This window comes from Phaseolus vulgaris, chromosome 3, assembly GCF_000499845.2.
Source record: "Phaseolus vulgaris cultivar G19833 chromosome 3, P. vulgaris v2.0, whole genome shotgun sequence".
NCBI lineage: Eukaryota > Viridiplantae > Streptophyta > Magnoliopsida > Fabales > Fabaceae > Phaseolus > Phaseolus vulgaris.
Window position 1 is genome coordinate 44154104 of NC_023757.2, and position 51948 is coordinate 44206051.

Here is a 51948-nt window from a genome sequence, read left to right on the forward strand (position 1 = left end):
AGAATCGTAAGTTAGAGAGACAGAGAATCTAAATTTCGCAAACAACCATCTTCACTCCTCATACACATTATAGAATGATTTATGTTTCAAGTGTGATGATACACATATATACAGAGACAAGAACGAATAATTCCTATGATGTTGAACAATCGTACACATTTCTTGAATTATAGCAGAGAAACAATTATAACTAGTATAAACAACCTTATTAATTACTAACCATAGTAATAGTAAATTACTAAATGAAAACATTTAAAGATAACTGAATTAAGGAATTGGTTCAGTGAAGAAAATGGACGTTACATGAGAAATAAATGACAATGAATCTGAATTGAAAAGAAATAGAATGGGCAATTTGATCTCACTTAGCGATCATTTTGGTGATGAAATCTTCGTAGCGGATCTTACCATCAGTGATGACACTAGCGTCATTGATCCATTCGTCAAACTCAGAAGGTTCGAGTTTTTCACCAATGCAGGTGAGAATATGACGAAGCTCAGTGACAGAGACGAAGCCAGTGGAATCCTTGTCGATGACCTTGAAGGCATCACGAAGCTGACGATCGAAAGGCTCAACCTTCAAATGTTTTGCCATTAGATCCAAAAACTGTGAGAAATCAAAGGGACTGGTGAGTTTTTCTTCAGCCACAATGGCCTTTAATTGGGCTTCGGTTGGGTTCCCACCCAAAGATCGCATCAAGATACCAAGCTCCGATGGAGCGATCCGACCATTACGGTTTGTATCGAACAACGTGAAAGCTTCCTTCATCGCGCTAACTTGTTCATCGCTTAAGTCTTTACCCATTTTTTCTCAACTTTACTCCTTTTCTCGTCTAATCCTAAAATCAATCCAACTCTCCTTTTCTAGTTTCCCCCAATGTCTCACTTTAAAATAAATTAAATTAATAATATTAACTCATGGATTAGCCACATCTTGTTATCACACCACAAATTGCAGTTCAGAGCACAAATTATTACATTTAATTTTATATTTACCAAAATAAACTAAGGGATTATAAAACAAGAATGAACGCTTATTTTACTTTAATAAATAATCTTGCTATTTACGCTATACAAAGAGTTTAAACGTTATTATTGGCCCGTATTGTAATGTATATTATTATTTTTACTATTGTTACTAACAATTTAATGTTGAAGGGAATCAAACTCAGTCTATGAATTAAGATACAACATCTAATCATTACACTAAAACAAACTTAGTTATTATATTATGGTTATTATTATTATTATTATAATAACTATTATTATTATAATTATTAATATCAATATTGATAATATTATTATTATTATGATTATTATTATTACTATTAATATTAAAAATAGTAATAGAAATATTATTAGTAATATTTTTAATAATAACAAAAAATATATTAACACAAATGATAATATTAATATTATTAATAATAATACATTAATATTAATATTCATATTAATAATAATACATTAATATTAATATTCATATTAATAATATTAAGATTAATATTATTAAAAAAATAAAAATAATATTATTATTAATTAATATTAGTATTATTATTACTAAAATAATAATAACATTAGTATTATTTTATTAATAAAGTAATATTATTATTATAATAAATAATATTATTACTAATAATAATAATAATAAAAATAACAATAATTTATAAAAATCTATATACGAAATAATCTTAATGTAATCACTATTTGCAATACTTACAAAAATAATTTAATGATTAGATACATTATTATTATTATTTTATTAATTTTAATATTATTTATATGAAAAAATAATAATAATATAAAAAATATATATACAGAATATTCATATTTAATGACTAAATACAAATCAGTATATAATGATTATGCATATTATTATTATTAATATTTTTTTAATGTTACTATCATTATATTAATATTAATAGTAATAATAAAAGCAATGATAATATATTTTACATACGAAATAATTTGTATGGAATGACTTTAGACACACACTATATGTGTATGATCATTTGTCATCTTGATGAGATTTGTTGTGAATCTCATTATTTGGTGAAATATACAAAATTAACAATCTGTTAAGAATTTTTTTCATATTCTGATGTTGTTGTATCTGTTAAGGATATCGTTGTACCTCTTGTTGTTGTAGTTCAGAAAGTTAATAAAAATTATTTGTTGTTGCTAACCCTATTGATGATATAAGGACTAGGTTCGGATCTTAGGATGATATTTTTGTTGATATGCCTTTGTTGGAGAGTGTTCATGAGTCAAAAGATTTGATACAAGAAAAGGATTCTCTGCCTATTATTGACAAAAGAGTTCCATCTAAAACTGTCTCTAATGATCTGACCTTGGAAAATTGTTTTGATTCCCTTTCCGGTTTAGAAAATGTAGTGGCAGTGACCAATTGTACTACTCAAGTGAGTTGGCTTTGGACAAAAATGTTGCATTACATGGCATCTAATAGATGTTACTCTGGTGGATGATGTTGTCGCTAAAAAGTCTACTATTGTGCCTAATGCAGGTATTGTTCTGAAGTCTAATGTGGTTCTCTCTTCAAGTGTGACGCTAATTTGTTCCTAAAATAATGTGAATTTGTTACGAAATATTTAAATGATAAGACTGATATTAATATAATATTAATTAAAATAATTTAAAATTTACCATAATAAAAATTTGTTAAATTTATAAGATAATTTATAAATATACAATTTCATATACAAATTATCGTATGTGTGAGAAAATATGTTAAAAAGTTTATATATATATAAATAGGTGTAAATTATTTTAATTTTTCTTTTACAAATATTCTGTCTGAATTTTGCTAGACCTGTGTATGTTTCCTTATCCCAATGGTATCGAGAATGGTGGCAGAGATTGAGTGGCAACATGATTTTTAAGTTTGATGTAGTCTTGACTTGAGGACAACTAACGTCTCTTTCACCACAAACAAACAAAAACAAAATGGAAAGTCCGCCATTAGTTTTTCCCATAGCAGTACCAAAACTTTCTCTTATAAACAAAATTATACTTTATTCATACTAATGGCCAAATGCCAAATGGTGTTTGGTAAAGTGGAGAGCATTGAAAAGGATCATCACTCACTCACCACTACCCTCCCTTTTTCCACTTCAAAATATTTAATCATGGCAAAATATGCCTTTCTAAAGCCATAATTTAAGCTTAGCTACTACAATCATCCACACGTTTCTCCTTTTTCACACTAATTCTTCTAACCATCATATTCATTTATACATTTTATCTATCTTCGTTCAAAATAATACAATGATTTAGTTTATATTTAAATTCACATATCATGGTGAGTGATATCATGCCACTATTATCATGCTTCGTCTTGTCACGTAAATTGATATAAAAAAAAGATAATATTTCTCTCCTCCTTACAATGTAAGTTCCTAAATTAAACTAGATAATTTATTTACAAAGAAAGAAAAAAAATCATATTTAGCTAGCAACACTTTCATTTTTTATAGTCAAATGGGAAAGTTGAAAAACAAATAGTCAAAGTGAGGTGGTCCACACTACCAAAATCATTCATTATTGCTTTAATATTCTACTGCAGAAAAACGCTCTGTGTACAGTGGCAACCATCCTCTGCTGACCGTCATCTCTTCTTGGAAATGCAGTGTGTACCAACCTGTCTGTCAGCAACTCATAAAGTTAATTAATTTCATATTTTCTCTCTTTCAAACCGTTCCCTTTCTCCACTTCATTCTCTATGCACAAGCACAAACTAAGTTATCACATTCAGTGTCTTAGATGAAATCTACAAAACAAAGACTAACAAAGTCATGCTGGGTGACTATTGACCAACAACCCCAAACCACACTTAGAATCTTTGAGACAAAAACTCACATGAGTGCCTCTCTTTCTGTTTAGTTCTGGAGAATTTTCCCTCCAGAACTGGAAATGAATTTCCTTCATCTCCTCCTTCTGTGTCTGTTGGTTGCACTTTCCAGTTCACACCTGGTTCGTGGAAATGCAGAGCTAAGAGCTCTGATGGACCTCAAAAAATCTCTGGACCCAGAGGACACGCTCCTTGGCTCATGGACCAGTGATGGTGATCCATGCAGTGGTTCGTTCTTGGGGGTTGCGTGCAACCAGCATAACAAAGTGGCCAATATATCATTGCCAGGAAGAGGTCTTTCTGGCCGTGTCTCTCCAGCAGTGGCTGAACTCAGATGCTTGTCAGGTCTATACCTACAATTCAACCGTCTCTCTGGGGACATACCCAGAGAGATTGCAAATCTAAAAGAATTGCTCGACCTCTATCTCAATGTTAATTATCTATCTGGAACTATTCCTCCTGATATCGGGAACATGACTAGCCTCCAAGGTTAGTATATAGTTTTGTGTTAGTTTATCCTTTAGTTTGGTGCATCAAGTTATCTACAGAAAACGAAGCTTCATTGCATATTCTTAAATTCTATTAATTGCTTCGAGTTGAATACCTTTAAAGGGGAAAGGAATTGTATTGGTTTAAATTATGTGAATTATGAGCCGAACACTCTGTCAGTTAAGTTGCGTGACAACTATTATGATATGGATTTGACTTAGTCCAGCTTCCAAGTTGCGTGATCAGAACTGTAAATGTACTTCTGCATTCCATGCTTATTTTTTAGTATGCATTATTCAGTCCACTTGTGTTAAAAGTGAATGAACCTAATTAGTCCCCTTGTAATTGATTTTTAACGATCCTACCAGTACCTGGTATCAAGTTTGAGAGGTTTTAGTTAGAGTGCTTTATGTTAATCCAAATTCCCTTGCTCTTCATTCTTTTAGTGCTGCAGTTAGGCTATAACCAGTTAGAGGGGAAGATACCTAAGGAACTGGGTTCATTGAAGCAGCTTAATGCTATGTCTTTGCAACATAACAAATTAACTGGTCAGATTCCTCTAACCTTGGGTAGCTTGGAGAAGCTAAAGATGCTATATTTGAGCTCTAACAACTTCAATGGCATAATCCCTGCAACACTAGCTGATATTGCAAACTTGGAAGTTCTAGATATTCAAAACAATTCTCTTTCAGGGACTGTTCCTTCTGGTATGCCTTTATTCTTATTTTACTATTCAACTGGTTTTATACATTTGGATGTATACTGATTCTACTTTAAAATGAAAATGAAGCATTGAAGAGATTAGGGGAAGGATTCAAAGGTGAAAACAACCCAGATCTCTGCGCAGTAGGGTTTTCTACTTTGAAAGCTTGCAACAGTGATAAAATATTAGGCATTGGTCAGATTAGTTCCCCAAATATATCCTTAAATAATAATCCCTCAGTAACTTTGACGAATCCTGCAAATACCCACTCGCAGAGTAACCAGATCCATTGCTCAAAATCAAGAGGGTTTCTTCATCTTGTCATTGCAGCAAGTGTTACAACTACCATAATTACATTCTTAAGCTCTGGAATTTTCATATTTGTCAGATACCGCCGCCAAAGGGAGAGGGTTAGGAACACATCAGATTGTTCTGAAAGCCAACTTAGTCCTTACCTGCCTAAAGATTTCTATAGAAGTTCATCTCCACTTGTTAATCTTGAGAATTATTATAATGGTATGGACTCACCGGCTGATGGTCAAAATGCAAATGGATTATCCCTTGAATATTTGCACCGTTTTAGATTTAATATTGATGAGATAGAATCAGCAACGCAGCACCTTTCTGAGGCCAATCTATTGGGTAAGAGCAAACTCTCAGCAGTCTATAAAGGTGTTCATAGAGACGGTTCTCTTGTGGCTATTAGAAGCATTAGCGTGACTTGCTGCAAAACCGAGGAAGATGAATTTTTGAAGGGGTTGATCCTATTAACCACTCTGAGACATGAAAATATTGTTAAGATGAAAGGTTTCTGTTACTCAAGAAGCAGAGGGGAATGGTATTTTGTCTACGACTTTGCCACCAGGGGTAATCTGTCTCAATATCTTGACAAGGAAGATGGAAGTGACAGTGTACTTGAATGGTCCAAGAGGGTTTCTATCATCAGGGGTATTGCAAAAGGTTCGCTCTTTTCCCTTCTCTCATTTCTGCATCAGATGCTACTCTAGATAGTGTCTACTTTATTTTACAATTAAAGTAATGAAGTTTTAGCAGGGAAACTCGTGCAAACTATCTGAACTCTAGACAAAATTATTAAGTAGTGCAGAATCATCATTGTAATTGCGACTAATTTGCTCATCATGATCTTGATTAATCTGTACATGATATGTTATTTTTCTCAAAATCTTGGAAAGTCAAACTCAGCCTAATAAATTTGATCTATAAATTTAACCTATCCTTATAAATTTAACTTATAAAATGTTCTTATTTCTTATATGTGTTCTTCATCATGTTCCAACATTGTAGATAATGACTCAATATTTTCTTGTGTTTGATATTGAGTTTTCCTTTATGAGCAGGAATTGGTTATTTGCACAGCAACGAAGCAAGCAAGCCCACAATAGTACACCAAAACGTTTCAGTTGAAAAGGTTATTCTAGACAATGAATTTAACCCCTTGATCATGGATGCTGGGCTCCCCAAGCTTCTTGCAGATGATGTAGTTTTCTCAGCTCTTAAAGCAAGTGCTGCCATGGGATACCTGGCACCAGAATATATTACTACTGGATGCTTTACTGAGAAGAGTGATATATACGCATTTGGGGTTATTGTCCTTCAACTTCTCTCTGGAAAGGCATTGATAGGGGGTTCAATCCGGGCGGCAGTTGAAGCTTTTAAATTTGAAGATTTTGTTGACACAAATCTGAAGGGAGATTATTCTAAATCTGAAGCTGCAATTCTTTCAAAGCTTGCAATTGGGTGCACCCATGAACTGCCAGAGCAAAGGCCAACCATGGTGGAGGTCATTGAAGAGCTGACCATGCTTTTTGTCCATTCATCATAATCTAAGCACTTGTTCTTTCTTTTTCTTTTGCATACTCATAACATAACTTCTGCCAAATAATTGTTTACTCTGGACATTGATTTTGTTGAAGGATACTCTTTTACTGTAAATCCACAAATCCATGGAAATCCAGTGGTAACTTTAGATGATAGATGGTAAAAAAATAAATACATACATTTTTCAATATATAAAGATCACAATAACATTTTTTAATATATGAAGATCCCAAATAATATTGTTTTAATATATGTGAGTTATTTTCATTAGAAATACCTTTATTCAGTTGATTTTTTTTAAATAAAGACATCCAATCTTTTAATATTTTAAAATCAGTGATTTTAATCGAAGTATTAGTAGATCATTCCAATTTAAACGCTAATTTTTACATAATTTACCTACGATGACTTGGGAAAATTACTACATGCTAAATTTAATTTTATATTGTGAGTAGATCAAATGATTTGATTTATTTATAAAATAAAAAATAAAAGGGATGAAAATGCAAACCCAAACTTCAATTTTGTTGATTTGTTTCAATTCTTTCATTTTTCTTAATCTAAACCCATCACCACTCTTTGTTCAAAAAAACATTAAGGTAGTGTTTGTTTAGGGGTGGACGGTAGTGGACGATGGATGTCTCAGTCACCCCTTATTTGTATCAGCTGATTAATGAGAGTGCAAGAGGACGGGGGAGTAGATGGCTCGAGGGTGAAGTTTCCTTCTCATAAGTGTAGAGAAAGGAGAGGGAGAAGAAAGAAAGTCACATAGGAATTATTTATTTTTTATCTATTTTTTTCTTATTAATCAGAATTAATAAAATACATGATTTGAAATTTTAGGTTTTATAATAATATAATATAATAATAAAATAAATAATAATATTATAAATTTGTTATTAATATTAATAATATAAATGTTTAAATATTAAATAAAAATAATATGTAAAATTAATTTATAAAATAATAATGTTAATTAAAATAAATTATTAATAATTAAATAAATGTATTAAATAATAATAATATTAATAATTATTATTTTAATTTTATATTATTTTATTATTTTATTTATAATTAAAATTTTACATTATTTTAATTAACTAAAATGTACACACACACAAAATTTTATACACAAGGATAAATTTGTAATCTTACAATTTATACCATTAAAAATAATTAAAATATCCTTACAACCATCACATCATTCACCAATTTCTATAAACTTTTCTTAAACATCCATTCTAACATACCCCAATCCAAGACAACCTCAACTTTCTTCACACTTCCACTCTCCCACACCCTCAATTTTCCACTCCCTCACATCCTCTAATCCAAACAAAGCATTATGTGTGAAGATGTCTAAATTATAATTGTCTAATAAAAAACATGAAAGGCCATTTATTGAATTGTGTGTCTAATCACGTAGGATAGTAGGTCGGCCTATCCAACATTTCATCCATAAAATATCGGTTAGGTTGGTCATATTACATAGAAAATGTGAATTAATTTTTTAGTCAGTTTTGCATAAAATAATATTTTTTTTAAAATTAATGAAAATCATATTTAAAATTAAAATTTGAATAATTTTTTTATTTCATTGTTATTTATTTTCTTATTAATATGAATTAGGTAAATGGTCTCACAATATTATTCTTCAACACATGCATAATAAGATGTTCTAATTTTCAATAAAATTTAAATTTTAATCGTACTAATAAATTGATTAATAAAATATTTTATTAAATATATATATATATATATATTAAGGTAATACATTTATATACGTGATTACTATTCTAATTTAAAAAATAATATAAATATATAATAATAATAATAATACATTTAAATTTTATTATAAAAAATGATGGTCTGACTAGTGTATTTAGCATTTGATGAGTATTGAAACCTAAACAACTATGCATTTCATAAAGACAAAAAAATATTTTAAATATTAAAAAAGCATTATCAAATGAATTTCGTGAAGGTGTTATGAATTAGGGATTGATGGTAGTTTCTTCCTGCACCTCCATGCCTTTCTTCTTACACCCCATACCTAAAAAAATACTCAAATTATCCTTTGACATTTTCCATTGAATGTTTTTTCATTAATTTTGAAATGTGGAATTTAGAGACTTCTCGAATTATAGAATCTGGAAATTTAAATTTATGTTTCGGATTGTACAATATTGCAGATTGCACAATCCACAATACAATTTTGTATTCCATATTATAGAATTTGGAATATAATTTTAGAATTTTTAGAATATAAGGCTGCAAGAAGAAATTATGGGAGTGCAAAAAGAAATTTTTAAAATTTTAAAATATATGGATTATGTTGGTCAACCCGTCAAGTCCCACAATTGGCCCATACGGATGGGTTATGCAGCACGGTTCTAAGCATACCAATGGATTAAAATAAACAGTCCACTATGTGTTTTTTTTTAGCTGTCTTGAACCGATTTACCATCCTAAAATTAAGTGACCGTTTAGGAGTTTTTATAATTAGATTAATATTTAGTATTTTAGTATTTGAGAGTGTTTGGTGAAATGTAAACAAGTTTTCTCATGAAAACTTTTAATATTTTAAACAATTTTCTGTTACAATTAAATTTGAATTCAATGCAGAGACTCTGATTTATTAAGTATGGATATTGTTTGATACATTAATGCGATTAACCGCCATGGCAAAGAGATAGCAATCACCCAAGGCACCAACCAATAGAGGATGAAAAACCCTAAACAGAGGGGGAGAGAGAACAGAGAACAGAGAGAGGGAAGAAGTCTGAATTGTGAAACTTAATGGCACAGAAAAACTGATTATTATTGGATCCATAAGAGTATATATATGTACATGTCAAACAGCAAAACACAGATTACAAAGAGAAAAACAAAAGCCCAAAAAGGAAGGCCCAAAACAAAAGTGTGCAAAGGTGTGCAGTTATTAATAAAGGGTACAATTATTTTATCAGCCCCCCTCAAGCTGGGAATATATGTTTCTCATTCCCAGCTTGGACTGGATCTCTTTGTATATTGTTGGAGCAAGGGGTTTTGTAAGGATATCCGCAATCTGCATAGAGGAAGAGATTGGAAGCAACTTGAGAAGCCCAGCGGTGATCTTGTCTCGGACGATGTGACAGTCAATGTCGATGTGCTTGGTACGCTCATGAAACACTTGATTTGAGGCAATGTCTATAGCAGATTGGTTGTCACAATAGATGGTTGCTGGTTGGATATAGGAAATACCAAGGTCTTGCAGGATATAGGTTAGCCATTGAATCTCGCAGGTGGTTGTGGCTAAGGCTCTATATTCGGCTTCAGAAGAACTTTTGGAAATGGTTTGTTGTTTCTTGGATTTCCATGAGACGAGAGAGTCACCCAAAAAGATGGAGTAACCGGTTACTGATTTTTGGGTTTCAGGACAGGTAGCCCAATCCGAGTCACTGAAACCGCGAAGTTGGAGAGTGTTGTTGCTGTGAAAGAAGATACCGTTTCCAGGGTTGCCTTTCAAGTACTGAAGAAGACGAAAAGAAGCTTGTTGATGGAGATTGGTAGGAGAGGAAATAAATTGGCTGAGGTTGTGGACAGCAAAGGCAATGTCAGGCCGTGTGTTGGTTAGGTATATGAGCTTGCCAATGAGTCTTCTATATTCAGAGGTTTCAATGTCATTGAGTCGTGTGCCAACGGAGGAGGAAAGCCGAGATGAGTGAACCATGGGTGTAGGCATAGGAACAGAATTGATCATGCCGGTTTCATGAAGAAGGTCCAATACGTATTTTCGTTGACAGATGTGGAGCCCTTGGCTGTTTCTGGCCACCTCCAGGCCCAGAAAATAGGTGAGGTCTCCTAGGTTTTTGATCTTGAATTGAGTGTCCAGCAGAGAGGTGATATGGGCAATTTCCTCATGATCGTTTCCAGTAAGCACCAGATCATCAACATACACAAGAATAATGGTAATGTTAGGTCCATTATGATGTAAAAATAGAGAGTGATCAACAGAGGATAAAGTGTATTTATGTGAAAGTAAAAATTGAGACAGTTTTGCATACCATTGGCGGCCGGCCTGGCGAAGGCCATAGAGTGATCTTTGTAATTTGCAAACATGTTGAGGAGATGGGAGTTTGAGGCCTGGCGGTGGTTGCATGTAGACTTCCTCGAGGAGGTCCCCATGGAGAAAAGTGTTATTCACATCAAGTTGTTTAAGAATCCAGTTTTGAGAAGTGGCAACAGCAAGTAAAAGTCTTAAAGTGGTTAGTTTTGCTACAGGAGCAAAAGTATCTAAAAAATCAAGACCTTCTAATTGTGTGTAGCCTTTTGCTACCAACCGTGCTTTATGGCGATCAATGGTTCCATCAGCTTTGTGTTTTACCTTAAAAACCCATTTGCAGCCAATGGTTTTCTTACCTGGAGGAAGAATAGTGATCTGCCATGTGTTGTTAGCATTAAGAGCATTAAGCTCTTCGAGCATTGCTTGTTTCCAACAATGATACTTAGAAGCCTCAGTGTAAGTGCTTGGTTCAGTGTTAGAAGATATAGATAAAATAGTCTTTTTGAAAGAAGGTGAGAGAGCAGTGTAGGAAAGAAATTTATGAATGGGATACCGATTACTTACAGTGTTTGCAGCAGGTAAGCAAGTCTGGAAGTCCTCTAAGTAGGTAGGGGGTCGTCTTTGTCTGCTGGAGCGTCTAGTTGGAATAATGTTGTCGTCATTGTGAGTGATTGGAGGCTCGTGCTCATGATTGTGACAGTTATAATCAAACAAAATATCATCACAGAATGTATTATAGTTAGCAGGAATGGGTAAAGATAAAGTGTTGGGGCTCCGTTTGTCATCATGATTCAATATGTATGGAAAATGATGTTGATGAAAGATCACATGTCTTGAAACTTCAATGCGATGATACTTTAAATTTAAGATGATGTAACCTTTAGTATTGTGTGGAAAGCCGAGAAATATACCATGAACAGATCTAGGATCTAATTTCTTTCTATTAGCATGAATGGTAGTAGAATAACAGGAGCAGCCAAAAACCCGTAAGGAAGAGATATCATAAGGTTTTCCAAAAAGTTTTTCATATGGAGCAATATCTTGTAAAAGGGGAGTGGGTGTGCAATTTATGAGGAAAACAGCATGTTGGACAGCGAAGTCCCAAAAAATATTAGGTAAATTTGCTTGAAACAGTAAAGCGCGAGTGATGTTTAAAATGTGTTGGTGTTTACGTTCAGCTATACCATTTTGTTGGGGGGTTTCAATGCAAGTAGTTTGATGAACTGTTGATAAGTGTCTAATTTCAGTAATATTTCATATTAAAATATAGACACTTATGAGGATTTATTGCTAATTTACATAAAAAATAATCCCTAATTTATGAATTTATACCTTTTTACATTTTTTATGATCTTTATTTGAATAAGAGTATTTTATTCCCAAATTTGGTGTTAATTGCAGATTTTTAAGGAAGATTGGAGATTTGGATTAAAGATGAATGATTTGAGCTAAAAAGATAAAGATAGAAGGTCCCAGAATGGAAAAAGATACAAATGAAGATTGGGCCTTTTTTATGTTTTATCATTTAGCCCGTTAGTCTAACCCTAGAAAACTAGGATAAATAGAGGGCTAGAGGCTCAACCTTAGGGTGCCAGATTGAGAGGAAAACACCATAGAGTGAATTGTAACCCAATTGGGAGAATGGAAGGTGATAGAAGTATGCGTGGCTAATTCTACCATTTGGGATTGGGAGTAATCTACTCAAACTCTTATGTATTGAGGTGATATCTTATATATTAATATTCAGTTTTTGATTGATTATTGGTATTGTTGTTTTACTTTTAATTTTCCGTGACAAATTGAGAATCTTAAATATGACCGAGAGGTATTTTTAGGGTTCGGACCTAAACCACAATACTTAACATATTTGAGTGCTAGGAATAAACTTGAAATGTTAATTGCTATTAACGTCTGAGCTTCGTTTTAAGTTGTTCTTATAATTATGCGAGGGATCGATAGTTAGGGAACATTCTTAAGGATTTTATATGCGAGGAATCGATATAAATGATTTTTATACGGGCATCAATTTCAGTTAAAGAACTTAATATTGACATGCTAATCAAAATACATGAGAGGGAGAGAGACGAAACCTAATCCCTATTTTTCCAATTGAAACAATTAATTCTTTGTCTGTTTTCTTATTGATCATCGCCAACACAACCACTTTCAATATACTTTTTATTGTTCTGTTGTTATATTTAGCGAATATTGTACTCGATAATTCACTGTTCTTTGTGGGATCGATATCCGTCCTTAGGGACAATTATTACTTCTGACAAACGCGGTGCACTTGCCGTAAAAAGTCATCAACTGTGCCTTTGGAAGCAAAAAAAATTTTCATGGCAAATTCAACACCATTATCAGAACGAATGCATTTTATGGTTGTTTTAAATTGATTTTCAGCATAAGCAAAAAAATTTATGAGATGGGTGCGAACTTCAGATTTTGCATGCAACAATATAGTCCATGTATAACGAGAAAAATCATCTACAATGGTCAAAAAATAACGAAAACCTTGCATAGATGTAGCAGAACAGGGTCCCCAAATATCTACATGAATGATATCAAATATAGCAGTAGTGTGAGAGGTGCTTAGAGTAAAGGGAAGTTTTCTTTGTTTTGCACGATTACAAATATCACACATATGAGTTTTATCAGCAAAAACAAAAGGGTATTGACTTTTCAAGACATGCAACCTTTCATCAGAGGGATGCCCCATTCTATAATGCCACAAATTATTTTCCGTAACAGTGCAGGAGACAGAAGGAATAAAGTGGTGTGTGGCAGTGTGAAAAATAGAAGAGTTAAAGATGTACAAGCCAGCTTTGGCATTAGCTAAACCAATCTGCTCTTTGGAGAGGTTGTCCTGTATAAGACAGTGTGTGGGGGAAAAGATCAAGTTACATTTTAAGTGTAGAGACAATTTAGAAGCAGATATAAGGTTGCATGCAAATTGAGGGATATACAACACATCAAGAAGATAAAATTTATTTGTAAAAACGACTGTCCCTGAATAGTTTGCAAAAACATGTTGGCCATTTGGTAAGTTGATCAAAACAGGTTTGATAGTTTTATAAGAGGTGAAAGCAGACAAGACAGTACAAACGTGATCAGTGGCGCCAGAGTCAACGATCCAAGAATTATGACTATGATTTAAAGAGGAGAAGAAGTGCTTACCTGTTGAAGACTCATGTGTATTGGAGTCTGCAGAGAAGGAGCCCACTTGATTCACTTGAATAGGATTAGGCGGAGTGTCATTGCTGTTTTGCCTCAGAACATCATTGATAATTTGAATTTGATGTGCAGTGAGATGGTAATCACGTTTTTCCTGTTCTTTAAGACAAGGCTCAGAGGAAACACCATCAGTAGTAACAAGACTGTTAATCTGACTAGTCCTATTGCTGCTATAGTATTTGTACCCAGGAGGGTAGCCATGTTTCTTGTAACAGGTATCCACAGTGTGACCATTTCTGTTACAGTGCGTGCATACCTTTCTAGTGTTAGGTTTGGAGTTCCTATTGTCTTGATGAGGGAACCCAACTCTTTTAAAACAAACATTTTCAGTGTGCCCATGCTTACCACAAAAAGTGCACAGAGTAGAGGAGGATGTCCTAGTGGAATCAACACTGTTAATACTAGATATGCTAACAGAAATATGGTTTGCTAATTGTCTTTCTTGCTGAGCAACGAGAGAAAAGATCTTTGATATAGGTGGAATGGGTTCCATGAGAAGAACGTGTGATCTAACATTACTATATTGGTCATTTAACCCTCTCAAAAATTGCATGGCATAATCTTCACACTTTCTTTGACTTATGATAGAATTAACTAAACAGGAACATTTTACAGAACATGTGCACATGGGGATAGGCCTAAAGTTGTCCAACTCGTCCCAAATTATCCTTAATTTTGTAAAATACTCAGTCACAGATAAATCCCCCTGATTTAAAGAAGCTACTTCTACTTGAAGATCGGAAATTCTAGATAGGTCACCCTGAGAGTATCTAGTTTTCAAGTCATTCCAGATGTCTAGGGCACTATCCATCCAAATAATGCTTTGCCGAATAGGTAAAGAGACGGAGTGTACTAACCATGAGACTACCATATTATTGCATCTGTTCCAAACTGAGAAATTTTGATGGTCTTTTTCTGGGCAAGGATGCGTTCCAAGAACGAACTCCACTTTGTTTTTAGCGTTCAGTGCCGTCAAGATCGAGCGGCTCCAGGAGTGGTAATTGGAAGCGTCCAGCACCGGTGAGACGAGCGGAGCAGCGGGGTTCTCGCTAGGATGAAGGTAGAGGTAGCTGTTCGCCGGATCGGGTTGAGACGAAGAAGCGACGCGTTCTTCTGCCATTGCTGCAAACAGAGAAACAAGGAAAATAAATTCAAGAAGAATAAAAAGAAAAGAAAGTTTTCAGAGTGCGCAACAGAGCTCTTCAATTGAAGAGCTCTGATACCATAATGCGATTAACCGCCATGGCAAAGAGATAGCAATCACCCAAGGCACCAACCAATAGAGGATGAAAAACCCTAAACAGAGGGGGAGAGAGAACAGAGAACAGAGAGAGGGAAGAAGTCTGAATTGTGAAACTTAATGGCACAGAAAAACTGATTATTATTGGATCCATAAGAGTATATATATGTACATGTCAAACAGCAAAACACAGATTACAAAGAGAAAAACAAAAGCCCAAAAAGGAAGGCCCAAAACAAAAGTGTGCAAAGGTGTGCAGTTATTAATAAAGGGTACAATTATTTTATCATACATATTCTCAATGTGTTTTATCGTTCAATGAAACAATTTTTTTTCTCTCTTTGTCTTGTTTTCTTTATTGTTAATAATCCAAAATAATTAATAAGAAATAAATTAATTGTAAAAGAGGTTTTGAAAGAGGGCTTAGAGTAAATGTGATGGTGGAAGTGATTTATGCTAAGGTATATGAGCCTAAATATATAATTTGAGGCGTTGATTCATAAACAAAACATTCACGTGATCACTATATAACATTTTTGTTCTCCCTTTAAGATTTTGTTCAAAATGAAGATGTTTTCTAAGACTATGTTATTCTTGAGCACAGATCACATTCAGATTTCACCCTTGTCTATTTTTTTTATCTTTAATTGCTTCTTTGACCACTATTGAAATCAACAAAGATTTTTAATAGTTTTGTGAAGAATGGAATTTGATTATTATTGAGCAATTTATGTTTGAAGGAAGGAAAGAGTGAGGTTTAAGAAATGAGAAGGGAAAGGTGGTTTGAAAGTGTGAAAAAGTCATAAACCTCTTCAAAATCTTTAGTCAATAATATTTTAAAACAACAACAAAGTCTACTCATAAAATACTCTAACATAAATTCAATGTCAAAGTTAATGAAATGAAAACCTTAATACAAAATTCAATACATTGGACATGATCTTAAGATTGTTTGTGTAAGTTGTTTATCCATTAAAATCAAAGAAAATATTCAATTTAGGACTTTAAAATTGAATTAAGGTGATTAAGTCGGTGACAATGAACTAGATTAATTAAAATAAGCTTATAAACAAAAAACAAAGTAAATTAGGAACGTGGATTCAAAAGACTTGAATCTAGATTTGTGAGACACAAGTTATAATGACCAAACTAGGGTTTCTCCATTAAAAGTTTGAGAGACTTGAGTATTGTTTTTTTCTTTTAAATTGGGTCTCACAAGTCAAAAGCATTTTACTTAGCCAATTATATCTTTTATATTTCTAAAATATTTATTTTAATCATTACCAATATTAGCGAATTATAATAGAGATTAGGTGATCTATAAGCTCTTAGGATTCTATATTGAAATAATATGCTATCATATGTATCACTTAGATTTAAATGTGATATTTCTAAATCAAACCAAAAGCCTTTTCTATTCTTTAACATCTCTAAGTAATTTTATGATCATATTATGTTTATATGTGAATCTCTTTATGAGAAAATACATCTTCTTAAAGAAAACCTTTGTTCAAGTTATAATCAAGGTAGAGTTATATAAGTCTAAATCACCAAAAGAAATACACCATAAAAAGTCTTGGTATTTTGGGCCATGTTATGCCTTTCATAGTAAACAAAGAGATAATTCTAGTGTTTATGCGTGCCTCTAATTGCTTTATAAAAATGTTGTAAAGTCAACAATTGTGTTAATAGGAAAATATATCTTGAGGTTTCTATTTGAGAGATCTTTTATAATTGATGGTATTAAGGGATTTATTTAAATTAAAAGAAGTATGCAATTACATATATATATATATATATATATATATATATATATATATGAAATTAGTTTGCGGTAACATGTTGGGATTTAAATTATTTTATGTCCTTTTGTAACTATTCAACATTAAAAGTTTGGTACGATACATTGTAATAAAAAAAAATCATTTATTCTGTTCTTTTTAGTTATTACAGTAACTTGGTTAATAATTAGACCATCATGACTTCTATATTATTTTATCAACTAATTATGAATTAATTGGTAAAGATTTAAGTGATCTAATTTGTGTTGGATAGTTTTAGAGTTAGTGTCGTGAAGTTATTAAGATTTATATAAGGATTGAATCATCTTGGTATATATTTAATTTATTATTTATTGTTGATAAAAAAAAACTTTAATCATAATTTATAAAAAAGATAAAATAAAATTAAGTATTTGTCTGATCCTCTTTAATTTGTTGATTATTGTCACTGATTTCATTAATAATCAAATTGAATGGTTTAATAACCAAAGTCCTAATCAATTTATACTAATGTTTCTTTTTTATTACAGAAGATACATATAATTAAAATCAAGTATATATCTTATTGTTTTTATTCTGCGGTATCATTGGGTTTAACAGACTACGTAAATTGCTGTAAATTTTTTAATATGGGTTCAATATTTACATATAAAAAAACAATTATACACTAATATTTGTATTAGAGTTAAATTTTACCAAAAATGTATTAACATTAGTTTAATCTTGGTTAGTATAATTTTTTGTTTAACATAAATATCGATATACAAAATTGTTGATATATATCTCTATTGTAAGTATTATGTAATATTGATAAATGCGACTTAAGAAAAGAAAATGACCTGTGTTATAAGAGAGATTAGATTTGCATGGAAGAATATTCAAATATAGGAAGGAAGACATTAGTAATAAAGATTATGTTTGGATATTATTAATAACAATTTAATTGTAATTGGATTTAGCACCCTTGTGCCTTTTTTATCAATATATTTTGTCTTTTCTAAAAAAAAACTTTATCTATAGTTTCAAATAGTTTTCTTAGTAAGAAAAGATAATATGTATTATCTATACATTGCTTCTGATAGAAGTATGTATTTTTCTTCCTTTTGAATTTAATTTTCATGAGAAAATCTCTTTCCTCTTTTATGTGGTTTAAGTCATCTATTCATCTTCCTTAAATTTATTTTTGTTTTCATTTTTTAAATTTGTTTTGAACTACGAAATTATAATTAATGTGAAGAAATGGAGTGCATAAATAATAATAAATATAATGTTATTTATATAACAATAATTATTTTTAATTAGAGAATTAATGAATACAACAACGAAGTGGCTACCTATAATATCTCACTTAAAAGCATTTCTGTTGCTTTATACTTTAATTTCACATTGAGTTCTTTTAATGTGAAATGAATAACACCACGTAAGAAATAAACATTGAGTCACAATCTAGAAAAAATAGAAGATTCTATTCCTTTAATCACGCGGTACCGTCCATAATTTTTTTTATTTTATTTTGACATTGTCATATATCTGGATTCAGTTGAAGGAATGAACTTAAAATAAAATAAAATGAAAACATACATCTAAAATATCACCACTTAATCACGTCTTATCATAAATACTTTTAAGATATGTTCAAAAAGTGTTTTTTCAAATCAGCGTTTGTCTCGTATCAATATTTTTTATTCATTGATGTCTAAATTCGGGGAGAAAAAAGTTATTTTGAAACTAGTTTTTAATATTAATTATATTAAGAAAATTTTAATTTAAAAACGTGGAAAATTAATTTAAACTTAACTCATTTCTTACTTATATAAGTTTATAAAATGAGAATTATATACTTTAAATTAATTTTATCTTTAATATGTAAGATTTTCAACAGATTTCCATGTTAAGAGATAAATATCATTTTGGTAATATGACGATTAGACTGTCCATTAATATATGATAAATGATATAACAACTTGTATATCATATTAAAAAATAAATTTAAATATAATTTATTATTGTAAAACTGAGTTATTGAAAATTATCCTTAATATATAAATTGGTTTTTTTTATTCAATATAATAAACATTTTTATACTTAATCACTTACCTTAAGTTATTACATTATCCAACTTTCTTCGAATGTTCAAGCTGATAAATAAGACTCGTCTGCTTTCGTGGAATTGAACAATTCAATCTAAGACCGTCCAATGATTTAGCTTTTCCATTCCATGCCTTAGGATTGGTTCTGTGCTTATTTCCTTCTACAGCACTTCCTTCATTCTTATGTTTGTTTTTCTCATTAATAGTGTGTTTTAGGAAAACTTAGAGATTTCATTTTCACTTTTTTTTTAATGTAAAATACGTTGTTTATAAAATAAGTTCAATGTTTGCAGTTGAAATTTAGAAGAAGAAAAAATAAAACAATGATATATATTTTTTTTAATTCATGTTATTTTTTGATATTTTTTCCTTTTATATATAAAAGCGGGACAAAACAAAACTAATTATCCAAAAATCTTTTTCAGCAAACTTATATAAATAAAAATGATTATAATTAATTACAACAGTAATAATTAATTATATAGTGGTTTCAAACATGCTAAAAATTGTCAAGGGTTCTGAAATTGTTTAGTTAGTTTAATTTTAGAAAGTGTGTATCGTTTGTCGTTGCTCATTTAAAAGGGGACAAACAAAAACAAGATCCAAATTAACAAAATTATTAAAAGTTTCAATTATCTTAATCTGGTGGACATGTGAATGAAAGAAATTGGGACCCAAGTGAAAGGAACTTTTTTGTCTTTATTTTTTCCTGTTTCTTCAACTAAACAAACGATACTTTGTTTTAAAAATTGACTAGACCTAACTTATTCTCAAAATTTCGTTAAAAAAGAAAAAAAAAGGAATATTTTGACTATATTCTTAATTAACTCAATATATTTTATTTCTTCAATTTTGAAACAGAAGGAGGGAGGAAAAGTTATGCTTTAACAGTATTATTATTGTATAATTCAAGTTTTGTATGAAAAAGAATAAAAGATATCTTAACACAGGTCAGTAACCATAACTAACATGAAATATGAATTCCTTTTGGCAACTCTTTTTGATAAAAAAATATCTTCATATCATTTTTTTAAAAAACATAACTATTTTTCATAAGTTAAAATTAAATATATATTAGTCTGTAAAAAAAATTATGTATATATTTTTTTAATTTTTTACTTTCAAAAAAATAGTTTTACTTTATAGAAAAAATGTCTTTGTTTCTTATCTTTCTCTTTTGTTATGATTTTTTTTACGGAATAATGTGTCCAAAGACCTTTTTTAAGGGTATAACTATTTTTACTTCGTTTTCATAAATTTAGAAAGCAATTTTGGGTTATGTGCTTAAACTTCTCTAAAATATATTTTCAAGGAAAAAGAAAATAAAAATAAAATAATTTTTTTATAAGTTAAAATAAATTTATTTATAAATTAATTTTTTTTTAAAGTTAATATATTTTTTTATAAATTAATTTGTGTATACGATAATTTCACTTTATAATAAAATTATTTTTGTTTTGATTTATTTTTTTCTCATAAAAGGTTTATGGAAATTTCTTTTAAAAAGGAACCATCAAGCCAAAATTAATTAATGATCCTTGCATGTTAGCGAAAAATAAATAAATATGAGAGAAAACATAGTAATAATATAGTTTTTATTTGATTAAATAAATAAAAACTTAACTTAAAACAAAAAAAATTCAAAGTGTTGTATTTTATCTTTGATACTTTATTTAATAAATTTGATAAAAATATAGTAGAAATAGGGAAGATAACAAAATAGAAAAATGGTAAAACTTATCTTTGTTAACAATTTACTTGGATATTTTTTCATACCTTTTATTTATAATGTTAGTCTTTTACTAAAATATCATTAAATAAAAATCAATTTTAGAGACAAAAAATAATTGTTTGTTATATTGATTAAATTAGATATTAGTTTTGAGACTAAAAAAATTATTGGTATATAAATTAGTTTTTATTATTGATAAATAATTTATAAATTAGCATCTAATTATCTACCAAAGTTTTTAGCTGTTAATTATTTAAATTCTAAAATTGGTAGCTAAAATTTTGATAGCTAATTAGATATTAATTTAGAAATTATTTATCAATAATATAAACTAATTTAAATACCAATAATATTTTTAGCCTTTACAATAGTATCTAAATTAGTCAATATAAAAAATAATTATTTTTTGTCTCTAAAATTGATTTATATTTAATGATTTTCTATTTAATAATTTTTTTATAATGGTAAGACTGAATTTTCCACGATAACCTTTTAAACACGATCTATTTTGTTAGCATTCCAAGATAACTTTTTAAGCACAATCTATTTTGTTAGCATCAAAAAATTAAATCTACATATTTTTCTATATTTAAAAGATGAGGCGATTAAACTTATAATACGTTGTACAATTTAAAATCTATATAATATTATTGTACCATTTAAGGTCTAGATAATATTATTGCACAATTTAAGATGCATAACATTATGTGTATAAGACTTTGTGAACAAACAGGGTAAGTATAAGAAATTGAATTCAAGAAGATCCATTTCATATATGTGGGATGTGACTCTCATTTCATATTTTGCATAATCTTTGTGCATATTTCCTTTCCTCTCTGTGTTACCCTTTCAAATGATTACAATAACAAAATAAACATACATCTAGCCATGAATAACACTAGGTGTTCATATTTATATTTATGAATTATTTTCTTCAATAGATAAAAGTTTTAGTCATAAAGCCAAAAGTAACAAGTAAATACTCTCCTTAAACTTATTTTAACTATTGTCATCAAATAAGACATGCTCAAATGGATATTTATATTGAGGATAAATAATTTACACATGGTAGATCAAGTAAGGATACACTTTCTTATGCTTACAATGATACACATTTTCACATGCCTTTCATACCTCCACTTTGTGAATATCTACCTAATTCTCTTTTCTCACTAAAACATTTGATTAAGTGGTCCTAAAAATTGTTGGTGAAGACGTATTCATCCTAAGATTTTTTGGAGTGAAGAAGAACTTTTTCCTTAGCAATAAATTTATTTACATATCCCCTAATTTTTTAAAGACCTATAACTGACCTAACTGATACTATAAAAAAAAATTATTGTTGCACAATCCGATATCACAATAATGCTTGACATATAGAGAAAAATGACAATGTAGTTGATAATTTAGATAAGTAACTTCAAACCGTAGTTGAGAAAACATATAAAAAAGTAAAATAACAATCAAATAAGGAAAGAAAGAAAAAAGTGCGGTTCATGCGTAAAAGTTTGATTGATTAAATTAGAGGGAAATAACTTGAAAATTGAGAAGAATGAAAGATATGTGAGTGTGAATCAGCGAAGGAATATACTTTTATATACTAAATGGAGGTGGTGAATTGTTGGTGCTTATTATAAGTTTGGAGGGTCATAATCGGAAAGTGGGCCACCATACTTAAAAAATCGTGTTATGCTAACCCATTATTTAGATGGCCACAACAACAACATTGATTTGACTATCGTACGTGGTTAAGGTTTATTATAATTGAAACATGATATCGTATGGTTATAAATTTAAGATGTTAAAAAATTGTATATATGTGTGTACCCAAGTGGTCCAAATACAGTGGACATGGCAAATGAGCGATAAGATAAGAACCTAACTAGGTGACGTTAATTAACAGATGGAATGTGATTTGTTATGTTGTAGTTGGCATTGTGGAGTTACTGTGAGCGTAGCATCGAAGCTAAGTGTCATTTTTTTAAGAGAATGTTGGAAATTTTAAAAATTGAATCTGGCTTGTGAAGTATTCGAACATATCAGCACCTGGTCAGCATAGATAGATACCTTCAAGCCCCCTTCGACAAAATATATTCTTCTGTAACGTTTCTAACTCATTCTCCAATTCTCATTTTTCTAATCTATTCTTTCTCTCTTTTCTATCATATTCTTTATTCTTTTGTATTAAAACAAATCTACGATTTGCCAACTTACACTCTTGTTCCTGTCAGGGAAATGAGACATAAAGAACTATTGAAGTCTTCGTCTTCTTTCTTCGTTCGGGCAAGTTGCTAGGTGTTTGACTGTGATCTTTCTCGCCTTTGTGTCTCTCATTCGGCTCTCGGTCTTGGGTGAACACCGAATGAGAGGTACCTGTAGAAGGCACTCCGACCTCAAGTCAGTAAAACGGGTGATTGACACTCAGGTAGGTGCACAACAATAAATGACGTACCTTTCTCCTTGAAAATCGAGCTATTTATACTATTTTAATAGACTTACCTCATTGGACCTTATTAGTGGAATGGATCACGCATAGGATTGCATTACCTAATCTTTAATGATAGTTTAACTTCACTAACCTTAGATTAAGCGTTAATGACTATACGTGTTGGTCGGCTCGACCGCCCGTGGTGTCTCGACCGACTCGATCAGATAAATTGGAATATACCAACATGTGTCTCGATCATCTCGGACTGAGAGACTGAGACACGTCATCATCTCAGTTGACCAGATACAACTCCTTTTCTATATTAGTTATAATTAACCAACTCATTCTCATTTTTTTTACGCCGTGTATATTACGGAAAAACATTCTACACAAAAAAAATATTTATTAGCCCGCTGTGTCATGTTTTCTTTTTAATTATATTGTTCCATTAATTAATCAAAATGTCTGTGATGATAATAATTAAAGATTTACTCACAAAATACTCGTTGCGCATGAGATATTCTATTTTTTCAACGAAGAAAGCAAAATAGTAGCGTGAAGTATGTATTGTGAAGTCTTTGATGCTTGGGTTTGAAATATGTTAGTAAATAAAACTACGCACTTAATAAATCAGAATCATGAAACCTTTGATTAAGTAATTGTAAAATAGGTATTTTGTGCCGCCATATTATTATTTGGTTATTGGATTTTTTTTAAAGATTGTCTTCTTTTTCTTTTATTTTTTTTTTATCTTTTTGACTTTTAGGTATCTTTTGAATATCTCTCCTATTTATATTTTTTTTAGTTAGATTTAGTATAGTGTCATCAACATGAGTATGGCTTAAAAAATGACTGAATTACGTCTTAATCATGCTGGTTTAAAAAAAAAAGGACTGAATCACGTCTAAGACATGTTAGATGTTATGATGTTATTTTTAGTGGCGTTGGCCTATAAGGCTACGATAATTTGGTAACTCAAAGAGCCACTGGCCTAGGCAAGTAGGTAGCGGCCACCAGCCTAAGATTGAAACCAAGGGCCGAAAGAGCACTAAACATAACATGAGTATCTCCACTCAATCACTTCAGTTTATTTAGACCACTATAATGTATGCAAAATAATTTTCATTTACTCATAAACTGTCATACAGAATAAGTTTGTTCAATTTTACAATAATTATATTTACATTATAAAACAATTTTATGTATAATATAAACTTCTTTCTTCATCCACATTCTTCATTCTCTCCTGCGTGTTTTTCAAATATAATATTGAATAAGAAGTAAATATATATTAATAATTTTCCTAAAAAGTAACAGGAGGACACGCCATTACTATAAATGCATTTACATAATTAGCTAATAATAATAATAATGGGATAAAGATGAGTGGGATCATATTTTACCTTGATAAAAATTGAAATAGTTTGATATGCATGTAGTGAAATTAACATATGGTTGTGTGAATGCATAAAACATGAGTATCGGTTGACAAGATTGCAGTACACGAATATTTTTCTATATTTATCTACATTGATGGTTTAGGAATGTGGAACTAAAAATTCCCTTTGCACAGAACACGTAAGACATGACAGGGAAAGCATTGTAAATGGTGAGACAGAGAGAGAAGAAAAACACAGTGGTGAAACAGAACAGGAGTTATCCGAATCTAACAATACACACGTCAGATTGGCGCGTAATAAATGTCAACGGACCCCTTCCTTTCTTTCTCCATCTCTTTCTCACGCCACCAATATTCATATATATTAATCCCTCGTGACCCATTTTCTGCCATATTCAGTCATTCACAATCCCAGACAGAGACCCAAACCAATCGGAGCAAAATGAAACTAGTATGGTCTCCAGAGAAAGCATCTAAAGCATACATCGAGACAGTGAAATCAGTGAGCACACATGCACTTTGTGTTCGGTGTTTAGACTTTCTGCTGCAACCTAATTTCGTGTTCTATCCGTCCCTAACCGTTTATTTATTGTCTGCAGTGTCGAATTTTCCGGGAATCGGGGGTGGCGGAGCTGGTGTCGGCGATGGCGGCGGGGTGGAACGCGCAGCTGATCGTGGAGACGTGGTCGGAGGGGGGAAAGATAGCGACGAGCGTGGGGTTGGCCGTGGCGAGGGGGCACACGTGCGGGAGGCACGTGTGCGTGGTGCCGGACGAGAGGTCGAGATCGGAATACGCAGAGCGGATGGGGGAGGCGGGGATGTGGCCGGAGATCGTGGTGGGGGAGGCGGAGGAGGTGATGGAGGGGTTGGCGGGGATAGATTTTATGGTGGTGGATTCGAGGCGCTCCAACTTCTCGAGAGTGCTGAGGGTGGCTAAGCTAAGCAACAAAGGCGCAGTGCTGATATGCAAGAACGCGTGCCACTCCAGCCATAGTGGTATTGGTTCTGCGGGTTTTCGATGGCGGAGTGTGGTGGAGGAAGCGTCGCGTCGTGTTGTTCGTTCCGTGTTTCTTCCTGTGGGGAAGGGACTCGACATAGCACACGTGTCCGCCATTGGGAGTTCGGCTGCTACTAAGAAATGGATTAAACATGTTGACCAAGAGTCAGGGGAGATGCACGTTATTAGACGCTGAATTCGCCTCCCTCTCCTCACCCTAGTTTTGCCTCCAATTACCATTACGATACAAATTACCACAAAATACTTTTGCATACTCTTCTCTTTTCTCTCACTCTATCAAACTAGTATTCGATTTTGCTTTTTCTTTTCTAGATATACTTGTACATACAGCACCAAACTGTGTGTTTCATACACCCCATTTCTTTTATTTTATATTTCATTATGTAACACTCTGTTCTCATATTTGTAAATGCCCCCCTTTTCTAACCCAACTATTCTTTTTTTACAAATTCTCTTGTAAATATATCTGATACTTCATAAAAGACAAACATATTTTTAGTCTTATTCTTTTACTCTAATGTTGTAGGCTCCATGAGTTTTCTTTTCGATCAATTTATTTCTCAGTTTTTAAAAAACATGTAGATTTAATTTCTCATCTCTAATATGAAAGTATGAAAATATGATCTTTATCAACCTGTTCTATCAAAAAACATTCTTACTTAAGTTAAAATATTCAATGTGAGATCTTTAAATGGTGATATCAAGAATCTATTTTTAATTTTTCATGTCAAGTTCTCTATTGGCATAGTGGGTCTTTCCAAAATGTTATAGCAAAAAGTCTTTCACAATTATTAAACATGTGATTCATCATATGTGCGATGTGTAAAGAGATATGACCATACACAAGTCGAGTTGACAAAATGTCTATGAGTACATGGTCATAAGCGTAAGTAAAAAAACCACTATCAATCATATCAACAAAGTATGAAACGACTTACAATTAAATTAGAGAATTAGTATAGATATTTTGAGGGTGAACTCTTGTTATACAAAGTTGTTTTGGTTAGTAATTGATGAAGAATTAAAATTCAAAATCAGTTTTTCTTTGTGTATGTAACGATAAGACCTACTAGACTCTCCAAGCAAAAAGCCTTTTCGGCATAAGTGCACACCGGTTTCATTTTATAAGAAAATTTAACTTTTTTTGCAAAAGAAATTTCAAAATTATTCTTCTAGAAAGTGGCTTTTACCAGTTCAGAACTTCTGGAAGGGGGAGGATAACACCCAATCTATCTCCCTAATTATTTTCCCTCTCTGTTATTTACTTATTTTGTTCTTCATAATTTTTACTTTTACAATGTTGTTTTTTTTGTGCTACTGAAAGAGAGAATCCAATTTGCTATCAGATCAAGGCAATTGGGCCTAGCCCCTAAACGCATTTTAGCCACGACATCCCGAATCTTGTAGTTTATAGGACCACTATGAGTTATAGTTCAAAGAAACAAAAAATTTAAATGATATTTATCGTGTATTTGTTTCAGACCAATTGAGGGCAATGCATCCAATTTTTTGTAAATTGCCTATGTAATACAAATGGCACTGTTCTTCCACCCACTTCCATAAAATAAAAAAATCTGTCACGGAAATGTATCAAAACGAACCTACTAAGGAACCAACCTTCCAGCTACCTAAATGACAAAACTCGCTGCCGTAACGGAGGCATCATGTATGAACATGTTTTCAAGAGAAGCACGTTCCCAAGTTTGTTGACTTTCAATGTCTATAGATCCATCAGTCAGGACGCGTGCCAAAGGAGCACAAAAAGGACAAAAAGCTCACAGAAAACACTATAGATTCAATGAATATATGGTATTTCTATTTCAAATGATCGTATCCCTTCAAATCCTAGCTACATCACAATGTTGGCTAACTACCAGTAAGCAGTCACAGACCACTTTTAAGGCCTTTCCAATTGCTCCCCGAATTCATGGTTATATTTCAACCATAACCCAATGTGTGTATCCAATATGATAGTGTAAGAGGATTGTGCTTCTGCACCCTGCAGCCCAGAGATTAAGAAATGACATCAATTGAGAATATAGACTTAATGAAATTGACAATAGAATGTTTGATAAATGAGTATAAAGCAAACAATAGAGGTGAACTTACTAAATTGATACAACAGTCTCAAGATTCTGGTCATGCTAGTCCCAGCTATTTTTACTTCTCCTAAATGCTTTCTTATCTGAAAGCACCTTCTTGCTTTTAAGGCGTTTCTGTTCGCCTATAGCAGCCCTTCAAAATTGCAAATTTGATTATCAGCTGTCAGTTGCATGTCCTTCACCACCAAGTGATTATAGTGTAGTGGAAGCCACAAGAAAAATGGTACCCAAAATAAGAAATTAACGGAGGAATTAGAAAACATAGAAAGAGAAGGGCTATTACATCTTGGCAATTTTCTTTTTTTGCTCTTCTGAGGGAGGTGGCGGGACATAAGATGCTGCATCAATGATTTCCTATTTTTTGCCATTAAATATTCAGAAAAGCACAATTGCTAAGCTTTCAGGAACAAGAAAAGATGTGAATAGAATCAATCTCTGTTGTTTAAAAGGAGGGGGGACGGAGAGATTAGATAACTTAAGTCTAACATCCAAATAAGCACATCATATCAAAGATTACCCTAACCAGGAGGGATCCAGCATAATAATACTTATAAAGGGAGACGCTGGCCTTCATGTTCTCTCAAAATATTTTGTATACACTGCAATAGAACAGAGAAATTTTCCTTCCCATTCCATGTTCCCCCACTAGTCCTTATACTGGATTCAAACAACTATACCATGGACTAATGGAATACATGGTTTGCAGTACAATTTGGTACGTGGGACAAGACTTTTCTAGATATGTGGAACAGAGGGGTAAACCCATTTGATTTTCTATTTCAGTGGAAATGCAAGACATTAAATTCTACCATCCAAACACATACTACAATTAACAACATATGAAGCAAGATTTTTTTTGTGCTTGCACACAAGGTACATTATTTCAACAATGACTTCAAGTAATGTTGTGCATTTTGTTTGCACAATGCATCAGTCAGATCTTGTTTTGAAAAATTCATCCAATTATTTTTTATCTCCTTGGCGGCTAACTCCGTCGGATACAGATTGCAGAGCAACTCCCAAACACAGAAGCAGAGAAGCGTCACATATGCAAAAGCAGAGTACAGTCACTGTCCTATGTTCCACAAGGTCTTAATACTGGGATGCTATTCGCTACGATGGGTATTTTGGGTCAAAAGTGACCAGTTGGAATGAACGTTCCAAAATGTGGAAATGAAAATCAACAAAACTCAATACTGAAGGAAAAGACAGCCAATGAGTAGTAGAGAAGAAGAAGAAAAATAAGAAATTACAGTACAAATATACACTTTGACAATAACACCTGATGCTTGCTAACACATTCTTTGGAAAGTTTCAATAATAAAAAAATATATATCTAAACTTTCCTATGTTACCTGAAGCTTTGCCAAAGCATCCTCAATGTTACCCCTGAGAGAAAAAACAAAAATGGTAAAATAAGGCAACCAATCTTGCAATATACAACGGAAATAGGCAGCACATAGTAGAAAAGGGAAGAAACAAACTTCTGCGTTCTAGTTTTGGTTGAAGAAATCACCAGTTCCCCTTCCTTGTTAATACGGTTTTTCTCCTGCCCCGAACCAACAAAACTAAAGATTATTCAAAAAGACTAGGTAGATGATCATTCAAACCAAGAGTAGAACAACAATATTTAAGGCCAAAAAAGGTGACCAGACAAGATATTAATACACAACATTTAAGGCTTAGGCAAACAGTTTACGATAAAGTTTTGCCGCAGAAAATACCGTTTGCAAAATCTTGTCCCTAATCCTGTCACTTAACCAATGTGCATTTTTAACGTTGAAGCGCATGTCCACCTTGGTGTTCACTGTCCAATCAATAATCAGTGTAATGAGGCCCAGCATGGCACAAAGAGATATAATACAACAAAATAGGAACAAACAAACATACAAGGAACACAACCTTTATTGACATTCTGACCCCCAGGTCCTCCACTTCTAGCAAAGCTCACTGTAACATGATCTGAAACCAAAAAAGCAAAAGCTATTACCTTTCTTTCTCTTTGGTCATTTTGGTTTTAAATTGACAAAGGGATAAGGGACCTAAGGTGATTTTAGGAGGAGGGGTTTGGTCGGCGGAGAGAGCGCGGTGTTCGGCTTGTTGAAGAAGTTGGTTGACCTGCGAGAGCCGAGACGAAACTCTGTTGGCGCCGTCGGAGTCTGAGGAAGCGCATCGAATTGCAGGGCGCAACGAGCGTGGTAATTGAAGTGAGAAGTGCGAAGGAGGAGAAAGCCCGCGAAGATGAAGCGAAGAAGAGAGTTGCAACATCTCCTTCACTACCAATACCATTCTAGTAGTGCCTGTAGCCATAGATCAAACAACTATCAACTATCAACTAACAACTATAAACCACAACCTCAACCCTCCCCAGTTTTCTGTCTTTCTTTTTTCCAGATTGTGGTTGCTCTTGCTCTTCAAATTGCATTATGCTAAAGCCTTTTATTTTTTACCCTTTATATTTATTGTAAGTGAAAAAGATACCCTATATAAATGTCTTTATATTTATAAATTTTATAAATAAATATAATGATTATATAAAAAATAACGAGTTATTTGATTAAAGAATCTGAAAGTTAAAAACTATAAATAAATTATGAAAAAGAAAAATAATGATATTTACAAAACTGAAATGAAACATACAAAAATGTATATATGTCAAAACAATCTATCAGGTTTATTAATTATAGATTTATGGTTTATTTGGACAAGACAGTGAATTTGCAATGATTTAAGGAAAATATGTTAGAAAAGTAAGATTGCAAGTAATTAAAATCAATGTTTTTTTATACAAAGTAAAATTATAAACCATTATATTTTGTAAAATAAATTTGATTTATTATTTATTAGTACATTTTAGTTGTTTGTAAAACATTGTTTCTTCTAAGAATTTACTTAAAAAATGTGTAAAAAATTTTAAACATAAAAAATTGTTAAATTTTGTTTTTGTTTCAAATTAAAATTTTAATATTTATAATTGTAAACAAAATAATTAAAAAAAATAATATTCATAATTATAAAAAAGATCTGCAAATTTTTTTAAAATATGATAAAAGTTAATAAATTAAAGAGGAAACGTAACAAATTTAATTTAATTGATAACAATATAAAATTATAATTAAATATATCTTACTTATCTATATATATAAAAGAAGATTTTTCTTTATAATTTTTTTGCACGCAAATATTTTTTAATTATATCTAATTTAATATTTTTTATTTAATTAATATAATACAATATTTTGTTATTTCATATGAATTTTTTAATTTTTTTTAAATTAATGTTATGGGAGATTTTTTATATGTAAAGTAACTTCTTATTTTTATCTTATTTTCTTATTATAAAACAATGAGAGAAAAGCAACCTACTCTCATTCCTCCCACACCCAATCTTATTTATTAAATAAAATCACTTTTATATTCAATCAGCCTCTCCACTCAATTTTTAAATAATTATATTATTTGGTAAAACCATCATTTTAACGTAAACATCATCACACTCTCTGATCTCAAAATCATCAATAGAAGAAAAATGAAAAATTTGAAGAAGAAAAAAAACTCAAACCATAGAAGAAAGAAAAGGTTGATTTAAATTAATTATTTTTATTTTACATATTATTTTTATTTTTTAATTTCTGACTTATCCAAAATTATTTATATTAAATAGTAATTAATTTTGTGAAATGGTAGAAACTTAATAATTCATACTAAGTATATTAGTTTTAATGATAACATACATTTCATTAATAAAAAGAAGTGATAAAAAATTGTTTTGGGAAAAAAAATCATTAGAGTAATATAAAATTTGGAACTAAATGTTGTTTCAAATAATAATTTCCTTTTAATATCGTAAGTATGAGAATAACTTCATTATTTTATTTTATTTTGAAGAAATACAAGTATTGTTGGATTTCAGTTAAATGAAACACCAAACTTTTGAAAAATTGGGTAAAGCAGCTTCAAATCATGCCTTAAAACTAATGTATTATAAAATAGATATTAATATAAGACATAAACCAATTGAAGATAACATAAATTTCACAATTTAAAAAACCAAAATATAAAACTAAATAGCCTTAAACATAATAAACACAAATTTTAAATTTGCAAAAACTATTTTTAACTTTTCTTTATCTTGATTCTGAATGAGCTTGATGTTATGCATCTTCATTTCAGAGTTTATTTCTAGAAGAGGTGAACAAGTTTCCAACTTAATTATTTGTAATATCATAGTTTTATACCGGAAACAATTTATTCATTCTCATAAGTTTTAAAGTTTTTTTTGGTTAATGTCTTCATTTTTTGTCAACCTTAACTAAACATTTGTTACTTGATCAATTTGTAATATTATATTTCATTTAGGTATAAGTGTGTTCCTTAAATGGAGTGATCCAGCAAATTTTACTTTCACAGAACACAACATCCAAATTATCTATTTTCTACTCATTCAGAATGGATATCCGTGGACAAGTCATTCTAAAGACCACACTAATCTAAAGACAACCTAGCATCATCTAAGAATGTCTCTAATTAAAAATTATAAATAAATCATAACCATAACAAAACATTTAAACCACATATTATACCTGACAAAAAAATAAATCCACTATTACAAATAAATAAATCCACAAAAAAATTTGAAATGACCATAAATAAAATAATAAATTAATATTAAAATTTTGAATAGATTAATATTCCACTATTATAACATGTAATGAATTATAACTGAAGATGGTTTGGTAGCCACCAAGTATTCTAGGTCCTTCTTTAGGCTTAGTCCCAGTTACAGGTGGTCAATCTAGATTAATTCAAATCCAAATAAATGGATTGGATTTAAAATCCATATCCATTTTAATTAGATGAAATTTATTTGAAATTTTTTTAAATTCATTTAAAGTGAATTAAATCTAGATTAAATCTACTTTCTTAAATTTAAATTAAATTCGTTTTCTTAATTAGATTAAATTCACTTTGTCAAATACATTAAATCCATTTTGATATGGACACAAACTAACTAGACTCGAGCGAGCCTAATTCGACTCAACTTGGACGAGGATCGACGCGGACCAACTTGGCTCAACATCGGCCGGACCTGGATCACTCGACATTCTGAGCCCAGACAACTCGACATTGGCCCGAGCTCGAACGACTCGACATCGGCCCGAGCCCAAACGACCCAAAATCGGCTTGAGCCTAGACGACTCGACATCAGCCCAGGCTCGGACGACTCGACATCGGCCCATGCCCTCTCGGCTCGACATCGACCTGGGCCCAGACGACTAAACATCAGGTCCGAGCCCATACGACTCGACATCGGCCTAGGCCCGAACGACTCGACATCAGCCCGGGCCCGAACGACTCAACATCGACCCGAGTCCGAACAACTCGACATCGGCCCGGGCACGTACGAATCGACATCGGACCAAGCCAGTACAACTTGAGATCTGCCCGGACCCATAGGACTCGAGATCGGCCTGGGCCCGGATGACTTAACATTGGTCCGGGCCCGGACGACTTAACATTGGCCCGGGCCCGGACGACTCAACATTGGCTCAGGCCCGTACGAATTGACATTGACCCGACCCCGTACAACTCGAGATTGACCCGTGCCCGTACAACTCAAGATCGGCTCGGGCCTGTACGACTCGACATCGACCCCGACCCGTAGGACTTGGGATCGGTCTGGGCCCGTACAACTCGAGATTGGCCCCAGCCCGTACGACTCGACTTTGGCCCGGACCCGTACGACTTGAGATCGGCCTAGACCCGTACGACTAGACATCGGCCTGTGCCCGTACAACTCGACATCAGTCCGGACATGTACGAATCGACATTGGCCCGGGCCCATAGGACTTGAGATCGGCCCGGGCCCGTACGACTCGACATCGACCCAGCCCCGTACAACTCGAGATTGACCCGAGCTCGTACAACTCGAGATCGGCTCGGGCCTGTACGACTCGACATCGACCCGGGCATGTACGATTCGAGATTGGCCCAGGCCCGTACGACTCGACATCGGCTCGGGCCCGTACGATTCAACATCGGCCCGAGCCCGTACGATTCGACATCGGCCCAGGCCCGTACGACTCAACATCGACCCTGGCTTGCTCGGATCGATATCAGCCCGGGCCCGCTCGGCTCGATATCGGCTTGGGCCCGCTCTGCTAGACATCGGTCTGGGTCTGCTCGGCTCGACATCGACCTGAGCTTGCTGGACTCGTTATCGGCCCAGGCTTGCTCGACTCGACATCATCCCGGGCCCGCTCAACTCAATATCAACCCTAGCCCGCTCAACTCAAAATCGGCCTCGGCCCGGACGACTCGACATCGGTCTGGGCATGCTCTGCTCGACATCGGCTCGGGTCTGCTCGGCTCAACATCGGCGCAGACCCGCTCGGCTTGACATTGTCTTCGCTCAAGCTGGATCGGGCCAAGTCAAAATCCAACCCAAAATGCAATTTGGATAATCCAATAATGTATCCAATCTATATCTGATCCATATCCAATTAAATGGATTGGATTTAAAATCCAACAATATGAATTTGGATTTGAGATAAATCCATTTAAATGGATTAAAACTAATATGGATTTGGATCGGATTAAATTTTGTAATTTAGATTTTTTCCAACTTTCCTTTCCTTTGTGAACTTATTTTTTTAATACTTTATTCTTCATTCTAATCCAATTGTTTTTTATAATTTAATTCACTCCTTTTTTAACTCAACCTCTTTAAACCTTTTCCAAAAATTATATTTAATTTTATTAAATGATGAAATATGTTAAGAAGTTTATAAATCAATTAAATAATTATACATTTGATAGAAATACTTAAAATATTGATGAATATAAATTAAAGAATAATAATGCATGAGATAACTCTCATCATTTAATCATACCTTCAACAGTTATGTTGATTTGTTATCCTTTCTCTTACATTTTGAAAATTGTTCATTATTTCAGAATGCCAACGCGTAGCATCTTCAATATATCGACGCAAAATATAAAGAGGTCCTTTTCAGTCTAGTTTTTCAATAATGCATTAACAAATTTAACCTTTGTTTCCATTAGGATTAATGTCTATTTTCTATCTATACACACCCAACAATTGCAGTTCATTAATGACGATAATGATCAACTGCATTTCATGTAGGATGCTCTTATAAAATTTCCAGAGAGCTTTCAACAAAACCATTATTGCAAAGATAAAATAAAAACATAAACCTTACAAATTATTGAAGTTGACTACAATTGGACTCCTAACACGGTGTTTGTTATCAGTCCACGTCAACGACCCATATACGAAATCAGTGGTGTTGTCAGTTTTGGACTTCAAGGTGAATGAAACTCGGAACTCCTTTTTCTCACCCTTTTTCTCGAACTTCAGTTTGGTAGGCTCAACCCAAACTGCAACCCTTGGTGGCGCCTCAATGTAAACTCTATACAAGCTAGGGGACCCAACATTTGTAACAGTTCGAGAAACATTCACAGAATGTCCATATTTAATCCGAGGAATCGTGATTGTTGGGTAATTGAAATCTGCTAAACTGAAGGACTTCGGACAAGTGTAAGGCCTGCTGTAGAACAACTTCAGCTGGGAACTGTTGTAGCCACGACCACACAAATAGTTTAAATAATCAGTAGTATTTAGGTCATACACAAGTCCAGGGTCTGCAGCATGATTAGGTTGAATGTGGCCTCCACCCAAGTCAAATGGTGTTGACTCGTTCTGTGCTGAAGCCCGGATACGCCTTCCAGAGTTATCTTTTGTAGTTGCTGCAAAATGCACGAAATTTTATAATTAGTGTGTTTAAAAAATTAAGTGAAAAATTGTATTACTCTTGGCATACATATATAATATATAATTTACCTGAGGTAATGATTGCTGACTTAATAGCAGCAGGGCTCCAATTAGGATGGAGGACTTTCAGCAACCCAACAACACCAGCAACATGAGGACATGACATTGAAGTGCCAGAAAGCATTTTGTAAGGAGTTATTGGTTGTTTAGATTCTGTTAGAACTGTGGCTTCACTATAAGCAGCAATGATGTTGACTCCTGGTGCAGTGATATCAGGCTGAAACACAAAACAAAAATTTGCACTTATATAACTATGAGTGTTGATATGTTCACAATCATACTTAGACTAGATTAGAAGTGTAAAGAGAAACAACTTTTATAGTAAACTAAAGTCTTTCAATTTACGGTTGTTAAAGTAACTTTTCCTACAATTATTTCATATTTAAATCCTAAAGGGTGAGTGAGTGGTGAGGTGATCATCACAGGAAACACTGAACCTGCTGAAAAAAAAAAGGAAACACTGAACCTTGAGGATTCCTTGGTCGAGGAGATTGGGACCCCTTGATGAAAATGAAGCCATAACTGGAGCTGGCTTCATACCCAGTTCTGTTTTCACTCTAGAAATATATGCCATGGGAGACCTGATGACATAAAATGGTATATATAAGGCCCTAATCAAAACTAGCAAAAATTTAACAATTAGCTTGAAGTAAGATACGAGAAAGAGAATTACTTGGTACTGTTGATGTAACTATAAATGTATCTGCCACTCTCGTAGTCAACATGTGTAGCAGGAAGCACATGTGGGTCAGATATAATTTCATTTCCTGTTTGCTGATCATTAGTCAGAATCATCCCAACAGCGCCTAAACTGGCAGCTACCACACCCTTCCCCACTCTACCATTTATACCGCGAAGACAGACCAATATCTTCCCCTTCACCTTCCCAGCATCAAGAGTGTTATTCAAGCAATAAGGGCTACAACAACGGACTAGATTACAAGAGAGAACAACCCAAACATGAATTTAATTTAAAAAGATGAAGATGGTATGAGTATTTTTACGCGTTAGAAGAAGATGCAGAATTAGTTTGTGCTTCAGCACCGCTGATCAATGGGTACTTCTTATTAGATGGTAAGCCAGACTCTGAAAGGCTAGCTCCCTAACAATAACAAACAAAAAGGAGGGTGGGTCAGTGCCTCATTTCTCATGACAAAAAACAAAAAAACAAAGACAAAATCAAGGTTGTATGTATAAACAATATACCTTGAAGATTTTGTTGTTACCAAGGACAACGTAACTAAAGAAGTCTCTATCCATTGTGCTTGCTCCAACTGTGAGAGTCCATGGTTCATTGTTGGATACAGATCCAGGAGCAGGTCCTGAATTTCCAGCAGAGGCCACCATAGTTATGCCGTGGGCAACTGCATGGAAGGACCCTACGGATATAACACTTTCAGAAAACTCTGATGGATGATCTGAACCCAAAGACATGGAAATCACATCTACACCATCACTTATGGCAGCCTCAAAAGCAGCAAAAACATCTGCATCATAACATCTTGCATCCCAGCACACCTTATAGGCTGCAACTCGAGCTTTTGGTGATCCACCACTCGCAGTTCCATTGCCAAACCCAAAAGCGCTAGCTCCAGGAACAACGCTACCACCAGCTGTTGATAAAGTATGTGAACCATGACCTTCATAGTCGCGTGCACTAAGCATCGACACATTCAGTTTTTCACCAACAGTTGCCTCGTACCCTTTGTAAAAATACCTTGCTCCAATAAGCTTCCTACATACATATTATAGATCTTAATTAAATTGGTTCAAATATTAAACACGATTAAAACTCAAGTTTCACAGGGAAAGAACGATTTTGTGAATGAGATGACAGAACAAACCTGTTGCATTTAAAATTATTTCCCGTTTGACAGATTCCACGCCACCTTTTTGGGATGGGTCCAAACCCTTCATCACTAAAACTCTTGGATTCAGGCCAAACACCTACCACACGTCGCAGCATTAGTAAAACGAGGGTTCATACTTGGCAATGAAGATTGATTAAGATTCATAAAAATGTCAAAGCATTTGAACAGTAACTTATCTCGATCCTTTCTTTTCCTTAATTTAACTGTTAAAGAGTTACTCATTAAAATAATCAAATTAAAAAATAACTCACTTAAAATTCATAATTACTCTGATTCATAATTATCTAAGTGTAAAAGCTTTTACAAAATAAACTCTTAAAAACTGTAGTGTACTTTGTTTTACTTATTTTATATAATCTTTTTTGTTGTAATCAGGAATAAAAAATCATATATAAGAAGACTCCATAGAGAACTCCAAGATTAAATTATTGAATACAACTACTAATAGAACTTATTTATGTGAAATATTCAATAATTTATAAATTAATGATAAAAATATTTGCATGTTTTGTTATTAGAGTTTACTTTGTTAATTCATAAATACTTTTTATAAACCTATTACCGGACAAAATCATTATTAGACTTAATTAGACTTAATTACAGGAATATAATCACTATTAATGAGTCTATAATTAGACTTAATTATAGGAATATAATCACTATTAATGGGTCTATAATTAGTCTTAATTACAGATGTTATGTGAGAAAAAAAATCTGTACGGTTCTGTACGGTTCTAATGCTATGGTTATATATATGTATCATTGCTATAGATGAAAGACAGATTGAATAAAACAGAGAATATTCTTTCATGGTATCAGAGCACAAAACTCTGATACCCGACAAACACAAAGCAAAGGCAACGGTGCACAACCATGGCAGATGCACCAGAAAAGAATAATGCCAACAAAGCAGAGCACGAAGGAGGAGGTGCTAAGAAGACCTACTATCTCAACGCGAGTGACAATCCCGGAAACATAATCACGCAAGTCCAATTGCGCGGAGAAAATTACGACGAATGGGCAAGAGCAGTAAAGATCTCGCTTCGTGCCCAGAGAAAATGGTTGATGGAACACATATCCCAACCAGAGGATGAGGCACCCGACCTTGAAGATTGGTGGACCGTGCAGTCCATGATTGTATCTTGGACTCTAAACACCATTGAACCAAGCTTACGATCCACAGTAGCATATGCTGAGACTGCACATAACTTGTGGGAAGACATTAAAGAAAGATTCTCGGTCGTGAATGGACCTAGAATTCAACAACTAAGGTCGGACTTGTCAAGATGCAAGCAGGAGGGAATGGTGGTGGCAACTTACTTTGGAAAATTGAAGGTCCTTTGGGATGAGCTTGCTAACAGTGACAAAATTTCATCTTGTACGTGTGGTGGATGCAAGTGTGGGATTGGTGCTCAGTTGGAAAAACGAAGGGAGGAGGAGAAGGTTCATCAACTCCTTATGGGGTTGGATGACGCAAGCTACGGGACAGTAAGATCAAACATTCTGGCCTCAGATCCATTGCCGTCTCTGAACCGCGTATATGCTATGTTGGTACAAGAAGAAAGAGTGAGAATGATGGCCAAATCAACGGAAGAAAGGGGGTTGGTCGTGGGTCTCGCGATGCAGGCCAACTACAAAGAAAAAGGGCGTGGAGATATGGTAGAAAAATTAATGACGTGCAGTCATTGCGGTAAAAATGGTCATGACATGAAGGGATGCTTCCAATTGATCGGATATCCCGAATGGTGGGGTGACAGACCAAAAAGTGAAGGCAAATGGAACGGCAGGGGACGCTAAGGGATGCGAAACAAAGGTAACCCGACACGTGCAAATGTGGCACACGCTAGTGGAAGCAACAGTCAAGCCAACAATGACGACAAGAAACTTGAGATGGCAGGTCTGACCAATGAACAATGGAAGGTACTGGTTGATATGATCAGCAAACAAAAATCAAATGAATAAGAGAAAATGACTGGTAAGAGCATTTGGGATTTGTGGATTATTGACAGTGGGGCATCAAACCATATGACCGGGTCACTGGAAAATTTGAGTGAAAAGGAAACTATACAAAGGTGCCCCGTAGGGTTACCCGATGGTGAACGTGTTCTAGCTTGCGAACAGGGAACAGTGACTCTTGAAGAAGGACTTGAATTGAAAAATGTCCTTTATGTTCCCAAATTAAAATGCAATTTACTTTCAGTACCTCAATTGACGGATGAAGAAAATTGTGTTGTAACATTCACTGATAAATTGTGTATTATACAGGACCGCACTTCGAGGACGCTGATTGGAGCAGGTGAACAGAAAGATGGGCTTTATTGGTATCGTGGAGTACGGAAGACTCAAGCATGTCATGTCAAGATGGAAAATCAACTAGCACTTTGGCACCAAAGATTAGGACATCTGTCATTTCAGATTGTGCAAATGCTTCCTGATATAAGTGGGAAATATACTCGTGATGAGTTGAATACAGTTTGTGAAGTTTGTGAAAAATCGAAACAAACGAGAGATAAGTTTTTCTTAAGTGCGCATCAAGCTTTGAATATTTTTGATTTAATTCATTGTAACTTATGGGGTCCTTATAAAACTCCTTCATCCTGTGGTGCTTCATATTTTTTGACAATTGTGGATGATTGTTCACGGGCAGTTTGGATCTATTTGTTAAAAGAAAAAACAGAGGTATCAGTGACTTTGAAAAAAAATTTCACACTCGTTGAGAGGCAATACAACAAATGTGTTAAAATGGTTCGCTCTGACAATGGAACCGAATTCATGTGTCTAAAACACTATTTCATTCAACAAGGTATCCTTCACCAAACTTCCTGTGTCGGGACCCCGCAACAAAATGGACGCGTCGAACGCAAGCATCGGCATATTCTGAATGTTGCTCGGTCATTACAGTTTCAAGGCAATCTTCCCATTAAATTTTGGGGGGAATGCGTTTTGACTGCAGGCTACTTAATCAATCTCACACCATCCTCCATTCTAAAAGGAAAAACCCCTTATGAAGTGATCCATGGATGTGTACCCAGCTACGCGCACTTACGAGTATTTGGTTCATTATGTTATGCTCATAATCAAAATAGACAGCGGGATAAATTTGATAGTCGTAGCCGAAAATGTGTGTTTGTCGGGTATCCATATGGCCAAAAAGGATGGAAATTATTTGATTTGGAAACAGAAACTTTCTTTGTCTCTCGTGATGTACATTTTTTCGAAAATAAATTTCCATATTTTGAAGCCAAAAAGATGGACACTGCACCACCATTGCAAAACCCAATTATTGCCAACTCTTTAGAAACTTGAACGGACCCACATTTTCTTCATGAAGTTGCCTCCTCAAACCTAGATGAATGCATCGTCAACCAACCCATTGCATCTCCCATCCCAGCCAAGGAGGATGCTACCCTCACAGATGACTTCGACCACACTATCAACGACTCTGATCCGTGTATAGAAGCCTCGACGCTACCCGCGGATCCACCGCCGCGTCCGACGGAGACGGCGCCGTCGGTTTCTTCACCACCGCTGACGGCCGTGGTTCCCCTTGGGCGAGGACATCGCGCGAAGCTGCCTTCCGTACGGTTACGCGATTTTGTCGCAGCCACCACGATACCGTCAAGCCCTTCTGTTCCGTCACCTCCTTCAACAGAATCCTCAGGTGTTTCGTATCCTATACATGATTTTGTGAATTGTGATTCCTTTTTTAACCATCATCAAAGTTTTCTTGCCTCTTTACACACCGAGCAGGAACCCCTGTTCTTTTCTCAAGCGGTCCGAGAACCCCGGTGACGTGATGCTATGGCACAGGAGATTCATGCTCTCGAACTCAAGGCAATCTTCCCATTAAATTTTGGGGGGAATGCGTTTTGACTGCAGGCTACTTAATCAATCTCACACCATCCTCCATTCTAAAAGGAAAAACCCCTTATGAAGTGATCCATGGATGTGTACCCAGCTACGCGCACTTACGAGTATTTGGTTCATTATGTTATGCTCATAATCAAAATAGACAGCGGGATAAATTTGATAGTCGTAGCCGAAAATGTGTGTTTGTCGGGTATCCATATGGCCAAAAAGGATGGAAATTATTTGATTTGGAAACAGAAACTTTCTTTGTCTCTCGTGATGTACATTTTTTCGAAAATAAATTTCCATATTTTGAAGCCAAAAAGATGGACACTGCACCACCATTGCAAAACCCAATTATTGCCAACTCTTTAGAAACTTGAACGGACCCACATTTTCTTCATGAAGTTGCCTCCTCAAACCTAGATGAATGCATCGTCAACCAACCCATTGCATCTCCCATCCCAGCCAAGGAGGATGCTACCCTCACAGATGACTTCGACCACACTATCAACGACTCTGATCCGTGTATAGAAGCCTCGACGCTACCCGCGGATCCACCGCCGCGTCCGACGGAGACGGCGCCGTCGGTTTCTTCACCACCGCTGACGGCCGTGGTTCCCCTTGGGCGAGGACATCGCGCGAAGCTGCCTTCCGTACGGTTACGCGATTTTGTCGCAGCCACCACGATACCGTCAAGCCCTTCTGTTCCGTCACCTCCTTCAACAGAATCCTCAGGTGTTTCGTATCCTATACATGATTTTGTGAATTGTGATTCCTTTTTTAACCATCATCAAAGTTTTCTTGCCTCTTTACACACCGAGCAGGAACCCCTGTTCTTTTCTCAAGCGGTCCGAGAACCCCGGTGACGTGATGCTATGGCACAGGAGATTCATGCTCTCGAACTCAAGGCAATCTTCCCATTAAATTTTGGGGGGAATGCGTTTTGACTGCAGGCTACTTAATCAATCTCACACCATCCTCCATTCTAAAAGGAAAAACCCCTTATGAAGTGATCCATGGATGTGTACCCAGCTACGCGCACTTACGAGTATTTGGTTCATTATGTTATGCTCATAATCAAAATAGACAGCGGGATAAATTTGATAGTCGTAGCCGAAAATGTGTGTTTGTCGGGTATCCATATGGCCAAAAAGGATGGAAATTATTTGATTTGGAAACAGAAACTTTCTTTGTCTCTCGTGATGTACATTTTTTCGAAAATAAATTTCCATATTTTGAAGCCAAAAAGATGGACACTGCACCACCATTGCAAAACCCAATTATTGCCAACTCTTTAGAAACTTGAACGGACCCACATTTTCTTCATGAAGTTGCCTCCTCAAACCTAGATGAATGCATCGTCAACCAACCCATTGCATCTCCCATCCCAGCCAAGGAGGATGCTACCCTCACAGATGACTTCGACCACACTATCAACGACTCTGATCCGTGTATAGAAGCCTCGACGCTACCCGCGGATCCACCGCCGCGTCCGACGGAGACGGCGCCGTCGGTTTCTTCACCACCGCTGACGGCCGTGGTTCCCCTTGGGCGAGGACATCGCGCGAAGCTGCCTTCCGTACGGTTACGCGATTTTGTCGCAGCCACCACGATACCGTCAAGCCCTTCTGTTCCGTCACCTCCTTCAACAGAATCCTCAGGTGTTTCGTATCCTATACATGATTTTGTGAATTGTGATTCCTTTTTTAACCATCATCAAAGTTTTCTTGCCTCTTTACACACCGAGCAGGAACCCCTGTTCTTTTCTCAAGCGGTCCGAGAACCCCGGTGACGTGATGCTATGGCACAGGAGATTCATGCTCTCGAACTCAAGGCAATCTTCCCATTAAATTTTGGGGGGAATGCGTTTTGACTGCAGGCTACTTAATCAATCTCACACCATCCTCCATTCTAAAAGGAAAAACCCCTTATGAAGTGATCCATGGATGTGTACCCAGCTACGCGCACTTACGAGTATTTGGTTCATTATGTTATGCTCATAATCAAAATAGACAGCGGGATAAATTTGATAGTCGTAGCCGAAAATGTGTGTTTGTCGGGTATCCATATGGCCAAAAAGGATGGAAATTATTTGATTTGGAAACAGAAACTTTCTTTGTCTCTCGTGATGTACATTTTTTCGAAAATAAATTTCCATATTTTGAAGCCAAAAAGATGGACACTGCACCACCATTGCAAAACCCAATTATTGCCAACTCTTTAGAAACTTGAACGGACCCACATTTTCTTCATGAAGTTGCCTCCTCAAACCTAGATGAATGCATCGTCAACCAACCCATTGCATCTCCCATCCCAGCCAAGGAGGATGCTACCCTCACAGATGACTTCGACCACACTATCAACGACTCTGATCCGTGTATAGAAGCCTCGACGCTACCCGCGGATCCACCGCCGCGTCCGACGGAGACGGCGCCGTCGGTTTCTTCACCACCGCTGACGGCCGTGGTTCCCCTTGGGCGAGGACATCGCGCGAAGCTGCCTTCCGTACGGTTACGCGATTTTGTCGCAGCCACCACGATACCGTCAAGCCCTTCTGTTCCGTCACCTCCTTCAACAGAATCCTCAGGTGTTTCGTATCCTATACATGATTTTGTGAATTGTGATTCCTTTTTTAACCATCATCAAAGTTTTCTTGCCTCTTTACACACCGAGCAGGAACCCCTGTTCTTTTCTCAAGCGGTCCGAGAACCCCGGTGACGTGATGCTATGGCACAGGAGATTCATGCTCTCGAACTCAATGACACCTGGAAACTCACCACTCTCCCTCCTGGAAAGAAGGCACTTGGGTGTAAATGGATCTACAAAATCAAATACAACTCGGATGGAACAATTGAAAGATTCAAGGCTCGATTGGTAATTCTTAGCAATCATCAAGTGGAGGGTTTGGATTACAACGAGACGTTTTCTCCTGTCGTAAAGACGGTAACCATTCGCACAACTAGCAGCCGCAAAAGATTGGGAGCTTCATCAGATGGACGTTCACAATGCGTTTCTCCATGGTGATCTTGATGATGAGGTTTATATGAAACTCCCTCCTGGCTTCCAAGAATCTCAACCAGGGGCAGTGTGCAAGCTTCAAAAGTCTCTATATGGCTCCGACAGGCCCCCAGGTGTTGGTTTGCTAAACTATCTTCTTCTCTCACTCGTTACGGCTTCCAACAATCCCCGAAGGATCATTCCCTGTTTACTCTCAATAATAATGACATACAGTTGGTTGTGCTAGTCTACGTTGATGATCTTGTGATTGCAGGGAATAATGGTACTGCCATCCAATGTTTTAAAGGCTACTTAAATCAATGCTTTCATATGAAAGATTTAGGCCGCCTCAAGTACTTCCTGGGGGTTGAAGTTGCTCGCTCCCCCAACGGAATCTTCCTTTGTCAGAGGAAATATGCCTTAGATATCATTACTGAAGTCGGATTGTTGGGTGCGAAGCCCGCCACTACACCATGTGAAGAAAATCACAAATTGAGCTCCGCTACTGGTTCTTTTCTTTCTGACCCGGCTACTTATCGTAGACTTGTTGGGAGGTTAATTTATCTGTGTTTCACTCGACCTGACCTTGCCTACAGTGTCCAAGCTTTATCTCAATTTATGCAAAATCCACGCTCCGAGCATTGGCAAGCTGCTCTTCGTGTTGTTCGATATTTAAAGGGGCATCCTGGACAAGGAATACTCCTACCTCGAGAGAACAACTTACAACTCTTTGGGTGGTATGATTCTGATTGGGCAAGTTGTCCACTGACACGCAAATCTCTCACCGCGGCACTTCCCCAATCTCTTGGAAAACCCAGAAACAACAAACGATTTCTGCCTCCTCTGCTGAGGCTGAATATCGATCAATGGCTAAGACCACCCGAGAATTAAAGAGGATTAAAGACATTCTCGCTTCTCTACATGTTCCTCATCCTGACCCAATTCGTCTTTATTGTGATAGTCAAGCAGCACTTCACATTGCTAAAAACCCGGTCTTCCACGAATGCACCAAACACATTGAAGTTGACTGCCACTTTGTTCGAGATGAAATCATTCACAAGCGTCTTCTTCCATCCTATGTGCCCACACATACACAACTAGCTGACCTTTTCACCAAAGCTCTCGGTGCTAAAAAGTTTGGAGCCATCTTGGTCAAGTTGGGCATTTAAGACTTACATGCTCCAACTTGAGGGGATATTACCGGACAAAATCATTATTAGACTTAATTAGACTTAATTACAAGAATATAATCACTATTAATGAGTCTATAATTAGACTTAATTATAGGAATATAATCACTATTAATGGGTCTATAATTAGTCTTAATTACAGATGTTATGTGAGAAAAAGAATCTGTACGGTTCTGTACGGTTCTAATGCTATGGTTATATATATATATATATATATGTATCATTGCTATAGATGAAAGACAGGAATAAAACAGAGAATATTCTTTCAAAACCATATACTATATATATATAAAACATTTCAGAAAGAGAAAAATAGAAAATAATTATAACCATATGTAAGAATCAAAAGCTGAAGGATAATATTAAAATAAATTAGAAAAAAAGCTTTTGATTAATTATATTGGCTATTTCAAAATGCAAAAGAACAAAAAAATTACCTGAATCTATATTTGCAATAATGACATCTTCACCCTCAGTCTTCGACCTGAGGTGGAAACACACCTTTTCTTTCTAACCCAAGGAAGTTCCATGAGTGTGTTGTGTGCAATTTTCGTTCTTTGTTTAAGAAAACTGATATAACATTGGGATTCTCTACATGCATCAATCATAAAGAAAAAAGTTAAAACATTAAAATAACAACTTCTCAAATAATCCATAGAATACATTTTGCATAGAATAAATGCACATACTTGCAACATTCGCTGCTTCATCTTCATCAAGAACTGCAGCAAACCCATTAATATATCTATTATAAGAATAAAAGATTGCTTCCTTGGCCTTTTCGACGCTGTGAAAAGCAAGAAGAAACAACATATAATCACTCTATATTTGGTTTTTTCAACAAGTATTTCATAAAGTTGGGATAATTCTATACCTTCCCACATAAGATCCAAGTAAGTCATAGTGAGAGTTTGTGACAGATTCAAGAACAGCTGAAGGAGGATTTGTACCAAAAGAATGTGATCCTAAGTATACGATATAGGACTGACAAAACAAAATAAAATTGTGTTAGGTAACACTTTTTGTGGCATCACAAGAAGCTTAAAATAAGTTTCAATGCTAAAAACTAGAGAATTATTGAATAATAAGCTTGCCTGTTTGAGTGCTTGGATATGATCTTGCAGCAGAATGCAAAGAAGAAGTAAAAATAAGACATGAGAAATGGATCGTGCCATTGTTACTATGGTGAGTTGTTTTGTTTTGCACAATCAATAAGGGAGACATATGCAAGGTTTTTATACTTTCCCTTGCTTATATCACTATTATGTAACACTTAGCAAATTAAAACAACTTGCTCCTCTGATTCAGTATTCCAAATTGAGCCAACTATGTCACAAATCATTTAATGCTTCTTAAGACAAGGATAGTGTTTAATAATAAATTTAATGAATAATCAATTTCTTGTAAAAATAATAACTAATAATCAATTTTGTTTTGGTAACAAATCATTTCAATATTTAATATATATAGTAATAATAATAATATAATAATAAAAAAAATACATAGAATGAAATGAAAATTGCTCCAAAAATAATTATGTTTCATTATTCTATATCTAGTTCATGATTAATAATAATAGTAGTAAAATAAAATGATAGAATGAATTGGGAATTACTCCCGAATGCACCTTCATAAATCGAAATTAATTTTTATTTCATGGAATGTTTAAAATCAATAATTTATTATTTATGAGACCATGATTATGATAAATAGCTTTATTCGAGAGAGGTGTTTATATTATTTTTTATCCAACTTTTATATATATATTGCTAAATTTTATTTTTTAAATAAATTGACTTTATTTTACATTGATTAAAATAAATTAATATTTTTTATGCTAAGTGGTCCTTAAATCAAATGAAATATTTATTTTGTTCAGTTTCTTAAATAGTCAACTCTTGTAATTAATTTTATTAAATATAATATTACTATTACAAAAATTGTTTATCTTTTAAACTATTTTAAATTTTCAGTTTCTAAAACTAAATATTCCAAATATTTTTATTTTTTATTTACGTCTTATACACTACGTAGTACATACACGGATACGGATACAACATGGATATATAAATACGTATAACTTTTAAAATGTAGGATATGGAGACACAAATCTGTATATTATATAACTATGAATTATATAAATTGACAATAAAGATTTATCTGCACAAGTATGTTTCAGATTTTTTTTGGAACAGAAAGATGTTTTTTCATGGCTAGTTCAAAAGAATTTGTTTCTTATTTTTATAATTATAATAAAAATTTATACAATAAATTTAAACTTTTAGAAAATTAATGTATTTCTCCTTTTTAAAATTGTGAGACCAGAAGGCTCCTTTCAAATTTTATTACATATGTTAAGAATCAATTTGATTATGTTGTCATGGTTATTAGGACCGATAATGAGAAAGAATTTGAGTATAATGAGTTGTATGATATTTTTGGTATTTTACATCAAAGGACTTGTGTGGAAACTCCACAACAGAATTGTGTTGTAGAGAGGAAGCATCAACATATATTGAATGTTACCCACAGTTTAATGTTTCAATCTGGGTTGCCTAAACTTTACTGGTGTTATGCGGTTTCCTATGTTGTGCATATAATAAATAGATTGCCTTCAATTTCTCTAAATGGAAAATCTCCCTATGAAATATTGCATGATACTCCTCCTACATACATGAATCTCAAAATGTTTGGATCTTTATGTTATGCTTCTACATTAGAACCAAGCTTGACTCTAGATCTAGGAAATGTGTTTTCCTTGGTTATAAAAATTGAGTAAAAGGTTATGTAGTTCTTGATATGTTTAACCGAGAAATATTTGTCAATAAAAATGTTGTTTTCTATGAGAATGTCTTTCCTTATATAGCAACATTGAAGGTTCATCTTCTCATCATGAGAATTCAATCAAGGATCATGATTTTAGTTTTTTGTTTGAGCCAACCAAATATAATACTAAAAGCAGAATTCAAATTGGAGAAATTGAGACAGACCACTACAATGTTGATTTGAACTGCAATAAAAGCAGTGATAGACCACTGCAGAATCCAAAAAACTACAGTATTGATAAAGAGAATCATGCTACCAATACCGAAACTCATCAATATGGGAATGCTAATGTTGATTGTCTTAGATGGTCCAACAAAATTAGAAAACCTCCAAAAAAAATTTAATGATTACCATCATAGTATCAATAACTTTGCTCAAACTAGATATCCCATTTCTTTTGTTTTATCTTATAGTTCATTATCTGATAGACACTTACATTTTACCATGACTATTTCATCTCATATTGAACCAAAAAATTATGAGCAGGCCTGCAAATTTCCTGAATGGACTGCTGCTATGAAAAAGGAATTAGAAGCTCTTCAAGCAAATAAAACCTGGTATTTGACCAAGTTACCTAATAATAAAGTTCTCATTGATTGCAAATGGGTTTATAAAATAAAATACAAGTCGAATGGATCTATGGAGAGATATAAAACACGTCTTGTCGCTAAAAGATACACACAAATTGAAGGCATAGACTACTTAGATACCTTTTCACCATTGGCGAAGTTAACAACTGTGAGATTGCTCTTGGCTTTGGCTGCCACGCAACATTGGCATTTACATCATCTAGATGTAGATAATTCATTTTTACATGGAGATCTTATTGAAGAAATCTACATGCTCCCTCCTCCATGTCTTATTTTGCCCCAATCAAATCAGGTTTGTAAGCTAACTAAGTCATTATATGGTTTAAAGCAAGCTAGCCGACAATGGTTTGCCAAACTTTCTTTTTTTCTTATTTCTATTGGTTTCATTCAATCTAAATCTGATCACTCCCTCTTTATTAAGAAAACAAATGTTGCTTTCACTGCTTTGTTTGTGTATGTAGATGATGTCATTCTTGCTGAAAATTCCTTGGCTAACATTGATGAAGTAAAACAAGCTCTTAACAAAACCTTCAAAATTAAAGATTTAGGGGAATTGAAATATTTTCTTGGATTAGAAGTTGCTCGATCAAAACATGGGATCTACCTTTGTCAAAGAAAATATGCTTTGAATATTTTGACTGATTCTGGAATGCTTGGCTGTAAACCATGTCACATTCCTCTTTCGAAGGATCTCAAGCTATTGTTCAACACTGATGCTCCTTTGTATGATGTTGAATCTTATCGAAGACTTGTTGGGAGACTCTTATATCTCACCAACACTTGACCATATCTGAGTTTCGCCATTCATCTTCTTAGCCATCTTCTTAGCCAGTTTGTTCATAATCCAACTATTTATCATCATCAAGCGGCACAACATGTTCTTCGATACATTAAGTCCAACCCTGCTCAAGATCTTTTCTTTTCCTCTGATAGTGAAATTCAGTTAAAGGGGTTTAGAGATTCAGATTGGACCTCTTGTCCACTAGAAAATCTACCACTGGTTATTGTATTTTCTTGAGAACTTCTCTCATTTCATGAAAATCCAAAAGGTAATCAATTGTCTCGCGTTCTTCTTCAGAAGCCGAATATTGTGTCTTGGTTACTACAACTTGTGAATTGCAATGGGTTACTTACCTCCTTCAAGATCTACATGTGCAAACCTCTGCCACACTATTCTTTATTGTGACAACCAATCAGCTCGTCACATAACCCACAATCCTACTTTTCACGAAAGAACGAAACACATTGGCATTGATCATCATGTGGTCCGTGACAATCTTCAAATTAATCTTTTCCATCTTCTCCCTATACGTTCGCATGATCAACTCGTTGATGTCTTCACCAAGACTCTTTATAGTTTTTCTTTTAGAAATATTATTTCCAAGCTTGGATTAAAAATCATACATAATCTAGTTTGAGGGGGCTATTGTAACTTGTATTATTTGTTATGACTTATGTTTACTGTTTTTACTATTTTGCCCTTCCACATGTTTATATAGAAAGTGGTACTCTTAGTGTAAAATTCGAATTTTCTCTGATCAATTTTATGAATACAGAGGCTTTGTTTTCTTCTTGCTTCATTCTTAGTTTCATGAATCTTTCTTACTAAGCTCTCCTAGATGGATTATCATATTCAATAACAGCAACTCACAAACATTCACATTAAAAATAGAGACTGTGAAATGAGAGAGATACTTAAATGCGAAATGGCACCATAAATGCGACACTTAAATACGAGAGTGGTGAAATGCGAGTTGCAATGGCACCGCCAGACTGAAATGCGAGAGTAGTGAAATGCAAGTTGCAATAGCGTCATGATACTGAAATGCGAGAGTGACGATTGTATATTTGAATAATAAAAAAATAACTATTTTTTAATGATCAAATGATTGAATTAGTATATATATACATATATATATATATAAACTTCAATCTCTTATGCAAATAGTTAACATAGTTGGCATTAAATAGTAATTAATTTTGTAAAATGGTAGAAACATAATAATTCATACAAGTATATTAGTTTTAATGATAGCATACATTTCATTAATACAAAACAGTGATAAAAAATTGTTTTGGGAAAAAAAATCATTAGAGTAATATAAAATTTGGAACTAAATGTTGTTTCAAATAATAATTTCCTTTTAATATCGTAAGTATGAGAATAACTTCATTATTTTATTTTATTTTGAAGAAATACAAGTATTGTTGGATTTCAGTTAAATGAAACACCAACCTTTAGAAAAATTGGGTAAAGCAGCTTCAAATCATGCCTTAAAACCAATGTATTATAAAATAGATATTAATATAAGACATAAACCAATTGAAGATAACATAAATTTCACAATTTAAAAAACCAAAATATAAAACTAAATAGCCTTAAACATAATAAACACAAATTTTAAATTTGCAAAAACTATTTTTAACTTTTCTTTATCTTGATTCTGAATGAGCTTGATGTTATGCATCTTCATTTCAGAGTTTATTTCTATAAGAGGTGAACAAGTTTCCAACTTAATTATTTGTAATATCATAGTTTTATACCGGAAACAATTTATTCATTCTCATAAGTTTTAAAGTTTTTTTTTGGTTAATGTCTTCATTTTTTGTCAACCTTAACTAAACATTTGTTACTTGATCAATTTGTAATATTATATTTCATTTAGGTATAAATGTGTTCCTTAAATGGAGTGATCCAACAAATTTTACTTTCACAGAACACAACATCCAAACCTATACCATTTGCATGAAAATTACCATTATTTTCACAAAGAGGTGCTTAATTGTGCCAAATCCAACATA

At 33.9% G+C, this 51948-nt stretch overlaps 5 protein-coding genes and 1 pseudogene across 8 annotated transcripts; 2 read left to right on the plus strand and 4 right to left on the minus strand.

The window, feature by feature from the left end:
* Positions 1–235: 235 nt before the first annotated feature.
* LOC137805946 (probable calcium-binding protein CML13) lies at positions 236–866 on the minus strand. The gene has a single exon (XM_068605821.1). It carries the CDS (start codon positions 803–805, stop codon positions 362–364), a length of 444 nt encoding a protein of 147 aa, XP_068461922.1. The 5' UTR covers positions 806–866; the 3' UTR covers positions 236–361.
* Positions 867–3490: 2624 nt separating this feature from the next.
* Positions 3491–7010, plus strand: LOC137808012 (LRR receptor kinase SERK2-like). The gene is made up of 4 exons (XM_068608899.1): positions 3491–4354; positions 4801–5061; positions 5145–6017; positions 6416–7010. Exons 1-4 carry the CDS (start codon positions 3928–3930, stop codon positions 6898–6900), a joined length of 2046 nt encoding a protein of 681 aa, XP_068465000.1. The 5' UTR covers positions 3491–3927; the 3' UTR covers positions 6901–7010.
* Positions 7011–13384: 6374 nt separating this feature from the next.
* LOC137808013 (uncharacterized) lies at positions 13385–15551 on the minus strand. Of its 2 annotated transcripts, none has more exons than XM_068608900.1 (3): positions 15399–15551; positions 14119–15297; positions 13385–13807 (listed from the first exon to the last, which is right to left on the minus strand). In XM_068608900.1, exons 2-3 carry the CDS (start codon positions 15293–15295, stop codon positions 13773–13775), a joined length of 1212 nt encoding a protein of 403 aa, XP_068465001.1. In that variant the 5' UTR covers positions 15296–15297; positions 15399–15551; the 3' UTR covers positions 13385–13772. The 2 variants fall into 2 exon arrangements, with proteins under 2 accessions (XP_068465001.1, XP_068465002.1); XM_068608901.1 differs by having other exon boundaries at positions 15453–15542.
* Positions 15552–25105: 9554 nt separating this feature from the next.
* On the plus strand, positions 25106–26367 carry LOC137808014 (uncharacterized). Its single transcript, XM_068608902.1, has 2 exons — positions 25106–25347; positions 25445–26367. Exons 1-2 carry the CDS (start codon positions 25147–25149, stop codon positions 26036–26038), a joined length of 795 nt encoding a protein of 264 aa, XP_068465003.1. The 5' UTR covers positions 25106–25146; the 3' UTR covers positions 26039–26367.
* Positions 26368–27657: 1290 nt separating this feature from the next.
* LOC137808015 (uncharacterized) lies at positions 27658–30391 on the minus strand. 3 transcript variants are annotated; one of them, XR_011080636.1, is made up of 8 exons: positions 30008–30388; positions 29868–29927; positions 29690–29772; positions 29450–29514; positions 29321–29354; positions 28249–28357; positions 27973–28098; positions 27658–27862 (listed from the first exon to the last, which is right to left on the minus strand). XR_011080636.1 is itself a non-coding variant. In XM_068608903.1 (8 exons), exons 1-7 carry the CDS (start codon positions 30273–30275, stop codon positions 28008–28010), a joined length of 672 nt encoding a protein of 223 aa, XP_068465004.1. In that variant the 5' UTR covers positions 30276–30391; the 3' UTR covers positions 27658–27862; positions 27973–28007. The 3 variants fall into 3 exon arrangements, 1 of the variants encoding a protein (XP_068465004.1); XR_011080635.1 differs by having other exon boundaries at positions 27973–28171; positions 28223–28357; XM_068608903.1 differs by having other exon boundaries at positions 28249–28319; positions 30008–30391.
* A 4635-nt stretch (positions 30392–35026) lies between these two features.
* Positions 35027–46905, minus strand: LOC137805660 (subtilisin-like protease SBT5.4; annotated as a pseudogene).
* Positions 46906–51948: the final 5043 nt, after the last annotated feature.

Excerpts from the sequence above, each read along its gene's own strand:
- LOC137805946 (XM_068605821.1), bottom strand. The coding sequence starts at position 805 with ATGGGTAAAGACTTAAGCGATGAACAAGTTAGCGCGATGAAGGAAGCT.
- LOC137808012 (XM_068608899.1), top strand. The coding sequence starts at position 3,928 with ATGAATTTCCTTCATCTCCTCCTTCTGTGTCTGTTGGTTGCACTTTCC. Across the intron at positions 4,355-4,800 it reads GAACATGACTAGCCTCCAAG|TGCTGCAGTTAGGCTATAAC; the intron begins GTTAGTATATAG and ends TCATTCTTTTAG. Across the intron at positions 6,018-6,415 it reads CATCAGGGGTATTGCAAAAG|GAATTGGTTATTTGCACAGC; the intron begins GTTCGCTCTTTT and ends CTTTATGAGCAG.
- LOC137808013 (XM_068608900.1), bottom strand. The coding sequence starts at position 15,295 with ATGGCAGAAGAACGCGTCGCTTCTTCGTCTCAACCCGATCCGGCGAAC. Across the intron at positions 13,808-14,118 it reads TACACATGAGTCTTCAACAG|GACAACCTCTCCAAAGAGCA; the intron begins GTAAGCACTTCT and ends TGTCTTATACAG.
- LOC137808014 (XM_068608902.1), top strand. The coding sequence starts at position 25,147 with ATGTCAACGGACCCCTTCCTTTCTTTCTCCATCTCTTTCTCACGCCAC. Across the intron at positions 25,348-25,444 it reads ACATCGAGACAGTGAAATCA|TGTCGAATTTTCCGGGAATC; the intron begins GTGAGCACACAT and ends TATTGTCTGCAG.
- LOC137808015 (XM_068608903.1), bottom strand. The coding sequence starts at position 30,275 with ATGGCTACAGGCACTACTAGAATGGTATTGGTAGTGAAGGAGATGTTG. Across the intron at positions 29,928-30,007 it reads TCCTCCTAAAATCACCTTAG|ATCATGTTACAGTGAGCTTT; the intron begins GTCCCTTATCCC and ends TTTTGGTTTCAG. Across the intron at positions 29,773-29,867 it reads GGGTCAGAATGTCAATAAAG|TGAACACCAAGGTGGACATG; the intron begins GTTGTGTTCCTT and ends TTGATTGGACAG.